At 31.8% G+C, this 72,089-nt stretch overlaps 3 protein-coding genes and 1 long non-coding RNA gene across 4 annotated transcripts; 1 reads left to right on the forward strand and 3 right to left on the reverse strand.

Annotated features, from left to right (window-relative positions):
* Positions 1 to 4,026: 4,026 nt before the first annotated feature.
* On the forward strand, positions 4,027 to 30,263 carry LOC134283563 (zonadhesin-like). Its single transcript, XM_062766081.1, has 9 exons — positions 4,027 to 4,181; positions 6,845 to 6,896; positions 20,345 to 20,472; positions 24,508 to 24,690; positions 25,865 to 25,976; positions 28,630 to 28,734; positions 29,204 to 29,299; positions 29,492 to 29,521; positions 30,033 to 30,263. The coding sequence occupies exons 3-9, from the start codon at positions 20,389 to 20,391 to the stop codon at positions 30,050 to 30,052; spliced, it is 630 nt and encodes a 209-aa protein (XP_062622065.1). The 5' UTR covers positions 4,027 to 4,181; positions 6,845 to 6,896; positions 20,345 to 20,388; the 3' UTR covers positions 30,053 to 30,263.
* Positions 30,264 to 33,845: 3,582 nt separating this feature from the next.
* On the reverse strand, positions 33,846 to 35,797 carry LOC134283564 (spore cortex-lytic enzyme-like). Its single transcript, XM_062766082.1, has 2 exons — positions 35,711 to 35,797; positions 33,846 to 34,326 (listed from the first exon to the last, which is right to left on the reverse strand). The coding sequence occupies exons 1-2, from the start codon at positions 35,767 to 35,769 to the stop codon at positions 33,876 to 33,878; spliced, it is 510 nt and encodes a 169-aa protein (XP_062622066.1). The 5' UTR covers positions 35,770 to 35,797; the 3' UTR covers positions 33,846 to 33,875.
* Positions 35,798 to 39,793: 3,996 nt separating this feature from the next.
* LOC134283565 (uncharacterized) lies at positions 39,794 to 46,235 on the reverse strand. The gene is made up of 4 exons (XR_009995498.1): positions 45,998 to 46,235; positions 40,477 to 40,536; positions 40,090 to 40,150; positions 39,794 to 39,915 (listed from the first exon to the last, which is right to left on the reverse strand). It is a non-coding gene; the product is annotated as an uncharacterized LOC134283565 (long non-coding RNA).
* Positions 46,236 to 56,500: 10,265 nt separating this feature from the next.
* LOC134283566 (multiple epidermal growth factor-like domains protein 10) lies at positions 56,501 to 58,176 on the reverse strand. The gene is made up of 4 exons (XM_062766084.1): positions 58,116 to 58,176; positions 57,978 to 58,030; positions 57,269 to 57,394; positions 56,501 to 56,789 (listed from the first exon to the last, which is right to left on the reverse strand). Exons 1-4 carry the CDS (start codon positions 58,172 to 58,174, stop codon positions 56,524 to 56,526), a joined length of 504 nt encoding a protein of 167 aa, XP_062622068.1. The 5' UTR covers positions 58,175 to 58,176; the 3' UTR covers positions 56,501 to 56,523.
* Between the last annotated feature and the right edge of the window lie 13,913 nt (positions 58,177 to 72,089).

The following is a 72,089-nucleotide window of genomic DNA, read 5'->3' on the forward strand; positions in this document are numbered from 1 at the left end:
GCGTATAAAATAAGTTTACAATCTGCGTCAACACTAGTTGCCATGTCATTAACGTAAATTAAAAATAATAAAGGGCCTAGAATACTGCCCTGAGGTACACCACATGTGATAATACCAGCATCTGATGAAATTCCATTGCTAAGAACAAACTGTTTTCTTTCAGACAAATAATATAAAAACCAATCAACAGACTGTACACCAATTGCTTTGAATTTTTTACAAAGTATGTCATGGTCAACAGTGTAAAATGCCTTTTGTAAATCAAGCATAACCATTCCAGTATATAGTCCCTTTGCAGTGTTATCTCTAATAAAATCAAATAAATGTATCAAACAAGATTCAGTGGAATACTTACTTTTAAAACCAGATTGAAACTCATATAGAATATTATTACGATCTAAGAATTTTGAAAGTTGCATATGAACAGATCTCTCTAAAATTTTTGAAACAATACTTAGAATATTAACCGGTCTATGATTACCTACTTCTAGTGAACTGTTCTTTTTGTGAATAGGTTTTACCCTTGCTGTTTTCATATCTTCAGGAACAATGGAAGAACAAATAGATAAATTTAAAATATATATGAGAGGTATCTTAAGAAAATCAGCTCCATCACGAATGAACCTAGATGGAATATCATCAGGCCCCGTACTTTTAGAAGGGTTAAGTTTTAGAAGTTAATTTTATACAAAATTTTCATCGACTGTTTTCAAAGTAAAAAGATTGTCGTTTTTTTGGAATAAAAAAGATATAAAACATTCACTGTCTACACTAAAAATATTTAAAGGTTTCGGGAGTTTGCTTACAATTGAAGCTGCAATATTTACAAAAAAATCTTTAAAATGATTTGCAACAGATTTTCGTTCATGATAAATTTCATCATCAATTTTTAAACAGACATTCCTACTGTCCTGACGTTTATTTTTTAGGCCAAGGTCTCTTAGGCTCTGCCATCAATTTTTCGGATTATTTTTGTTTTCTTCGATTTTACTAGATATATATTCTGTCCTTGCAACTTTAACGTCTATCTGTATTTCATTTCTGATTTTGCAGTAGCTCTTGTAGTGCTCTTCCTGTTTTGTTTTCTGTATGTATATAGTAAGGAATCTCTTTCTCGGATCTTTTCGAGGATGGACGATGTTATCCACGGTTCAGTTCTTTGCTTTAGTCTAACTTCTTTGACCGGTGCTACTTCATCTAAAACCATTTTAAAAGTATGTTGAAACGCCCTCCATACTTGATTGACACATGTAGAAAAATTTTGGGTCCAATCTGCTTCAAGTATTTTGGTCAGAAATATTTCGGGGTTATAATTTTTTAAAGTTCGTATAGTAATGGATTGATGTGATTTAAAATGACCTTTCGAGATCCTCCTTGAACAAAATATAGCACAATGGTCACTCAGTCCAATGGGTATGGTTCCAAACTGAGAAATGTTTTCTTTTCTGTTGGTGATGATATGGTCAATTATAGTTGATGTTGATTGTGTTATTCTAGTTGGTTCGTCGATGATCTGATATAAGTCAAAAAGATTCAAGACATCTTTATATGATTTAAGAATACTATTCTCACTGGAATTTTTAAAATCTATGTTAAAATCTCCTAAAATGTAGGTTTCGCAGTCGCTTCGTAGCATTTGTAGATTCTGTTCAAAATACTCTAGAAAATTGGACTGGCAAGGTGGTCTGTAACACACTCCAATTTGAATTGGTTTGGTCTTTGGTAAAAATAGATTAACCCATATTGACTCTTGGTCCTTACTGTTGTTTATACCTTCCAGCTGTATAAAGGCATATTTGTTGTGTATATATAAACAAACACTACCCCCTGTTCTATTCCTATCACGTCGTAATATATAACCTTCAATGTTAATTTCCCCATCAAAAACCGAATGATCTAGCCATGTCTCACTGACTGCTATGACTGAAGCTTTCGATTTTGTAGCAAAAATTCGTAGTTCTGAGATTTTGGGTAATAAATACCTCACGTTTAGATGTACAAAATGCATTCCTTTCTGATTGAAGCACTGAAAGTGTGATTCGTCAATATTGGAGGGCTTGTTGACGTTTGTTGGCCCAGGATTTGAGTGAATATCTCCACATATGATAAGAGAGACGACATAAGAACAGTTATTTCGTTCAATATATCATAACATTGCTGTACTGGCCTCTCATAGACAATAGTTTGTGACCCAAATAAATCTGACGAGTGCTCGAAAGTGAAAATGACACATATTGTTGAAAACTTGCTTTTCTCACAGAAATAATAGGTGTTTTGCATACATTTTGCTTCATATGAATACAAAAATGAGTCTGCTAATAAATAGCACAAACTTTATCTTGTTATTTAGAATTTAAGCTTATTTTACTTTTACCGAATCTTCTTAATTAAATAATTTTAGATAAATGTGACTCCTTCACCTGCAGACAACTCATATGTAATCAGTACCAAGTGAAGATCTGTGACAACGGAATGTGTAAATGTCAACTCAATCCTTGTAAGTTTTATTTCATCTGCTTTATTATGTCAATCAAATAATTGAAATAAGAGAAAGATGTTTTATATAATAAATTTTTAAATGTGATCACATCTTTAAAGTTTTTAATTTGTGATTTTTTAATTGCTAAAAATTGTCGTTTAAAAAAATATAAAATCCTTTTAAAGTACTTCATATATTAAAGTCTAAATAAGAAAAAGAAATGAAATCGTCCAATTCGGGTGAAGTTAAAATTAGTTAAACTTAGTCAAATATATATATTTGGGAATTTGTTTATACATAACTCCGCTCACCCTTAAGGGACTCCGGCCTTCAGCCAGGAAGGACAACTCTTTAATTTATAACTTAATTCAAAAATTCTTTAAATGATTCTTGAAAATTAATTTTTTTCATGCAACAATTTTTATAGTATGCCTCTCAATGTGCTTCAAGGTTCTTTGCAAAGCTCCATAAATTACTTCTAATTTCATATCATGTTAATAAACATTGGTATCTAGAAATACTTTTTGGGATAAAAATTTATACTTTTAATTAGACCTTTCTGAGAAGTTCCAAGAACCTTTCAGCATATTGAGAGGCATATAATGAAAATTGTTGCATGAAAAGATTTAATTTTCTAGCTTCAGTAAAATACTTTTTGAATTAAATTATTAATTAAAGAGTTGTCCTACCTGGATGAGGATCGGGGTCCTTTAAATAAATAAAAAGTATCTATACGATATGAGTCGTTTACCCATCTCAATACTGAAATGCATTAAAATATTTTGCGTTATCTCCAGCGTTGTATACAATTAAATTTCTTTATGATTTGAATTTTTTTCAAAATCTTAAAATAATTATTTGCTTTTACTTAAAAAGTTATGAAAAAATGTGAAATATATCATACAAAATACAAATCAAATCTCCTTAGAAATATTTTTTCAAATAATTTAACAATGTAATCACTTCAAAATTACAATTTTAATTCACGGAAACTCATGATCACTCGGTAGAGCACTCGGGAGGTCGTGAGTTTGAATCCTCGGCCGCAACTGGTCGAAGTCGATTAAAAATTTGTACAAATGTAGTAACTGTTCCTTCGACATGTGCTCGGCAATTGAAGGGAAAGTTCTTGGTCTTTCGAAAGAGACATTAAAAACCGGGGTTGCATGTCACGGTAGGCGTTAGCACGATAAAGAACCCTCACTGTTCAATGGATCTAGGTGTAGTGTAAAAGTAAAAATCTGAAGCCCATCACTCCAATATAAGACGTCTCCTCATGATAGAAAAATTCTTGAATGGGACGCAAACATACATGTGTAAACAATCAATCAGTGAATCATACTTACAATTTGAAACATCATGAGCTAGATAATCTTTGAGCACCCATCCCTTCCATGCACGTATAATAACAAAGTCCATATTTTGATAATGGAAATAGAAATGTTTATAATTGGATAAATCGATAAACAATCTGGTAAGAATTGTTTATATGTAAGTAACGAGATACTTATTGCAGACTGTTTCTTTAAATTAATTTCCTACAGCCTGTGATGCAAATCTAGGACTGAATGACACTTGTACTACTTCCAACACAGTTTTAGAAGAAAAGGACTTGGATGGGACCAAACGCTATAGAAACTGTACAGATGATAACCTTTTTCCTATTTGTGTGGACGGGCGATGTCAGTGTATATTTTGGAAAGTATGTGGTTCCTTCTGTTTATTTGATTGAGTTTTTTTTTTTGTATTGTTTGTTTGTTTCTTGTTGTTATTTTAGTCGTTAGATCATTATATAAACTGATATCATTCTTCAGAAGCTCGCATCATCTAAATTTGTCTAACAAAAAAAATCTACAGAAAGTAAGCTTTTTGCATGTATTTTTTCTTAATCGAATAAAATTTACCTTTGAGAAAAGCTTCAAACATTGCAGAACGGAGGACCCGTCTGCTCTGTACATACATGTATAAGTTTATTTTTGGTGTTTGGGATTGAGATGGGAAATCCTTTTACTTCCGGTTCTATTTAGTTTGTGTACTGATGATTTGTAAGAGAATCTTTGAGATAAACGTTTTTTTTTTTATTGAAGAACATCTTACCTGTGAATTTTTGATGCATAGTAGTTCGTAAATAACAGAACTGACATAATTACGTGGAAAAGGTATAGTTTATTTATATCTTAATTATTCAAGCTACATACAAAAAATTCATTACTGTGTCGACAGCAAAATCTGTTTTTAAAGTTGATATTTTGCACTCTGATTTGTGCGTTTATATATCACCATCTCAATAATCTCAGTCTGCGTTGATAAATATTGATAAACATATATTTTAGGTCATTCATTTAGAGTATGATGATATATGCAGAGACTTACCAAAGTTTTTGGGACATAGATAACAGCTTTCAACTTTTTTTACCAAGAATTTAGAAATCATTTTTTTTCTAAATCAATAATAATAATTTCTATTCATTTTCTGATGTAATTTAATTTGTTAATTTTTTTTTCTATACTCTGGAGAATCTGCCCTATTTTTTTCCTATGCATTAAAAACAATCAAATCAATCTATCTTTTACGTCTTTAAATATCTTAATTCTTTAAAACATAATTTTGAGTGAGTAAAATCTGTGTGCTTGTTTTCTGAGCTTAATTATATGTGCCAGAAGATCACTAGAAATGCAAATTTTGTTTTGCTACTTTTCAACTACTTATCAAAACATTAAAAATAAATTGCTTTTTTTCATTTTAAATTATATTTCAATCGCTTGACAGTTTTTAATTGTTGATATGATGCTTGTTTAAAATATAATGCCCAGTAATATAAAAGCATAAACTGGGGTTTGTGGAGGCCCCTTAACAGATATATATTGTTGTAAATACCATATAAATAGATCATTTTTTTATGATAGCAAGAAAACACATCCAAAACTCAAAATATTTTAACATCATCATGAATTCGTGAAAAAAATTAGACTCAGTTTTAATGAGATAATAATATATTATTGAATAAAAATATTGTGTCAAGCACTTGCATACGAAAGCCATGAAGGGACACGTTGATTTTTCAAAAAAGTAAAAATTAATTGAGATCTCGAATTACACAATCCGTTCCCACAGATTACCTATTCGTTCCCTCGATTTATAATTCGAGATCTCGAAATACACAATCCGGTCCCATGGATTATCAATTCGTTCTCACAGATTATCAATTCGTTACCTCAAATAACACAATCCGTTATCTTGAATTGTAATTCATTCTCTCAGTTGAAATAATTCGTTCCCTCGGAATGTAAACCCTTCTGACGATTTCATTGATATCAGCTATCTGTCGATATCGGATATGGCAATACATGTTTAATGTATAGAATATTGTAGGTATTTAGATCCTACATTTTAATACATATTACGGTCCAAAATGAGAAAATAACATGAACCTGACTCAAATCTATATTCTAGTACTGATATTTATATAAAAAAGTCCTGGGTTTTGTTTTACGTGTATATTATAATAATTGAAAGTCCTATACATTAAAAGTAAATATGGCTCCTGTGTAATTGTTTTTTATCTAAATAAAATATACGTTGAATTAGTTATAAAAGAGGTTCGAAACGACTGCGTTTGCTGAAACAAAATACATAAATCGCATTAATTGATTCAAATTGTTGGATTTGAATGTATCCAACATTACATAATTATATACATATATACATGTAATAAATTCGCGAGCACTGATTGCCAAAATCATAAGACTGATATTACAAATCGAGATCTCGAATTTATAATCCGTGGGATCGGATTGTGTAATTCGAGATCTCGAATTATAAACCGAGGGAACGAATTAATAATCCGTGGGAACGGATTGTGTAATTCGAGATCTCAAATTCATTTTTACTTTTTTGAAAAATCAACGTGTCCCTTCATGGCTTTCGTACTTGCAATCTAATAATGTAATCACTGCTTCAATGAACTTCAAATGTAGTTAAAAATAAATCATTTGGTTCACATTTGTTGTTTCTGTGCTCGAATGGAAATGAATGGACGGCTTTTATAAGGACTAGCTTACATACATGTTATAAAATGATACAACTGTGGGTAGAGTTTAACAACGTTAACAATAATAAATATAACTGTTAATATAGGTGATGAGAAAAAAGTGTATGCAACACACAATAGAACATCAATACCAAATACCAAAGAATATTGACGTATAAAAAAACTAGTGAAAATTAAGACCAACCTCTTAACACTGCATTTTAAAAAACCCACATTATCCCTCCTCTGATGATGATACAGGTCCGTGTTTGCGTTTGAATTTATATTTCTTTGTATGTTATTTTACCTTTCAAAATATGATTATGTTTTTTAGACACCATCACCTCCAGCATGGACAACGACGGCCACCACAGCAGCTATAAATGGTAAGCGATATACAACAAAAAAACACCAAAATGAAAACTTAGAAGTCATGTTTTTGTCTTCGAATTAACACCCCCTCTCCTGATAATCAATTTTAAAAATATTCATTTATTGAAGCTTCTAAATCCCAGAAAGCAAGACAACGTAGGGCGAACGTTGGCAAAGGTTGTATGGTTGGCGTTTGGGGAACAACGTTGGGCCAACGTTGGATCAATGTTACCGTGCCAACATTCTCGACTATGACAGAATTCCTATGTAGGCCCAACGTTGGTCCAACTTTAGCAACTTCCATTCACTTTACTTCCCAAGGAAGGAGGGATGTTGATGTTGGTCCAACGTTGGACCAATATTGCTAATACACCCTTAAAGAAAGATTAATCTTTTAAAGTTGGTAGTAGTATGTTGACCCAACCTTGGCCCAATGTTTGTAATACACCCTTATAGAAAGAATCTTTTAAAGTTGGTAGTACTTTGTTTGCCCAACGTTGGTCCGATGTTTGTAATACATCCATACGCGTTTTATGAAGTTGATAGTAGTGTTGCCCTAACGTTGTCCAAATGTGGGAAATACATCCTTAAAAAGTGTCTTATTGAGTTGGTAGTAGTATGTTGGCCTAACATTAGCCAAATGTTTGTAATACCCCATAGAAATGTCTTATCAATTTGGTAGTAGTATGGTGGCCCGATGTTAGCACAAGTGTTCTTTTGTTTAGGTGTTTTAAAGATGGGATATTTATATTGGGCCAATTTTGGCCCGATTATTATACTGCCAACTAAATGATAATGTCAATTTTAGCTGCTGAGCTTTACGTTGGGAATAACGTTGGTTCTTAATTTAGATGCACATTCTGAAATAAATAAGAGACCATTCTTATCCATGCTTTTAATTGGATGACTGTTTTTGTTTAGATCTGATATTTTCAACATTTTAACTTTGAACTTAAGTGATCACAGCAACAAAGAGCTTTTTATTTTTATTTTTTGAATTGTTTGCATGCATGTTTATATATCTGAAATAAAACCCATGAAATTATGTCTTTTTTCATGTTCGAGGGTTGTATTCATGATAATTTAGAAAAGAGTGAATAAGTTCTCAGAAAAAGGATGTGAATGATGTGTGAACCAATGAGAAGGAATAAATGTCTTTTCTTAGAATTTATTTACTGTTTTGAAATTATCAAAGAATACAAAAGATGATCATAAAGTGGTGAAAAGCAAAGATTAACATAGATCGTCGGAGATCGTATTTATAATGTACAATACATAATAGTCATTAGCATATACTAAATCCTGGAATTCTGACAAAACAATTTATAATTTAAACAAAATTTTGTGTAATCTAGTCGTCAATGTCCTGGTATTATGCAAAAGTAGTATCACTTTAATATAATCTTGAAGAATGTTACGTTATTGTTCCTCTATTGATGTCTTTATATAGAGAAACATCCTGATACGTTATATATTCTTTAATCCGATTAACTGGTTTGTTAACGTTATCGGAAAAAGTCTTATACTTCTGTATCCTTTTTGAATCAGGGGTCAATACACTTGATAATAAGTACATTGAAAATAATTGATATTGTTTATTTTACTAATTAAAATATTTGTCTCAAACCCCATAGGTTTACAGAAGCCTACATATACATAAATCAAAATGACACAGCTTTATAATTAAATTTAAACAAAAGTTAGGCATTCGCTAAAGCGTGGGGAAAGGAAACACCAAGCTGTTGTGGCCTGATAGACTGAAAATGCACGGCAAGCAAGAAGAAGTGAAATTTATGTGGATTATACACTTGCTATAGCTGCATTTAAAAGCGATGTAAGTATATTTATTCTTATTTAGTCAGGTTAACTGTAAAAATTTATTCGGAATTCATTCTTTCCATGTTTTGCACACTTGCATTGTAAGTAAATGTAAATACAAATACATTCATATGTGTATACAGTTTGCAAATACAGGTATTTCAAACTTTATTTACAATAACTTCATCAGATCATTAAGAAATTTAATGATAAACAAGTCAAATAACATCTTTTATGTTGTTTCTATCTACAGTGTAATTCTTAATTGTCTATTACAGACACGATTGTAACAAGGAAATTAAGGCGCTAATAGTATGACACATAATTCTCTTTATTTTAAGTATTATTTATTCATAAGATGGACAAGTAATTGCATTATTTCTAATATCAACCCATTTTGTTTTTTTTTTCAGTCAGAGACTGCAAGGAAAACAAATGTTGTGGCGGTAAATAACAATGAAATCGAAGAGCATAAAGAAGTGTGTAAAGTACGAGTACGTACGACAAAGATCAAGATGAAGAAAAGGGGAGGTGACGAAGGGACGGAAAAAGAGCGGGAATACAACAAAAAGATAGTAATAAAGGAAGTAGACCCTGATTAAGAACTTTGAATTGATAAGTTTTAATAATTTACCTCTTTTGTCTATTTTAAACTTTATTTTGTAAATTATGATTGAATCGATGTATATAAAATATTTTCACAGTGAATCATTAGTAATGTTTTCATTGAACATGTCCATGTATGCATTATGAATCCAGATTGAATTGTTTATTATTTTTTTAAACATTCATAAATTAGGTTTTTATAAAAAAAATCATTTAACCATTTGCGAATGTTTCATTGTAATAACTACGTTGGCCCAACAATTTGCCATCTGACATTGTAAAAAAAAGGGGTCAACATTGGGCCAACCTAACCAACCAGTTGTTAAGGTTGGCTGTTAGTTGGCAAACACTAAAAACTACGTTGGCCCAACAATAAGCCATCTGACATTTCAACATACGTCCAACATTGGATCAACCTAACTAACCAGTTGTAAAGGTTGGCTGTTAGATGGCATACACTAAAACTACGTTGGCCCTTCAATATCCCATCTGACATTTTAACATAAGGCCAACGTTGGGCCAACCTAACCAAACAGTTATTAAGGTTGTCTGTTAGTTGGCATACACTTATAACTACGGTGACCCAACAATATGCCATCTGACATTTCAACAAAGGGCCAACGTTGGGCCAACCTTATCAACCAGTTATTAAGGTTGGCTGTTAGTTGTCCAACACAGTTGACCAACGTAAGGTTACCAACAGTTGGCCAACATTGGAAAAAATATTGGGCAAACGTTGGCCCAACTATGTCTTGCCATCTGGGATGTGAGAGTTAATTACGAAATAACTTGTCCATGAACTTATTCAATTTTGCTTACCAACGAAAATTGACACCCTCGTTTTTAATTGATTTCACAGTTTTAGAGGGAAAAAATAATTCTCTCGCAGTCCAAAAAATTCTTCAAAAATTAATATTGGCTACGCTTACATGTAGTTACAGAAAGGGACATTATCAGGGTATTTTTTCCCAAGGATTAATAGGATTCAAATTCTTGTTGACAATAGAAATGTTAAAGTCATCATGTTTATCATAAAGCTTGGTTGTTAGATTACCATTAACGTCCTCTTCAAGTAAAATATCTAAATACTGGTATAAAACAGATGTGTCAGACTCTTTTGTATCTATTATTTCAAGCTCACCGGGATATATCGTGTCGACATAGGAAATGTTAATTGTTAATTGACAATACGTCGTCGATATATCGAGTTGAAGGTCGCAAAAAGTGTTTTCTACTCTTCACGCATAAGAGTTTGCACACATTTTGCTTTATATGAATACAAAAATGAGTTTGCTAATAAAAAGTACAAACTTTATCTTCTGTTGTGATCTGTAATTTAAGCTATTTTACCTTCACCGAATCTTCATAATTTAATAATTTTAGATTGGAATTTAAGTTATTTTGCCTTCACTGAATCTTCGTAATTTGATAATTTTAGATAAATGTGACTCCTTCACCTGCAGACACCTCAGATGTAATCGGTACGAAGTGAAGATCTGTGACAAAGGAATGTGTAAATGTCAACTTAATCCATGTAAGTTTTATATCCATCTGCTTTATTAGGTCTATCAAATTATATCTTAAGAGAAAGATAATGTTTTATTTCGGCTTACCACAAGCAGTAATTGTGCATATGAAGTTACTCGTATTTTACCAACACTATTTTTGTCTTAAAATGCCAACCAATATTTAGGAAATAAAGATATTGCACAATATTTTACTATAGAACCTTTCAACTGTAAAATAACAGAAGTGTAAACTTACATCTTCATTCACATTGTCAACTCAATCCTTGTAATTTTTATTTCATCTGCTTTATTATGTCAATCAAATAATTGAAATAAGAGAAAGATGTTTTAAATAATAAATTTTTAAATGTGATCACATCTTTAACGTTTTTAATTTGTGATTTTTTAATTGCTAAAAATTGTCGTTTTAAAAAAATATATAAAATCCTTTTAAAGTACTTCATACATTAGAAGTGTAAACAAAAAAGAGTTGAATTGTCCAATTCTGGTGAAGTTAAGATTAGTCAAACTTAGTTAAATATATATATTTTGGAATTTGATTTTACATAACTCCGCTCACCCTTAAATAAAACAACAGTATTTATACGATATGAGTCGTTTATCCGTCTCAATACTGATATGCATTTAGATATTTCGCGTTATCATATCCAGCGTCGTATGCAAATAAATGTCTCTTTGATCCGAATTTTTTTTCACATTTTAAAATATTTCTTTGCATTAAATTAAAAAGTAATGAGAAATGTTATTATTTCAACCTATATCATACAAATACAAATTTTATCTCCTTAGAAATATTTTTTCAAAGAAATGAAACAATGTTATCGGAATATCACCTGAAAATTACAATTTTAATTCACGGTAACTCATGATCACTCGGTAGAGCACTCGCTCCGTGATCGGAAAGTCGTGAGTTCGAATCTCGACCGCAACTGACCGAAGTCGATTTTTGTAGCAACTGTTCTTTTGACATGTGCCCGGCAATTGAGGGGAAAAGTGTGGGGCTTTCGAAAGGGACATTAAAAACCGGGGTTGCATGTCACGGTAGGCCTTAGCACGATAAAGAACCCTCACTGTTCAATGGATCTAGGTGTAGTGTAAAAGTCAAAATTTGAAGCCCATCACTCGAATATAAGACGTCTCCTCATGAATGAAAAATTCTTGAATGGTACGCAAACAACATACATGTGTAAATAATCAATCAGTGAATCATACTTACAATTTGAAACATCATGAGCTAGATGTTCTTTGAGCACCCATCCCTTCCATGCACGTATAATAACAAAGTCAATGTTTTGATTAAGGAAATAGAAATGTTTATAATTGGATAAATCGATAAACAATCTGGTAGGAATTGTTTATATGAAAGTAACGAGATACTTATTGCAGACTGCTTTTTAAATCAATTTCCTACAGCCTGTGATGCAAATCTAGGACTGAATGACACTTGTACTACTTCCAACACAGTTTTAGAAGAAAAGGACTTGGATGGGACCAAACGCTATAGAAAGTGTACAGATGATAACCTTTTTCCTATTTGTGTGGACGGGCGATGTCAGTGTATATATTGGAAAGTATGTGGTTCTTTTTGTTTATTTGATTGATTTGTTTAGGTATTGTTTGTTTGTTTGCTTGTTGTTGTTTGTTTTTTTAGTCGTCAGATCATTATATCAACTGTTATCATTCTCCAGAAGCTCCCATTATCTAAATTTGTCTAACAATCTAAAGAAAGTAAGCTTCTGGCATGTATTTTGTCTTAATCGAATAAAATCTACTTTTGTACATACAAGTATAAGTTACGTTTCGGTGTACAATGGATTGAGATGTGAAATCCTTTTACTTCCGGTTCTATTAAGTTTGTGCAAAGATGATTATCAAGAGAATCTTTAAGTTGAACGACAACAAAATCTGCTGTATCGACGACAAAATCTGTTTTTAAAGTTGATATTTTGCACACTGATGTGTGCGTTTTAATATCACCATCTCAATAATCTCAGTGTGGGTTGATAAATATTGATAAACATATATTCTAGGTCATTCATTTAGAGTATGATGATATATGCAGAGACTTACCAAAGTTAATGGCACATAGATAATAGCTCTTTAAAGAAACTTTTTACCAAGAATTTAGAAATCATTTTTTTCTAAATCAATAATAATGATTTCTATTCATTTTTCTGAGTAATTTAATTCGCTTTTGTTTCGTCTGGAGAGTCTTCCATATTTTCACCCCATGTATTTAAAACAATGAAATCTATTTTTTACGTCTTTAAATATCTTAGTTCTTTTAAACATAATTTTGTGTGTGCTTTGCTTGTTTTCTGAGCTTAATTATATGTGCCAGAAAATCACTAGAAAAGCAAATTTTGTTTTGCTACTTTTCAACTACTAATCAAAACTCGGTGGGGGAAATATTAAAAATAAAAAGATTTTCTTTATTTTAAATTATATTTCTATCGCTGGACAGTTTTTAATTGTTGATATGCTTGTTTAAAATATAATGCTCAGTTATATGAGAACATAAACTGGGGTTTGTGCAGGCCCCTTAACAGATATATATTTCTATTAATTCCACATAAATAGATCATTTTTTATGATAGCAAGAAAACAAAAATTTAGACTCAGTTTTAATGAGATACATGACATTGTGTAATAATATATTTTTGCATCAAAATATTGTGTCAAGCATTTGCAATCTAATAATGTAATCATTGTTTCATCAATGAACTTCAAATGTAGTTAAAAAATAAATCATTTGCTTCACATTTGTTGTTTCTGCGCTCGATAAGGAAATGAATGGACGGCGTTTATAAGGACTAGCTTACATACATGTCATAAAATGCTAAAACTGTGGGTAGAGTTTAACAACGTTAACAATAACAAATATGACTGTTAATATTGGTGATGAGAAAAAAAGTATGCCACACACTAGAACATCAATACCAAATACCAAAAAATATCATTGACGTATAAAAAAAATGGTGAAAATTTAAACCAACCTCTTGACACTGCATTAAAAAACCCACATGATCCCTCCTCTGATAATTAAAAAGGTCCATGTTTGCTTTTGAATTCATATATTTCTTTATATGTTTATTTTACCTTTCAAAATATGGTTATGTTTTATAGACACCACCACCACCATCGACAACAACGGCCACCACAACTGCTAGAAGTGGTAAGTGATATACAACCAAAAAACATTATAATTTATAATAACTGTTGAACATAAAATGAAACCTTTGAAGTCATGTTTATGTCTTCAAATTAACACCTCCTCTCCTGATAATCATGTCAATGAAGTTATTCAATTTTGTTTACCAACGAAAATTGAACCTTCGAGTTAAATTGGTTTCACAGTTTTAGAGGTAAAAATAATTCTCCTGCAGTCCAGAAAATTCCTCAAAAAATTGATATTGTCTACACTTACAAGTAGTTATAGAAAGGGACACTATCTGTGTATTTTTCCCAAGAAATAATAGGATTCAAATTTCTTGAAGTAATTCAATAATAATTATCTTATCAAGCATTGATTCAATATATATATATATAGAAGACTGGAACTGAGCAACAGAATTGAACATAAAAACATACGCATATTTTTTTTTTTTACATTTCAATCTAAACATACTGCATATAATGTATCTTAAAGCTAATATAATGTATCTTAAATCTTTAAAAAAAAACATGTAACCGAAAATTTTAGATTACTTTGCTTTATTATTCTTGTTTAAAAGTCAGCATAATTCAATAATAATTATCTTATCAAGCGTAGATTCAAAATATATGGGAGACTGGAACTGGAACTGAGCTACAAAATTAAACATAAAAGCATACGGAAATTTATTTTTTTTTTACCATTTCATCTAATTATGCTGCATGTAATATATCTTAAAGCTAATATAATGTGTCTTTAACTATCTTTAAAAAACATATATCCGACAATTTTAGATTACTTTGCTTTATCATTCTTGTTTTAAAGTCAGCTTGTTCAAAATGTATACGAATTATAAGTTTGACACTTACCCTCTTTATAACTCTGGATAGAAGTAGAATTCATAATATGTTTATGAAAGAGCCAGTTGCAGGTGATGAATAAGGATTTATTTGAGATATTTTGTTGAAATCTATAATAGGAGTTACACCTCTAACTGAATACTGCTTAGAAAAAATGTGTGATTGCTTTATTTTACAAAGATTACAATATTTAGTGGAAAATACCCTCAGATTTGTCCGTAAGCTATTATGAAATTCATTGTACCATAGTAATATTGTAACTAATTTCTCAAACACATTTCGGATTCACAAGGATGCGACGAGATTATTAACTTGACAAAAATTTAATAATAATTGTGTTAATCACCTGCGCCGAAGCGATTTCTGTGAAACTTTTCAAAAAAGTAAAAATGACCGTCACCTGATCATCGATGTCTTGTCATATAGTAACAAATCTGTTTATATAGCCTAGAGATTTCTCTTTATGAATTGGCCATACTTGAGTTCATAAGACGTATATACGATGGTCCTTAAAAAACTATGCGGACTTGCACAGAAGGTATATTTGACGACATAAAAGGTCAAAATATCACACATAATATAAAAGAATCTACACATCTTTATGGTCTTCAAAATTATACGTATATCAACAAAATATTGTTGATATCAAATTTGGGTGATTTATAAGGACATATCATTAAAAAATTAGCAGAAAAATCTTCGACGACATGGGCATTTGAAAAAAATATAGGAGCTTACATTTTCTCAAGATTTTCCTAAGTTTTCCGGTAAAATATGAGTTACATTATCTAACATCCATAAACCATCTTAACATCCATACACCATTTTTGTCAAGTTTAAAATCTAAGAAAAAAATACGTAAAGCATAATTTTTTGTTTTGAAACCGAACACTGCAGGTACTGCAAGTAATTATGAAATATAGTGTGACATTGGTATTTCTCATTCTGTTCTTTACAATCCGGATAAAGTTTTCTTCCAGTCCTCCCGTATGGCCTTTTTAAAGAGGCCTGACGGGTCAAAAATTCCAAATTGTTATTTGAAAAGAAATTGCACGAATACCCTAATTCACTACATGTTTTATTATGCATGTTTTTGGATCCTATAATGACGATATCTCGAGCATTACACATAATTTAACAAAAGTGTCGTGCCCCGTCAATTCAAAAGACGTCAATTTCACTGACTTTTTCCAGGAATCGTAACGGAGAAAAATCACTATATTTTTGTTAGTAATTCAAATATCACGTCGGAAATCTAAATACATAGTAATCGAACAATATAAAAATACATTTGAGAGAATTTTGGAAAATATCTTAAAAAATTAATGAGTTTCATTTTATATTCCGCATGCTTTTGTTTCAAACAAAATGCCATGCTCCGTACCTCTACATCAGCAATATCAACACAGCGATAATTTTAGAAAAAAAATTTCAAAATACAGAAATTTTGCCCAAAATTTATTCGAATTTTACAGATACATATTTCAGTGAAATTTCACATCTATATGACGTCTATAAGAGTAGCAGGGTCTGCGTAATTTTTGAACGGTCCTCGAATAACTCAAAATCGACCTTGCAACAAAGCGTCACATTTTGAGAGCGTTTAAAGCTATGGGAAGCCTTAATACTACTGCATACTCAATGAACCTATCTTTAGAAATTTCTTTGCAGAAGCATAAACATGTAATAATAATGAAAACAGTAACCTTGCCTAAGATTGAATAAGTTATTACATTCATTGTTCAGGCAAAGAAATGTACTTTAATGTATGTTGATAGCTGCTAGGAAAAGACTTTCCGAAAAAACATCAAATGGTTCGAACTGTAATATTACCATTTACAAATAATTTTCCTTTAGATCCTTGACCTATTTTTATATCCATATGTAGCAGAATTTGTGCAAAATCTTATGCATGAAAAGAGATTGAAAACTTGCTCACAGTGGACTTCAACTCGAAGACGTACTGTCAATTAACAATGGTAATTTCCATTATAAGCTTGAGATAAAAATTACCACAGATTGTGATACAGCTTGTTTCATATTTGGATAACTAACAACTGGCTGTATGATAATCCTGATGATTTTTAATTTTCTATCGTCAACTTTCCTTACGTATGCAGCAATATACCTAATGTAATTACCTGCATACGGAGTTCATATCTCTCAGTTTATTTGATAAGAAAGAGCATGATCTATTTAAGAGCAATTTCTATAACGTGGTAAATATTGACAAACAAGTTGATATTCTGAATGCATTTTAAGTCGTCGAATAGGCTTTTTATAATTGCCTTCTTTGACCGAGTGCCAGAAAGCTAGGGAAGATATTTGTACTTAGTAAGGCAATTTGTTTTGAAAGATTGTCTACATGTATCTACAATTAGAAAAAAAATTACTTTACTATGATATGATCATGAAATACATTTGTATCCAAAATATCGTTTACTTTATTTGTAAAAATTCGATATTATAAAAACATGAAAAAGGAGGCACGCATACTTTATCTATATCAGATAAACGACTCTCCAAAGGAAGAAGACTCGGTTGTGATAGTTATTATCATATGCTAATTCTTGGAAAGAAAATCCTTATTTACTCAACTTATTATCGAGATTGGAACATTTCTGACAAATGGATTTTTTTTTCATAAAACTTAACTTGCATGATAAGAAATTAAGCTCTCGGAAAAGTCTTTTAAGTTCTTTTAGAGAATGCTACAGAAAGTCAAGTGGCCGCTTAAATCACATGATTTTTGCATGGATGGAACAGTGTTAGATGAGCATTATAAGAAGAGAAGACTACTGTGAATATATATTGGACACCGAAACCGAATGTTATGTCTTCCGTTCAATTAGTCGTGGACTTCTTTATCACCCCTCGTATTGTTGTCATTCCCATTTTCTCTTTTCCTATAAAAAGCTTTGCTGATTTTTTTATTTTCAAGCGGTTAGCGTGTTCGCTAACCACTTTATGGCATGTATTCAACAAGATTACGCATTTTCAAGAACAACCGGAAACCTAAGGATCTATCTATGAAAAAAAATTGCAACTTTTCCGATCTTTGACGGAAATACCCGAAAGCCTGCGCTTAATTATCTGGGGTTACATGCAAAATTGCAGGGGCAAATTTGGAAGTGAAGATGAGAAAAATAGTTCTCTATAATAATAGATTATTTAGGTACATTTAGCGTAGTGTTTGGGTCCTAAGCTTTTAGTTACATAATCCAAGTGCAAGTAGACATAAGTAACATCGTTGGACTGAACATATATAATTGAACACATTCTTATCAAATCAGTGATTGCAGTGTTATATTTTGTTTATTATTTATCTTTGCATTGATTGTTGCAAATACGGGCTGTGTTTTATTGGTTTCTTCACTCTGAAACGTACACATTTAATTCCCGACACCGCAAGAAACTGTTTTGCCTTTGGCTAATTATCTGTCATTTTATCGAAGAATTTAGTAAGGCCTATTATTTGAGAAAATTTGAGATAATTTAATAGTGAAGAGAAACCAGGCCTATTGAAAAAAATCATGTAGCTTGCTGCACAAAAAAAAACAAAGTTGTGTACAACTTCTTTACTGATCATGAAATATCATGTAAATAAATTGGGTTTATTTTCATCACTTCTCATTTGCTTACTTTTATCATTGTCCCAGTATCTAATAATAATTTGAATCAGAGTCATCAGTTGCAATTTTACAGCAAACAGATGGAATAGTTTTTATTAAACAATATGAGTGAAAACTGATGACAATATTTATTGGAACTACCCAGAATACTTATGAAAACAGCTGAGAATATTGGAGAACAACTGAGAATAATTAAAAGAACTACTGAGAATATTTATGAGAACTACTGGGACTACTTTGCTAAAATCGACTGAGAATATTTATGAGAATTTCTTAGAATAATTACAAGATTCATGAAAATATTTATGAGAACTACCGAGTAAATTTAAAAAAGAAAATAGTTGTTATCAACTTTAAAAAAAGTCGGCTAAAAATTTCTGAAATCTGAAAATTTCATAAGAACAATTACATGAACATGATGAATTTTCATAAAACATGCATTGAGATTTCTTAAAGCATATTTTGAGGCATCTTTGAGTATGGAATCATTCAATGTTATGAAGAAAAAAATCGTTCATCAACCGAACATTTGAACTTTTGCAGAAAATAGCACTCGTAAGAACTAGGATGATGAACAATCAATACACATGTGTCACAAACTACTTTATTTATATTGCCATTTACATATTAACATTTGCTGGAAATCTATGTTAGGTTTTTTTTTTTAATTTTTTTTTTTGTTTAATAATATCCTATATATGCAAGTGTTCAAAACAATACTTTGATCAGTTGATGTAGTAATTACTTGTAGTCAAGGTGATGATAGGTTTTCTTTTTGATCAAGATGGAGGCAGTGTGTTACAGATTGCAAAAATTCATGATGAAAACCTTGCTAAAGAATATTAATGATTTAAATACACATGACACGAATACAATATTGATGAGGGGTGACACACTGTACAGAAAAGTGCACACAGAAGATTAAGTTAATGGTCTATTGCATGAAGAATTGCCTGTTTTTATTATTTATGAGGGTAATTGTTTTACATTTCGAAAACCAAGGTTTGGATGCATGTAAATAAAAATTAAAGGTGGCATAGATGGACTACTCCCACTGGAATTTAGTTCTTGCAATGTCCAGGCGTAAAAATGCATGCATCATCATTTTCCATTCTGCAGAAGTTACTACATTCTCAGTTTGGTCGTAACTTTGCTTTTGGTTCACGTAGTAGAGGAGAAGAGGAACAGCAATAGTTTCAGTCTTCCAATAACTGCAGAATCTTTGTTCATTCTTGTTCATTTCTTAGGTGTCGTCGTGCGAACAGGGAATTAATTTCAAAGAATTAATCAAATCCATATTGCACCTAGACTTTTTTTTAAAATTTTTTATAGCATTCTTCATCAGTGAAATTTATCCGCACTTGCACATTTTCTGCTTATGATTTTCCCATGCCAATTTCAAAGCAAGCATGCTTACCGCTTACCAGTAGTTTCAGTACTTTGATTTTATTTTTCGATCATTTTAAGCTTTTTGGCGTAATGGATATCTTGTCAAATGGTCGGAGTAAAATTTTTCAAAAGTTTCACCAATTCACTTAAATTCGAATGAACCAGAAATTTATATCATGGCTTTCATAGCTTTCTCCCGTTGTTATTTAAAACTATTGAGTTTCTCAAAACAGAATTGTGACAATAACTGCGTGAAAATGTTAATGTGTGTTTTTATAGTAATATTTATCTAAAAATAATAATCCTTTATTCTATTTCAGAGGGTCATTATCTCTTTTCCTGACATCTAAAATTCAAAAACAAAAATACGGCTAAATGATTGTCAATTGATGCTTATTTCTATTTTAAAATTTAATACATATTTATATTGTCTACTTCTGTTCATTTAATATTCATGACTATATGTAATTGTAGCTGTCTGCACCTCCAGAGATAACTGTAACCAGGGCAATACGTTTATGGTGTTCCCTGGCTGGAAAATGCCTTGTCCAGTCGATCACATTGATTGTTATAGCAATACATGCTACTGTTCTCCAGACAGGGTAAGTTCTTGATTAATGATACATATACTATTCTTGTCATTTCTTATTTACTGCTTTATATATATATATATATATATATATATATATATATATATATATATATATATATATATATATATATATATTTTCCAAACCTTTCGATTTCTTCTCCGGTACCACTGGGTCATTTAAACTAAAGTTGCCAAAAAGCATGTATGGGTGAAATGATTTTAAATAAAGGATCACAATAACCTCTTTCAAGCAAAAAAAAATTACGATTAAGTGTACATTTGGTGGAATCTTTTTAAAATGTCCTTCTTAGATACCACTGAACCATAAAAATGAAAATTATTCAGTACATGAAGCTTTTCTTTACGGTTCTTAGATGAAATAAATGGATATAACAAACTAATTTCGAAAAGTATTCAAGATGAAACGTCAATAAAACAATGCAAAACAGTACCAGAGCAAACACGATCTATCAAACATCAGATGTGGTATCAGGTGCCTTGGAGAGGAGTGTATATCCCCTGTCAACCGGTCATTCCTGCTTTGTGTGCATTGTCATGATCGGTAAATAAGAGAAATCCGTCGTCTATTCAGTGTATGAAAATGAGGGACTAAAAATTAGTACAAAAAACTTTTCAGTCAGCATTTGCATCAATTGTATATTATATCTGATGACAAGGCCATTGCATCGACCATATATAGAAATTACGAAGTGATGGCTTTAACAAAACTGCTGATAATCTTTTTTCCTCAATTTGTTTGTCAATAATTTTCCTCGTTTTAAAAATTGTTCATACCTAAAGCATGGTCTTTGATTTTGGAATCAACTAGGATATATAAAACCTTTGTATGCAGACGATGAAGGCATAAGGCTGAATAAGTAAGGGAAGTTGACGAAAGAAGAAATAAAGGCATCATCGTGTTTGCTTGTTAGAATACCATTAACGTCTTTCTCAAATAAAATGTCCAAATTTGAAGCAGGTGTGTCACACTGACTCTGTTGTAATTTTATCTCAAGCTCATCAGAATATATATGTGTAGCATCGACATAAGAATGGAGATTGCTATTCTTAATTGATACGTCGTCGATATATCTAAATGTCGAGTCGAAGACCAAAGCAAGTGAATACTTGGTTTCGAGAGCGTGATTTACAATGTACGTACGAACAATATAGGATTTAGCACAATTCGGCTTCATATGAATACAAAAAGAGGTCTGCAAATAACGGGACGAAATTCGTACCCGTGGAAATTCCAAAACATTATTAGAAGACCTGGTCTCACAAAATAACAGATATTTCCAATCAGAAACTTACGCATCTTTTAATATCAACTTCAGATTACTTCTGTGCACAATCAGAATGCTTTTTTAATAAAATAAGTTGCAATTGGTCCATGACAAGTTAAGTAAATTTTAAAGTTTACGAAAGTCAAGATTGTTCAAATCATGACCACTGGATGTAGAATGGCGCCACAATGGGGGATTAAAGGTTCGTATATAAATATATCAAAAGGAAAAGTGAACTTAAGTAATTCATTATGGGCCCTTTAATGTGCCATTTACATTACCAAATCGTTCACTTTTAGTAATATTAAAAAAATAGTGGATATTTCTATTAAATATTTTTAAATGCCCGTGGATAGCTTAAATCCGGAAAAGTTGTACCGTACCTTCTTTGAGTTTTTTTTTTTTTTTTTTTTTTTTTTTTGTTAATTAAAGTGAATAGATATTCAAATGGACACTTGAACAATCTGGTGGTGGATAATAGTCGCGTGCGTTTGCGGAATGATACATTTTGTGCCAAATCTATTTTTAAACAATTGAATGGAGTTGTTTAGTTGCCATATTGATCAAACAAAAAAATTGGTACTCTTGCATTTAAAAAAAACCCTAGGATCATTGAATTTGAAATTAAAAACGGAATGTTTAAGTGGCTTTCAATACCTGTTTTACTGTCTTACATGAATGTTTGACACTTCTATGAATGACACTATAAACTCCCTATACCCTCTCTTTACCCTCCCGTGTTCTTGAATATACAGCTCAAATTAAAGTAAAATACTCCCTAGTTCATTTAACTATTAGAAAAAAAGTTCCAGCAATATCATTTTTGGAAACTCATTGTATACTATGAAAAGAAACAAAACATTATAGTGTTATTTTAAAAAATAAAGTGTAAAAATTATGAGTAATGGACTTTTACGAGAAGCAATGACTTTCCAAGTTTACGGTTTATTTTTGACATTTAAACCTGCATTATGTATGGAGGTATGGAAATGATAATAGATAAGAACACCCTTTTAGGGGTCAAAGGCTGTGAATTCCGAGAGTCGAGGGTAGGGTGGTTGTCGTTTTCCTAAAGGAAAACCGATTTAAGGGGGGACCTATGTCCGAAAAGTCTTTGTGTGAAATTTTCAAAGCTTTGACATTTCTTTCCTGACCACTTGCTTTAAATTTTTAGGCATTAAAATAATACCTTTATGTGCTTATTTTTACACAGGAGCACGTGCAAAAACAGTGTGTAATGCAAAAAATTGATTATCTTTAGACATTATTGTTTTACTCCAAATATGCGCTAAAAAGAACCAAAAATGTCAAATCACAATCGAAATCAACATGTATTTAATTAATATGACTTGTATCTTTAAAATGAAGGCAAATTCATTGTAATTCATCTCGCATGAAAAATTATAAAGGAGAACAATGTAAGTATCACCCCATTTTCTTGTCGTATTTTTTACAATTCCGACATGCATAACAGGTAATATCTTAAAAAGTCTTTGTGTGAAAATGTTGTAATTAATATTTTTTAAAGAAGTCACCCCTCTCTTTATTTTAACAAAGAAAAAAGTACACCTTTATGATATAATAAACGAGAAAAATGACGTTTTCTTTTATTTTCGTTCTCTTCTGTCTTAAATATTGACCTTTCTGCACTAAAAAAAGTAAGTTAGCACTGACAAATATCTGAATATAAATCTATTTTCCAAAAAATCGATTATTTTGTTTTGATAAGAAATAATTTAAACAGATAAATCCCTACTTCTTCATTCTAATCATTCAGCCCCCCCCCCCCCCTTTTCCCCGTCAACAACCAACACCTAATAGAACCTAGGAATGACTTTATACAATAAAATCTACATCTAAATCGATAAAACATATGTACAAGTACATTCTTATTTTTTTTTTTTAGTTTTATCCAGAAAATACAATTAATGGTAATCATAAAATTTAACATATTTCCCTGATTAAAGCCGCTGTCTTTGCTGAATTTTATCTTATAATTTTTGCATTTTTATATCAGCATATCATGAAGGTATTTCTTCACAACTGAAATTGCTATGAATTATCAACCAAAGGAAGAGAATTCTAATATTAACAAACTCCATAAATCAAATAAAATTGTTATAAATGATAAAAAAAATTCTTTTTGTAAACTGTGTACTTTATTGATTAATAACAATGTTATGTCTATAATCACAGTTGCAAAAGTCAGTGGAAAAAAACAAACGTCGCTATTGTGACGTCACATAACGCTGCTTTGACGTAGAACGACATAGATCCTCCCTTAAGCTTTGAAATAACCAGTTTTTTGGTTGAATAAAATGTTGGGCTAAATATTTATATCGAAAAAGGCTTCCGTACATTGTTCTAGTGTAAGAGTAAGCTGTCAACAGTGGAAGTCATCGCTACTCGCAAAAGCGCAGTTTCTATACTAGTAAATTCTATTAAAGATTTGCTTAATCATGAAAACTGTTGTGGCTTACAATACAGTAGACACGTTGTTCTATACGTTGTCCAATTACCCTCCAAGCGATATCATTTAAAGTATATGCATTTAAAGTAAATTATAGCAAAACTCTGAAATTGTTTATATACTCACAGTACTCCATAATCGGTGTATTATGTGTAGTCATTTGTCTTAACGGACAGTGTTCTCTTTCTCTTCTTCTAATTCAACTTCACAAAATGTGTTGTGGTGTTAAATTAAGTTAACCATCCGGAAATTGAGTACAGATATGCAACTTTTTGTTTAATTAAATCAGGTAACGACCACAGAACTGCCAACAACTCCAACAACAGCGACTTCAATATTAACAACAAAGACATCGATTCCAACAACGAAGACTTCAATTCCAATAACAACGACATCGATTCCAACTACAAAGCTATCAATGTCAACAACAAAGACATCAATGTCAACAACAAAGACATCAACAACAACTAAGGTAATCAAAATGAAATTCATATTTTTTTTATAAACAATAAATGAGTTTCATTTATATATTGCAATCTATAAAACTGCAGCTGACTTTTGTCGATAAAACTTCGGATGCAACCATTCCGTCGACAAGCGATTAGCACCTTGAAATTACTTAAGGTAGAATCTTTGACGGAAAAGTCTTTATCACAAGACTTTTAAAAATGATAAATTAGCACTTGTTTATCAATTTCATGATAAACATCACAACATTTACACACAATCTTCTATTCATTTTTGATTCAAATTCATTTCATCAAGAAAGTGTTCTATTTAGTTGTCAACCAAAGATTTCGTAGGATTTTGGCATTCCCTCAAAATAGATTACATTGTGTAATTTGAATTTCAATACATGAGATAGTTTTGAATTTGTTCATTTAAAGTCAATGTCTTGTAAATGAAAGGCGCCTGCGGGTTTCTCTAATTTAAGAATTGCATCCAGTCATTTAGCTTTAGAAACAAAAATATATAAATTGAGTATAGGTACATATATAGAATACTTTAGCATGATTTTGAAATTGTATTCCATGATCTTCAAAATGCTTTATTTCTAAAGTACGTGAAAAGTAACATTATATTAATTATGATGTCAAAGTGGATCTAGCACGGGCTAACCGAATGATGTCATTCGGTGTAGGTTAATGAATTTACCGCCCTTCAAAACTAATGTGCTTTATAGAAGAAGAACCTATTGTGACGTCGCAAACTGAAATAACACAAACTAACAGTGCGAGTAAAAAAGTAACAAATTAATTTTCAACGCATTTTTGTTCTATTTTCACGTTTATTTAACTGAGTTGATTTTTTTAATGAATTGTGTCAAAACAATGTATATTTTGTTGTTCCTTAAGTATTGACAATGCAATTAGTTCCTAATGTGCATTCTAACGCGGTGACAAGGTATCGCGAGAGAGAACGTCATGGATTTTTATTCGATTTCATAAAGCAAATTACACTGAATGTTAATATATAATTACGATAAACGTAAAGAAACCATTTTTTATGAAAAAAATTTTGAAGAATTTTCATCAAGTATACTCGGATGGTATAAACACTAGTCATTCCATAAAACTTATCTTTATCTCTATGAAAACTAAACATGCTGAAGAATATTTCATTGAACAACACGCATATTTTTGTAGGTAACGACAACTGAGAAGATAACAGAATCAACTAATAAAATGCCAGTTACAACAGCTTTGCCAGCAATAGTTACATCAATTCAACCAGTCTCTTTCCCAATACATACTTCTGGTATTGTTTGTATCATTTTATATATATTTTAATTTTTATTGTAATCATTAAAAGGGCTTAAGGTTCATCGATACTTCGATAAGAGGGATAACTCATAATGACATAAATGTTTAATGTAAACCAACAACTTTTATTCGCGGGTATTATCCACGGGTTCCGCAACCTCCTTATACTCGCAAATATTAATCGCCGCGAACCATTCAGTTTGCTGAGGATTTGTAGAGAATGTTTCCTCGGTCGCAGAAATTAATCGTCACAAATTGATTACAAACTGATGAATCGCGATTTTTTTTTTTTTTTTTTTTTTGCCCTGCAAGCTATCGTATACTTGTAATTATTTTACTATAAAATAAATTTCTTTCGGAAAATTAAAGTTAATCAACCTTTGATATGGCGGATCAGTGGGTTTATGAATTTTAACACTGCATTTTATTTTTTCTGTAGAAAAAGACTTAAAATATCAATATTGATATTTTAATATTTGCATTTGGGAAATAAATACTTTCACTCGAATGGGGGTTTTTTAAATAGTTTGACAAATTGAATCTTCGTTTTTCATAGAAAATTAAATAAGTACAATACCCTGTGTACAAATCTTTTCCGAACGACCGTCATTTTTTTTTTTTATTAAAACGTCTGTCCGTTTTTTTTCCAAAAACATAAACCTAGCAGTATGAATATGATAAAGTTTATCTTTTTAAACGTTCATCTGAGCTTTCCTGATCATCCTACATTCAACAGAAGATTAAATTGTTTCATATGAAAGGCAAAGCCCCCTTGGATAGTTTCAATTGTTCAAATTATGACCCCCGGGGATAGGGCAGGGCCACGATAGGGATTCCAAGATGTAAATTACGAAACAGTTACTAAACAATCTTTATTGCCTGACGTCACGGCGTCAGGCTGTATAAGGATTGATAATTGCTTGATCCGAAACTAATAGATCATACCCAGAGTGCTAGATTTTGTGCAAGCTGATTTACATTGAAAATCTTTTACCTGCATTTTTAAAGAAACTTTTTTCAGGGAAACAATTATTTTACTGATGCAAAATAATGCAGTATTTACTTTGTTTACTCTGTTTGCATGAAACAGATTATTCCATGTGATTTACCGTTTCAACGTGTCCGTGTATCTTTTTTTCTGCATTTCTATACTACTGGATCAGTCCATTTATGTTCTACAATAGGGGTGAATCGCTCTTTTCGCGCCAAATGTCACGAGTAAGCGATCTTGGCGCCTTTCTTGGATTGTTCTATTGTATGAAAGGGGGTGCTAACTTCCATGGAATTTGATAAAGTTTGTTATTGTAACCCAGGTTCCAGACGATTTGACGAAAGAAATTACCTGTGCGAAATCTTGGATTTCTTTTCCACAAAGGCCTAAATGGAATGTTGGTTTTACCTATTTCGTTCTCAAAAAAAACATAGTACCCACGTTTCAGGAAAAAAAAGATCAATGAACACAAACTACTACTGTTTACTTCATTGGAGAAAATGCTTTCCTACAACATATGTATTTAGTTAAATCCATTCTCTAAAATGTTCACAATGAATGATTTGACAACAGATTTCAGAATAGGTGTAGCTTTAAATTTAGATCCAGGTGTAGATCAATCTACTAACTTGCAGAAAAGTCAATCGCATCATCTCTGGTCTTTTCGTCAGAGGTCGAAAAACAAACTCGAATGTATCGACATCATCGGATGTTAAAAATTTATACATTTCATGTTCATAGTAAAAACGGAGTTAGAAGTCCCTTCTATAGTATATTTTAGATAATATCATTACATTGAATAAAGTTAACTCCATATTCCACAGAAAATAGGTCTATATACATCATCCATGCTTTTATTTCGAAGTTTGTGAAAAGGGGTGGGGGGGTGTCATGGCGTATAAATTAACAATACATTTGTGGTCTCCTTCCCTAGATAAGGCCCGAGGAGTGGGACCGAGGAGTTGCGATTGGCAGAAAACCCACATACATTCACCATTCTGTTAACAACTCTTCAGAATGCAGCAAAGGCATCGTTCTTTTACAAGTTAAATAATTAAATATTTTTACAAGGTTCTCAAATAAAAAGACATACCGGTATATCAAACACAAAAAAGAATTGCTCTAAAGGTTTATCACTTCTCTTACAGATATTGATTGATTACGTCAGGCAAGCTTTTTGAAAAGCTGTTACTTGGAAATCTTTTAGAGCCACAAGTCGAGAAAGGTTGAAACATGTTAAAGATTTTTCGGATGGTGTAGATAACCATCCCGGGTTAAGGGCTTTTAACTTGAAATATATACTAGGGAAAATCTTCAAAATGTTTCTTCTCAATATTCACTGAAAGAAAACCCGAAACTTGGATGGGGTGGATTAGATTAAAAATTATTCATATCAAGAACTCAAAGGGAAGGATGGGGTCATAGGTGTTAATCTGGCAAACAGCATTGCTAAAGACTCTCAGTTGAGAATTGTAGATCAAGGGTCTTTTGTAGTGGTCAAACTTTTTCTATAAAAGTACTATACGCATAGTTTTACATGTAAGTCTAAATTAAGTTTTATAGTCTTTTTATCTCAGGAAAAATCATATGACCCGCAAGGTACATACTAGTGATATTTTCTTAAATGCACATTGAAACATTTTTTTTACTTAATTAGGCAAGACATGTAGTCTTTTGACTGATTGTATTGGAGAAATATGTCCCTTGGGAACACATCCATACTGTAGATACAGTCTGACTTCAAATAGTTGCCAATGCACAGGTACGGGTGTACACTGCAAGTGGATTTAGTTTTACGGTAAAACTTTTTCATTCAAAGGTTGATTTTCCGAACTTTTGCCCATTACGATGCAATATTTTATTTTCTTTCGTTGAAATGTTTTCCTATGCGGAATGTTCAGTGTTGCAACCACTATTGAAATAATTATTGAGTGTCGTTATTTCAATAGTGGTTCCAACAGTGCAGAATACTTTCTTCTGTGGTTTCACTTTACTAGCATTCTGCATTTTACTCGTTTTCAATATCCTTTTTCTTTTAGAATTTTTTTTTTTTTTGGTTTTCCATTTTCAATGTTAATTACAAAAATTAGTTTTCCTTATATTTTATTTAACTTCTTTTCACTAAACATGCAAATTTTATTTAGAATTTTATTTTTTACATTGATTATACCAAATAAGGCGCTATAAATGAATAATTTTTAAAATAACACATATTTATTTGGACGTCTTAGAATGTACTGAACACAGCCATTGCTCATGTTCTAGTGGATTACAGCCTCACTGTTCCTTTGATTTCCCCTTGCAGACCTACTTTTGTCTATGTAAAGGTAAAAGAAATATTTACTGGAATATATTTCATTTTGTTTATATGCTACAAAATGTTTAAAAATATATGTACAATAATGATAAAAAAGATTTGGTGATAAATGTTTTTTTTTAAAGATTATTCCTGTGTACTAAGATTATCACTTAAAAAAATAATATTTGACGAATTATTTAAGTAACTTTTATTCTTTCAGCAATACCCGTTCCCGATCCAACCATCAGTGGTAATATAAATATATTGTCCTTTAATAAGCAACACAAAGACATGCTCAGTTTTTGAATGTATCAATATTACTTGTTTTCAGTGCCCAAGGGATTTCATTTCTTAAAGAATTTATAAATAGAAATCCACAGATTCTATCGAGATCAGCCATGAAATCTTGAAAATTGGCCTGTGAAACAATTATCTAAAGCAGTATTAATTTAAACATGGCAAATTGACCAATTTACACGCCATCCCTTTTACACGCTTTTTGATCGGTTGAAATAATTTGATTTACACATATACGCATAATCGCTCTTGTCTGATGTATACACGCAAACAAACCCTCACTCTCTCTCTCTCTTTCTCTCTCTCTCAATTGATCGATCGATCGATATTATCGATTGTTTTTTTTAGTAGTCCGCAAAGTACATAAACAAGATGAGTAATCATCGTCTACACATTGCTGTAAAACAGCAAAGAACTACCGAGAACTTGTTATCTAGCCATTTTACCACATTTGTTCCTTTCAGGCCATCTCATTGGAAAATAGAAGATCAACCTTGTGTTCAATTGGATTGTGCAGCACATTAAAATCATTTACTGTTTTATCTTTATATCAAAAGATTTTATCGTCAGAAAATTTTAGCAAAGGTGTAAAGATATCTTATGCTGCACATATATAATGTTGAAGGATACAAATATTCTTCAAATTTCCAAAAATTACACATACAAGAAAATGTTTAGAAAAGACTGGGTATATTGATGATAAAAATTATTATGTTTTTGAAAATTTTGATTGAAAAATGCAGAATCGTTTTTAAACAGTCCATGAAAAAAACCCTTTTTGTAATTTCCAGATATTAAATACACCAGAAAAAGATACTTTAAATTGAGATATACATGCACATGTGTGCCATCTGCTAATTTACTTGTCGGGACAGATACGCAGCTTCAACTAAGTAAAACAGACAATATCTAAATGTTATTTTTACAGAATGGTTGTTATTTTTCTTTGTCTACGTATGGCTTGCAATAGAGCAGGGAAGATCAGAGAAGAAATATATCATATAAAGATGCCATTTTGAAACCAATATCTTGTTTTGTTGACCATTGATAAAAAAAAAACAGTATTGCCTTATATCAAGATTTTTTTTTTGTTTTATATTAAAGCTTATAATTACTCCTACGAATCAGAAGAAATAAAGAAAAATATTGACTACAGGTGGAATAGTTCCAGGTGCTAGTGGTATATGTAACTTGGAATTCTATAATTCAATTGATCTCCGTTATTAGTAGACCTATTTTTTATTCCTATAAAACAGAATTTGTGCAAAATCTTATGCATGAAAAGAAGAAAACATTTACTGTGGCTTTCAACTGGTCATTTAGATACTGTAAACGTATCATATTTGGCGGTGTATTCTTTTTAGAACTTTTAGCGTAAAAAAATAATTCTGCATTAAAATGCATTAAGGAAACATTCTACCCTAACTTGTTTAAAAATCACTGTCAGCTAAATATCGTACACGTTAAATCTGTATATCGACAACGTTTTGTCAATTAACATTGGTAATTTCCAATATGATGTCGATACGATATATCCTAGTGAGCTTGAGATAAAAGAGATCACAGAGCCTAATTCATTCGTTTCATATTTGGATATTTTACTTGAAAAAGACGTTAATGGAAATCTAACAACCAAGCACTATAATAAATGCGATGGCTTTAACTTTACTATCGTCACCTTCTCTTATCTGCATAGGGAGTGTATATATCTCAGTTGATTCGATACGCAAGAGCATGCTCTACATATGAACAGTTTCTAAAAGGAGGTCAATTATTGCCGAACAACTTGATGAAACGAAAATTTCAGCTGTCTTGATTAAAGCCATCATTTCTTTAGTTCTATGGTCGATACAATGACCTTGTTATCGAATACCATTTATCATTGAGTCAAATGCTGACTGATGTTTTTCATACCAATTGTTAGTCCATTATTTATACACTGAATTGACGACGGATCTTCTGTTATTTCACAATTATGACAATAAATACACGGTGGGTCGTCACATTTATCTTATTACTTGGTTATAAGATTACAATTAACGTCTTTTTTAAAGTAAATAGAAACAGATGTGTCTGACTCATTTATCTCGGGCTCTACTGGATATATCGTATCGATCTACAAAAAGAAATTACATGTACCATTGTTAATTGACAATGCATCGTCGATATATCTGAAGGTCATGTTGAAGGCCACAGCAAGTGTTTTTTTTTCTATTCACGTATAAGATTTTGCATAAATCTTGCTTCCTCCATGTATGATACAAAAATAGGTCTGCTTATAACGGAGCGCAATTGGTTTCCATGAAATTTCCACTAGATTGTTGGAAAATCACTTTTGTTTTTACCAAATTTGTCAATTTGCCTTGCCACGACTCAGCGAAAACAAACTACCATTGCTGTTGGGATGCCTCAAGCTGGAATGGCACAAACTATTGTTGCTGACATTTTGGAGTTCATCGTAACACCATCCAGTCATTACATTTATCGACACGTTTTAAAAAATCTTGTAACACACGGGATCAACCAGGTCCTGGGTGTCCTCACGTGGTGTCGCTTCGACAGGAAAACCACATTATAGACTTGTACATTTGAGATATCGTTTCCAAACAGCAAGTTTTACTGCTAGAAGCTTTCCTGGACTTCGACCAATCAGTCCAACAACTGTGCGTAATCGTCTGTGCAAGCACGACATCAGACTAAGACACCCGGCTGTGGGCGAATTACTACTTCAACGTTATCGTATTACTAGTCTAGCATGTTGCAGACAAATTTGCTATTCAGAATACAGGACAAGAACAGTAGTCTGTTCACTGACGATTCCAAATTCCAATTGGATAGCAGTGACGGCCGTTGTAGAGTGTATCAACGCATTTGGGAGCTGTACCAGGACGTTTGTGTTCTGTAACGGCGACAGTTCGGTGGAAGTAGCCTTATGTTGTGGGTTGGAATCGCAGCACCTGAAAGGACCCATCTATAAATTGCTAATTGAAATTTCACCGGCGTGCGCTATCGGGATGAAATTATTCAGCGCCATGCTATACCCTTCCTACAGGGACAGAAAAATCATATCACTCAACAGCAAGAAAACGCAAGGACACATGTTTTTGTATTTGTTGTCTTGCGTTGGTCAGCTGTTCTCTCCCTATTTCGTCGCAGATCAAGCACGTTCGGGATTAAATGGAACGACGTTTACGTCATTTGCCAAATCTGCCAGCGACTTTGGCTGATCTTGCGCAACATTTCACAAGCATATCTGAGCACATCAATGGCATCAATGAGGCGCCGTTGTCAAATTTGTCTGAATGGAAATGGTGCTGACACATGTTATTAACTTTGTTTAGTGAAGTTTGAATACCAGTGTCTTTCAGTTGTTAATAATTTTTTGTTATTGACGTTAACGTTGATAAATTATGAAACGTTGTAATGAACATAGGCTGAAGAACTGTAGCTCTCAGAAAAAAATATATTGACAGACCGGAGAGCTACAGTGCAACCCATTGAGAATCTGCCTAATTATTTCGCACAAAAAGTGCACTGTATTTCGATTTATTTTTCAGTGTTTTTAAAACTGTCATCTCAAAATATTACTAACCATGTATATATATTCCTAAAATATTCATGTACTGTTTCCACAACAAAACATTTCTTTTAATTAGTTTTAATAGCCCTCCTGGCAATCAAATTGGTATCATAGAAAATGTTGTCTATTTATACTGCCATTTTGATTTGTAAGATATTCGGTTCAACGCGCTGTATTACATGTATTTAATAATGTGCAGTATCTTTTTTCCGCTGGTACACTGTACATGTACCAAAGGAACTAAATTTAAAGTCAATGATTAAATTTTTAGGGATGGTATGAAAATAAACTATATTTCGCCTTATTTTGGTAGTCTGATTGAATTTTTTATTGTTAAATTGAGTATTTTAAAAAAATATTTATTGATTATTAACATGTACCACCATTAAAAAGTATATTTCAAGAATATAAATTGAAGTGGCTTAGAAAAGATTCTCATTAGTTGTGCCGCTACGTTATACGTCACAGAATGGTGTAAGTATTGAAATTTGTTTACATGTATTATATATAATAATAACATCGGTATTACAATGACCTATCAAGTGCGTTTTAATTGTGTAATTCACTTACATGTAAAATTTAATCTGTACGTGTTATAAGATTTTTTTTTTAAACGCAATTGATAGATCTCAAACAACAAGAAATAAAGTTCACATTCTTTCAATTTTTTTTCATTCAATTTTTTTTTAATTTTGTTTTTGCATTACACTTTAATTGATTTGAAGATCTATCTCGTCTTTACTCTGCAGACAAAAACATGTCTGCCAATAGTTATTGTCTTAGTAACTCTGGAGTATTCGTTATCCTTGGTGGCCGAGCAGTCTTTTATGCTGGTTGCACAATATGCCACGGCGCATGTTGTTGGATCGCTTCGATTTCCACATAGAGCATCTCTCGCTACAATTATCGCTCTCCTGTATACAGGGGTATATTTTTTCTTGGCGTTCTCCCATTCTAACGTGTGGCTTTGCACATCAAGCGTGTTGTATTCGTGGTATCGTTTACCACCGAACGTATACGTGACTGATATAACGCCATCTAGTGTGTTTGGATAAAGGTTGGATCTGATGCGGTTGACAATTGTGTAGGCAACAGCTATTTGGCCTTGGCTTGATTCCCCTCGAGCTTCGCCAAACACAATGCGTCCAATTTTCTCAATATCTTCATTGCTGACCTCACTGTGAAAGTAATATGGCACTTTAATTCATTAAAAAAAAGAAAATGAATATTCTACTTGATTTTTCCCACAATGCATGGAAAAAGGTTTTAATGATAGAAATGTAAATTAATACATGTTATCCATATTTTCTAGTGAGAAAGGCTACAACATAGAACAAATTCCAAAATAGACTGGTTTTCCCTCGTATTTTGGATTAAATCTGTCTTCCAACAGAATGGCAGTTGCGTTGTGAATTATTGTTTGCACACTGTTACCGTTAGCTATATTCTTTTTCGTACTGAAATCTGTCCAAGAAATTGTACGTTGCCTATTTCATAGATTTATATAGATAAATTTAAAAATAGAGGTACTGTGAGCGATAAGCTCACTAAATGATACCCCTGCCTCCCATGGCAGTATCCGTATTTTGTTGTGGGAATCCAAAAATATGTGTCAAATCAAAATGTAAAATAGGAGGTGCACAATTGCAATATGTAATAAAGATTCTGTGAAATTTTCATCAAATTTCATTCAGTGGTATGAGAGAGGAGTTGCGGATAAAAGATGGGTATCCCAAAGCGTACCAGACAGACGGACGGACGCACGGACGGACGGACGGACCTACAGAAAGACGGACAGACATTTTGATTACTATACACCCTCCCGCTTTTCAAGGGGGGTATGTAAAATTAAATGTTCGAATTGAACTTTGAGAATTTTTATGTAAAACAATTATGCTGTATAATGTATGATTTGTGAAAAAAGATTTTCACTTATATTGAAATTTAAAGTAATACATATACATGTATTGTCTATAACTTAGGACTTCTTATGGGACTTTTTTAATTTCAAATGCATTTAACTAACATATTTGTATGGAGGTAAATTCAGTTTAATGCTCAAGCATGAATGCATGAATCTGTTTTTCAATTTTCGTAATTTTGTGTGCTTTTAATGTTTGGGTTGATTTGAATTTATGTTTTATTTGGGAAGATAAACAAATTTTCATAAAAGGTTATTCAAACTGTTCATAGAAACAGTAATAAATAACGATCAAGAAATTCAGAGGGTGTTTCTAATATTTGGAGCTCCATTATTTGAAATGCTTTAAAAACTTATGATTACATTATTGAATTTAAGAAGTATTTTCATATCTGCTGATAGTTTATTTAGCAAACATTTTTTTTCAACGGTCTTTAGCTACAAGAAATATGAAATTAGGTTAACAAAATATATATTCAAGTCACATCACATGAATTCAAGAAAACGTTGCATTGAACTACATGTATGATGAACAATACATGTTATCAATATCAAGAACATTTACAATATATACAATTTAGTGTCAACAAATCTATATATTTTCTTAAAAGTCTAAATTCTGTAAAAAAAAAAATCCTTACCAGAATCGACTGTGTGTTCCCTTCAGGACCAAGACGAGTAGAACAAATTTCAGTAACATCTCTAAAGGGGAAAATCCGTATTAATTTTATTACATTTTATCCTCAAATTATATAACAGTCTGTGCATCAATGATGTTGTTTTCCCCAATCGTCATTTTCCCCGGGGAATCGACAAACCAAAAAAAAAAACTAATTTATTTTTGGTCATTAAAAGATGAACATATTAACATGCTATATAAAGAACGCTTATTTACAAATCTATTATATTTCCTATTTCTGCAATGTCGGAAATAAAAAAAGTACATTGTAAAGAAGAGTTTAATTTGGCTACTTTGTTTGAAAGGTGAATACCGTTTAGAAGGCCTACTGCGTTCATTGACTATACTTAGACATATATGTATGAGATTTATAAATTCTTTCGTCAAAATTTAGGTATTCTGTTTTTTTTTTTTTTTTGTTTTGTTTTTTTTTTATGAAAACACATCATACAATTCTAATTGATATATGATATTATTACTTATCTTGCGGTAAATTATCAATGAATAACAGGTGTTAATTACGCAGTACAGTTAAGGCAACATTTTCTATAAAAAGTCACGGAATCCGATACATATAATGTTTAACAGTTTTATTTTCGAGAAAGACATTCTAGTTAAAATAGCTATTTCTTATCTTGAAGAGTATGTCCATCGCTTTTCACATCGGTATTTTTTGACATCATGTGACCCCCTGAAGTCACGTGGGCTCCGATTTTAGGTCAAGAAATGAGATGACGTTACGCACGGTGTTAGTACACATTGACGTTATGACAAAATAAGGTTAAAAAGTCATAGCGTTGTTATAACGTTTTGAACCTTATACATGCATATTTTAGATCTTTAAATGAATTTTATTTTTCAAAAGTATAAAAAAAATAAAATAAAGGGCACATAATGTTCAATGTTTGAACTTTCTTTTTTGAAATATTTAGATGTTTATAAATAAATCTTAATAATAAAATTTTAATCACTGAAATGTCAAAGGCACTCTGTGAATATTCTTCTTTCTATTTTTCTCACTTGTCTGTCTTTAAATAAGGAGAAAATATTAGTAGTTTTCTTTCGACTCAGGTGAGCTAAAAATGAGTTAAAATTTTTATACTTCCTACTTTTCAATGGAACTTGTGTCATTTTGAATTAAAGAAAATAAGTATCAATTTAGTATATTGAGGGAATGAAAAAAGGAGGGATGGAGACGTTTCACCAGTATTGAAAATCTGGTTTATCACAAAAATTCTAAAATCTTTTTATTATTTTTGGCGAAAGAAGGGGGAGGGGGCTCTTATAATGCATGCTTCGTTTAGTAGGGTATTTTTTTGTGGAACGATATTATTTTGGGTTTTCATAATTTTTTCCTTTGGTACATGTGCACATGATGATTAAGTGAAATTAATATAATTTGTGAAAAAATCTCCAACAAGCTCCGGGGTTGAATATTGGGCGTGGGGTGTGGATGGCTCCTGCATGTCCACAAGTACCTGTGAGCTGGTACTTCGGACCTGCATGCATGAAAAAAGCCACGGCGATAATAATATGACGCTCCCGACGTCATATGTACGAAATGGGTAAAATGACGTTTTTCGTACCTGTGACAAAATGGCTACACTTTTATCGATGCTTGCATTTATTTCATGTAGACCATTACTGTAAAGATTGTGTAATAAGTAAATGCAGCATTCAATGTTCTTTCAAGCTGCATACATGATTGCTTTATATCTTACATTATTTTATATATTTTTGATATGTTACTGAGACATATTTAGTAACAATACAGTGACTCGTGCGTGCATAACAAAATGGCTACACTTAAGAAAGCCTTCCTAATATTTACGTTGGAAAAGTAATATAAAATGTATCAATTCAATTAATCTAAGAAATATATGTACTAAAAGATTATTCTCCAAAATTAATATTTGTCTCGGATTTATGTCTGGTACACATCTCCATTTCGGCTAATGTCAGTGTAAGGAAGCGATTTCTTACTGTTAGACATTTTACTTACACACTGTAGATCCAGTCTAAATTCATGAAATTGATAAAATGATGTTAAAAATTCATCAATATCTTAAAGAATGCATATATTCTATTGTACCCCCTAAATTTCATTCAATTCAGAGAATTGTAAGTGCATTTTTTCATACCTTTTAGTTGCGCGAACAATAATTGATGTAACGTAGGACACGGGAATTTCGCCGTAATTGACCAATACTGAGTAACGCCTCATCATAGTAAAAATAATTTTAAATTATTTAAAAGAAAATTTTAAGAATTATTCATTACTTTAGATAACATAAATGATTTTATTTTTAATTTAAAGTAAATAAGACATCGCGAAACCGCCAATTTCTTTGCGACATAAAGAGTTAGATATTATAGTACCAACACCGTGCGCAACGTCGATGTCAAATTTAACCAAAAAGTGCAAGGGCAAGGCAAACAAAAAATTAACTGCAAAATGTTTTATGTTGGCACTATGTATCTATACTTTCTCAAAAGAGATGCTCATTCAGTTAGTTTTTCGATATAATTAAGTTATTCAGCTTAAACAGTCAGTAATGTATGAAAAATAGGATATTTTCCTAATTTCATCGCGAATTATAAATTAACTAAAGGATTACAAAGAAATGAGCATCACTTTTTGAAAACTATACAATAAAATAAATAATTTAAAATAAAAACCTACTTTTTAGATTGTCGCCATGCCCTTGCACTTTTTGATTAAAAATTGAAATCTTGGAAGAGACAATCTAATTTTAGTTTTCCAACGCATCATTGACCCAGCATGGGAGATAACTCTTGAGTAATTGATATAGTTTGTTTACCTCGTAAATTTTAAATAAATATACATGCGGACAGGGCTGGACTCTTTTTTTTACGTAATCAAACGGTATGCATAAAAATCGTTGACATTTCTTTCTTTTCTTTGTATTCGTTCTCCATATATTGTATCATCTTCGCTAGCCAAGGGTTTCCGATCCGATACCTACTCTACAACCCGAGGGTTGTAGAGTAGGTATCGGATCGGAAACCCTTGGCTAGCGAAGATGATATTGTATACATTTAATGTCTTTCAAACCTCCCGCATTTCCTCAAAGATGTGTAAATACATGTAGTATTACATACAAACAGGTCTAAATATTGCCGATATATTTATGTAGAACACAAATGGTTAATTAAAATATAGCTTTCATTATTAATTAATTATATATCTATTCCCCTCTCACACCTCTGTACGCATAGGCGTCGGAACCGGGTTGGGGTGTGTGTGGGGGGGGGGGGGGTAGGGATTAGCCTCCATACTTACTTGCAAATTATATACGTGATGTAGGCATTGGAATTTACCTTTTTCTTTTGGTTAAGCCCCCTCCCCCTTTCAATTAGCCCCCTTTCATTTGCTTCCGACGCCTATCGTACACAACCTTGTGTTAATATTTTTTTTCTTTCTGCTTATGTTCCCCGATCGCTTTCAGTCAGACCGCTTAATGTTAATTAAGTGATATTAACTAGGTTTTAAGTTTTAGGAACTAATTAGAAAGGATTGGGTTATACTCCTGTATTTGTTAAGGAGACAGCCATTTTATTCCGAGGGGGGGGGGGGGGCTAGCGGATTTTAGAAATAAATACTTGCAGATCAGTGATCTCCGAGTTTTTAACATTTTTCTTCATGTTAGACTTTTCAATGAAGGGGAAAATGAATAAATAATATGTCCTTCATTTCATTAATCGGAGGAAATAAATATTAATCTGTTCTTCATTGACATGAAAATAAAAAAATCTGATTTGGAAAAACTCGCCCCCCCCCTTTCCCTCAGAATCAAATGGTGGTCCCCTATCCTATTTTTAATCAATTAAGGGGATATCTAGTCTTCTGGGTTTTTTTTTTAATTTTATTAAAAAATAAATGAACACAATGCACATGCTGGACATAAGATCTTTATGGACATTAGTACCCTCCACACAAAATAGTATGCAAGTTAAGATTTTCTAATCTTAATGGCCTTTTCAACACATGAACAGTAAATAAATTAAAAAGTCAAATTATTTTATTTATCTAGAAAATTTAATAAACATTTTTTTTTCAAATCCAATGATAGACTGTAGGCCTAGGAATGCTGGGCAGGTGCAAATTATTTCCATCACTTCATGTTCTTGTGGATAAAATGAATTCTGAAAATATGAGAAAATCAGGAAATACCATTATTGAAAAAAAATTGTGTTATAAAAAATGAAATTGAAAAATGCATTGAAACATTTCACATAGAATGCATATACATGTTTTCAATTCTTCTGTTAGTTTTATTATCAAAACTTTGTATGATTTACAGCTAATATTGAGCATACCATTTTCCTTAAATTAACTTCCTGCCTGAGTGAATCCATTAGTCCACGGGATGAGCTATGCCTACAACACAATATAATATGCAGTTATTTGCTATGAAATTACTAAATATATATTGTAGAATAAAATGGCATTACATTTTACAAAAAAAAAAAATGCTACATTGTATGCTGTAGTTAATTTATGTAATTCATATAAATGGAGAAAAAAATGTGTTACAAAACTTCTCTGGGAAAGTGAAACTTCTGACATAGAATTTACAATAGTTGATGATAGAATATTTTCTAAAAAAAAAAAAAAAATAATGAGTTTCTCCTTTACCAAAGTGAAAAAAAATGTAAAGTACATGCAAACTTTAAAAATGTAAATTGCTTTGGAAGTATACATACCCTGTGAAGAAATGATGCATTTTTCATTTATTCATTCTTTAAGCCTGATACTCTTGACAGCTACAATGATAAAAATATTATATAAATATTTTAATGTACATGTAATCTAAACAAAAATGAATATTTTTTTCATTACTTTAGAAATTCTAGAAAATTACAACCATAGATCTGAACTGAAGTGGGGCTTCTATGTTTTCAACACAATGATACTGATATTTTTTAAAAAATTTGTGTATATCTGTCTGTCAAAAGACATCATAGCTTGTATCACTGTCGGGTATCCGCGCCGGTTGTGACATGTTTGGATGCGGTGAAAATGGCGTAAAATGTACAAACGGGGAATGCTGTGTACCTTTTCCATGTCTATATTTTGGTAAATATTAATTTTTTTCTCAATTTTTTATTGAAATTCTATAGGTATCTGGTTAACTTTAATGATGTGTTTCAATTCTGTTTATGGAGTTCATTAAATAACTCGTTGATGCACTTTTTTATCGATGCACTTGACATTCATACCCCTTTAGCAAGTTTTAATTCGTGATGTTAAAATAATATCAAATATATTTAAAATCTGAAGCAGCCAAAAGAAAGAAAAATCATTTTACAATTAAGATATCAAAAGTGTATTTTATGTCCCATACAAGAAATGTATTTAAAAACCGTTTTATTTTATGTATCCATAAAAAAATATAGTACGGTTTGGATGATGGGAGTGTTCTGGTTTGGATGCAAATTCAACGTCTATATGTTACGGTTTGGACGGTCTATAGTTTCAAATTTCTCAATCCAATAGAGCTGTTCGAACCAGTTTGCATTTTTAATACACCCTTACATGAAGGAAATGGAGTTTATAATAACATGATATTAGTATCAATTAATAAAAAAATTTCACAGGCACATAAGAAGTCACCTTTCCCTTCTTCATACATTGTTTCTACAGTTGATTTCATATAAAAATGTTGAATCCCTTTTTTCTCCACACGATTTAAAGGAAAGATTTCGATCACATCCCCTTTTTTTTCTTAAAAAACGATACTACATGTCTGATAACATAAAACAAATGTAAAATGTGTTAAATAAAATGAAAAAAAAATCGAATAATGCATATCCCGTCAACAGTCCCGTCCCATTTATAAGGCAGATTATCCCACGTTTCCAACTTTCGTTGATGCTCTTGCATCGCCCGCGAGGCGCACTGGTTATACTAGAGCCTCTGCTCTTAGTCGCGAAGTAAGGAGTCAATCCTTACATGTACGTCGCGGGTTTGAATCCAACTGTGGGAGAGAACGGTCCTTCGGATAAGATAATATAAGGCGAGGCCCCGTGTCGCAGTACGTGCTGGCACGAAAAAGATCCGTCACTGCTCAATGACCCTGAGTGCCGAGTATAGGACATGTGTTCACAGCTGTCTTGAGCGACTGATCGTGTAAAGCCAGACCCACTTTGCAGAGATTTTAAACTTGTAATAAGCTTGCAACATTGATTAAATATGTTATATTCTCCCTCACTTTCAAATGTAAATTTATATTTTAAGTATGAGAATAATAAGAAAAGAACTCTATATTACATACGCATTGAATCCGGGGGGGGGGTTATCATTAAATAGACATGCAATTAACATTGGGGCGTTGGTTACCACCACCACCACCCCCCCCCCCTTTCAACAGGCATATAATCAAAAAAGGGTAAGCAGTATATTGTGTTTAAAAAATGGTAGAGAAAGAAATGACCCCCCTCCCCCACATACACACAAGAAATAGGATTTTCGGGATTGAAAAATTTCAATTCTTTTTTGGTCCATCAATTAGCCCCCCCCTTTTTTTTTGCTTCCAACACCAATATGCCAGGATTGGTACTCGTTATAAACTTTTATTTTGCATTATACTGTATAACTATAATACTGATTAATTTTATTGTAAATAGTTATTTCATGAATCAATATATTCAGAGAATAGTATGTATTGTACATATAAACCGAATATGTCCGATTATGTAATATGAGAATGAAATGAAAAAAATCCCACAGGAATCAGTATACAATATTGACTAAGGGCTAAAAAAGGGGGGGGGGTCGGCTTCTTACACCATTTCCCCCAAATATAAATCATAATTAGCCTCTTGCTGTGGAACTTGTTCATTGAAAGGCCTGTAAACCTACTCTCTTTTTTGCGAGGTTGCAATACAGTCAAGTTATCATTTTATAGTATTTGTTTGTGACCCCCCCCCCTTTTTTTCGAAATATGGTTTATGAAGCCTGATTTGTTACCATTATTTCTTCCTTAAAGATGTTTCTAGGTAAGTTTTAAAACAATTTATCTGGAAACCCCGCCCTTTCCTTTAAAAGTGTTAAAATTGTCTTTTTATACCATAATGTTAAGTATGATTTATATCAAAGAATCTCATCCAAACCGTATCAGAACTTCATCCAAACCGTACACAATTTTGTAAACACTGGCATCCAAACATGTTACGTTGTTCTATAGCATGTCACCATCGGAAGAGTTTCTTTGCATTAAATTCGTGGATTAATGGCAGAGCTACAGGATAAATAATTACTTTTAAACACAGGCTGTCTCTTAGTTGTAAAATTACATACTACAGATTCCATTTAATAAGACTAAATCCTTTCGATGAGTCGAAGCGGTTGATTGACTCCGCCATTTTCACTGCATCCAAACATGTCACAACCGGCGCGGATACCCGACAGTGATTAAATGGAATCTGTAGTATGTAATTTTACAACTAAGAGACAGCCTGTGTTTAAAAGTAATTATTTATCCTGTAGCTCTGCCATTAATCCACGAATTTAATGCAAAGAAACTCTTCCGATGGTGACATGCTATAGAACAACGTAACATGTTTGGATGCCAGTGTTTACAAAATTGTGTACGGTTTGGATGAAGTTCTGATACGGTTTGGATGAGATTCTTTGATATAAATCATACTTAACATTATGGTATAAAAAGACAATTTTAACACTTTTAAAGGAAAGGGCGGGGTTTCCAGATAAATTGTTTTAAAACTTACCTAGAAACATCTTTAAGGAAGAAATAATGGTAACAAATCAGGCTTCATAAACCATATTTCGAAAAAAGGGGGGGGGGGTCACAAACAAATACTATAAAATGATAACTTGACTGTATTGCAACCTCGCAAAAAAGAGAGTAGGTTTACAGGCCTTTCAATGAACAAGTTCCACAGCAAGAGGCTAATTATGATTTATATTTGGGGGAAATGGTGTAAGAAGCCGACCCCCCCCCCCTTTTTTAGCCCTTAGTCAATATTGTATACTGATTCCTGTGGGATTTTTTTCATTTCATTCTCATATTACATAATCGGACATATTCGGTTTATATGTACAATACATACTATTCTCTGAATATATTGATTCATGAAATAACTATTTACAATAAAATTAATCAGTATTATAGTTATACAGTATAATGCAAAATAAAAGTTTATAACGAGTACCAATCCTGGCATATTGGTGTTGGAAGCAAAAAAAAGGGGGGGGGCTAATTGATGGACCAAAAAAGAATTGAAATTTTTCAATCCCGAAAATCCTATTTCTTGTGTGTATGTGGGGGAGGGGGGTCATTTCTTTCTCTACCATTTTTTAAACACAGTATACTGCTTACCCTTTTTTGATTATATGCCTGTTGAAAGGGGGGGGGGGGTGGTGGTGGTGGTAACCAACGCCCCAATGTTAATTGCATGTCTATTTAATGATAACCCCCCCCCCCCCGGATTCAATGCGTTTGTAATATAGAGTTCTTTTCTTATTATTCTCATACTTAAAATATAAATTTACATTTGAAAGTGAGGGAGAATATAACATATGTAATCAATGTTGCAAGCTTATTACAAGTTTAAAATCTCTGCAAAGTGGGTCCGGCTTTACACGATCAGTCGCTCAAGACAGCTGTGAACACATGTCCTATACTCGGCACTCAGGGTCATTGAGCAGTGACGGATCTTTTTCGTGCCAGCACGTACTGCGACACGGGGCCTCGCCTTATATTATCTTATCCGAAGGACCGTTCTCTCCCACAGTTGGATTCAAACCCGCGACGTACATGTAAGGATTGACTCCTTACTTCGCGACTGAGAGCAGAGGCTCTAGTATAACCAGTGCGCCTCGCGGGCGATGCAAGAGCATCAACGAAAGTTGGAAACGTGGGATAATCTGCCTTATAAGTGGGACGGGACTGTTGACGGGATATGCATTATTCGATTTTTTTTTCATTTTATTTAACACATTTTACATTTGTTTTATGTTATCAGACATGTAGTATCGTTTTTTAAGAAAAAAAAGGGGATGTGATCGAAATCTTTCCTTTAAATCGTGTGGAGAAAAAGGGATTCAACATTTTTATATGAAATCAACTGTAAAAACAATGTATGAAGAAGGGAAAGGTGACTTCTTATGTGCCTGTGAAATTTTTTTATTAATTGATACTAATATCATGTTATTATAAACTCCATTTCCTTCATGTAAGGGTGTATTAAAAATGCAAACTGGTTCGAACAGCTCTATTGGATTGAGAAATTTGAAACTATAGACCGTCCAAACCGTAACATATAGACGTTGAATTTGCATCCAAACCAGAACACTCCCATCATCCAAACCGTACTATATTTTTTATGGATACATAAAATAAAACGGTTTTTAAATACATTTCTTGTATGGGACATAAAATACACTTTTGATATCTTAATTGTAAAATGATTTTTCTTTCTTTTGGCTGCTTCAGATTTTAAATATATTTGATATTATTTTAACAATCACGAATTAAAACTTGCTAAAGGGGTATGAATGTCAAGTGCATCGATAAAAAAGTGCATCAACGAGTTATTTAATGAACTCCATAAACAGAATTGAAACACATCATTAAAGTTAACCAGATACCTATAGAATTTCAATAAAAAATTGAGAAAAAAATTAATATTTACCAAAATATAGACATGGAAAAGGTACACAGCATTCCCCGTTTGTACATTTTACGCCATTTTCACCGCATCCAAACATGCATGTCACAACCGGCGCGGATACCCGACAGTGTTTAATAAGACTAAATCCTTTCGATGAGTCGAAGCGGTTGATTGACTCCGCCATTTTCACTGCATCCAAACATGTCACAACCGGCGCGGATACCCGACAGTGTGTATAGGCCTAGTCACTAGTGAATCACTGACTGAAACAATGAAAACATATCATTTAATTTAGTTTAAATTTTTGTTACTGATAACCTCCATTATTACACTTATTGTTTCAAAGAAAATGAGCTAATTGACAGGAACTCAGTACATATTTAGTGCAATTAATTTTTAATAATTCTAAAAAGTGTGCAACTAAGTAGGGGGGGGGTTACACACAAGGCACTGCATTACAGTTTTTCACTGACTGTGATATGATGTGAAATGAACATGAACACACTTGGGTTTTTTATGTTAACAAAAGCATGTTTACATATTTTAGATCTACACATGTACCTACATATGCGTATACATCTGAACATACCTGGCCTGGAATTTCAGTGCAGTTATCGATCTACGGAGCTGGTGCATATCGTCTCAGTTTTCTGCTATTTTCCGAAATAATGTCCTCATATTCTCGTAAAAGGAAGAAGTAATGCCGTGTCTCTTATTTTATCCCTGTATTCTTTTAAGATTGTGTGGTTATTGTATTTAAATCCACTGCAAATCTCAGCTGATGTCGTCACGTTTTTAGATGTAAACAACATTCCGTGTCACCGAGTGCAAGCGCTTGGCTGAAGCCGAATGCAGACAAATGACACATTAAAAAGAGAATTTTTTACAGACATGATATTATATATACGAGAAAATCACTAAGTATTTTCTATTTCAACATGAAGATATAATAATTGCTGTTTATTACAAATTCTTGCAAATATCGGTAAATTGTTATTTTGAGCACCATTTCCTTATATGGATCAATCAGGGCGGAGCAACTGTCATGACGTCAGACCTCATTATGAATTCATTACCATATTTTTTTCATGTGTTGCCTTAAAGCTGAACACGACTCGTAAATACGCCATTTTCGATAGCATTATCTACGATACATCAATACTAGGGTATACTCGTCACATTCGTTACACCTGACTGCTTTATTCCACGGGCATCGGCGTGGAATGGCGACCCGTGTTTGTTCTGGTTATCTTGCATTACCTTTGTTTATATTTTATTGCAGTTACGTTTATCTGTGTTGTTTGTATACTGCACTGACTTATACAACTATAATTGTAAACTTATTTGGTATCTTATTTTCCTGCATTAGACGAAGTATTACGTTATTATTCTCGCTACCGAGTTCTGTATAGCATACGTCCGTCTTCACCGGTGTCGACTGATTGCACTGCTCAGTGACTTTAGAAGTTCTGCCCTATTTATAGGGGTCTGCAGAGTAGCGAGACTCGGGGACAAAAATGGCGGACAGATTCCTTTTACGAATCGTGTTCAGCTTTAAGGTAGAACCTATGTCGGAGAAGTCTTTGTCACAAGATTTTCAAACTTTTCATAATGATAAATTAGCATTTGCTTATCAATCAGTTAAAAGCGCATGACATGTTTCCTTGTTATTAAATGTAGTGCAGCCATTTAAACATGGAATGATAAATACATACTGCGACTTCACAATTTCAGTCATTTTAGGGGTACTTGTCATGCAAAGAAGACAACAAAATCCCAGAATTGCTTCTTTAAACATCGTTGTTTTTATTGTTTATTAATTGAACAGTATTAAACAATATTTCCCGAGAATAAATTCTTTTTTATTCAATTGACATAAAAGATAAGTCCACATTTTCAAAACTATAGGCAAATGAACTCGATTTATTTTCAGTCAATTTTCCACCCTACATTTGTAAATATATATCAGAAGTCTTTGTCACAATGTTTTCAATCTTTAATATAATAAAGAACATACCCAAATGATTACAAAAAGTGATTAAAATATATACCTTTCCCCTCTAACGAATGAGAGATAGGTTATTTACCGAAACTAATATTCTTGACCTTTTTGCACTTACACAGATTTTATTATTAAATGACTGTTTGGGGCTACTTTCAGCTTAAAAATGTTTATAATAAATTGTACTTTTAATTTAAAAGATCATATTTAATAGAGAAATTGTAATAAAACTCCAAGAATATGAATAAGTAACAAATAATTATGAAAAGGAATGCACATCATTTCATGATAGATATCACAAAATGTACACACAATCTACAACAGGTACATCTTTGACTTCGACACATTTCATCAAGATATTACACTATTTACCGGTAGTTGGCAACTGACGATTTTTTAAAAAGATTTTTGCATTCCTTCAAAATAGTTAAATACCATTTACATTATTACAGTTTGTTGTATACATGGCAATTTCATCACACAATATAGTCTTGGATTAGGTCAAGATCTATTAAATGAAAGGTGCCTACAGGTTTCTCTAATTCAAGAAATATATTGTCATTAAGCATTATATTAAAAAATATATATAAATCAAATATTTAGAAGATTATTTCGGCATGACTTTAAATTGAATTCTGTGAATTTCAAAATGCAGTTTTTTCTATACCATTTCTATACTGAAGCCGAAAAGTACGGGAAATGACATTGAATTAATTATGACGTCATAATGGATCTAGCACATTCACTAGTTATGATGTCATACGACGTAGGTTCTACGTTAACTGTACTGCGTAGTTTTGTAATTGATAGCCTAAATCTGCAAAACTGTAACGTCAGCATCATTTCGATTTAACGCAATTATTTTACATTCGTTTGGATTCTCAATATAGTTTTTGTTACGATCATCAGTCCATAATGGCCAATCTCGAAAAGGGGACACGCTATTAATAAATAGTCAGTGAAACAAAAATATGAACAGTCTCCTTAAAGATAATCATTTTTAAGTCTATGGTTGAGACACTAACCTTATCGGTTGTTGTCGGTAAATAAGGTCGAATGTCGACTAAATTTTTCCCTGATTACCGTTAGGCCATTTTATTCACACTGAGTTAACTACGGATTTTCAGTTTGTCTGATTATGACAAAAGGCTAAGGATATGTATGTTCCGTCGACAGTGGCTGTTTACTCGTCAATAGCACCTGACCCTGTGTCTTATTTTTTAAAGGTTATTTGTGTACATGTTTTTGCATTTCGTATGGTAATAATGTCAATTTTACTTGTGTTTTTTTAACCTTTGAAAGAAAACTTTTGACAAAAAAAACATACCTGCCTCTTTGGAATAGTCACTAACACCCTTTTCAGTGATTTTTTTTTTATGACATTTAAGTGGTCCCCGCTAAAATTTTTGTCGACTTATGGTGTAAATTCATGATTTGCTGGTTAGAAAGACATCCATTAACTGCCATCGTTTTACATTAAAGATTTTAAGTTTTATAACCAAGACTTTTCTTATCATCCGAGTATTATACATAACATGTCTATCGTTTGCAGGCATTAATGGTTCTTAAAGATTTTATGTGAATTATACATGAATATTATTTCTATTCTTAGCAAATAAAATAATATTTATGAATACATGCATTAGGGTTTTTTTTTTTTTTTGTAATCTTACACCTGTAACAGTTGACTTTCGATGGATAAAGAAGTTGTCGCTTCACCAAATACCACCATTGCTGTGCAAATGTTGTGGAATTTTGCTAATCAATTTCAACTCAATTATCGATGTGTTTGAAACAGTTCAGTAGTTTGCTTAATTGTCCCCCGCTTTCGCGAAAGCGAGGGGACATAAAATCTGTTCGTCTACGAATGTGCTTGTCAGCCTGTTAGCTGTCCGTCCGTCACAAAAACTTTAACCTTGATAGTATCTTTCTAATGAGAATAGATAGGGCTTTCATAAAGCACATATGTGTTGCCTTTGACAAGACTTTTCGAAAACGCACTATTTTTGACACAATAACTTTGACCTTATACGTAGATATGGCTTTCATATTAAAGCTGCTTTTTGCCTGTGACAAGACCGTTCTAAATACACTATCAGTTTTACCTCGTGACCTTGAAGTTTGACCTATTTTTCAAGAATATTAATGTTTCTTATAACTTCTGACTGAAAAGTTATAGGGCTTTCATATTTGAAGTGTGCATTACCTTGACTAGATATGTCCGAGCATATTATGACCTTGACCTAATTTTAAAAATAATAATTAAGCTTTTGCAATAACTTCTGAATGACATTTGATAGGGCGTTCATATTTGACACAATATGACATAAATAATTATAACAGTTTACCTACAAAGACACCAAAAGCGGGATACCACAAATTTTTTAATCATTTCTTCTACGAAACTTTATACCGTCTGTGGTTTTCAATAGTGTCTTTGTCCTTTCATGTTTTGTTAGCTGTATTCATAAGATTTATCAATGATCGTTTTCTTCATCTTGAATATTCATAGTACTGTAATAATTATATCGTATCAAAATATCATAGTTTTTTCCTGGTCTTTTTTTCTCAAAATCATTCCTCGACTAAAGATTCTGAAATCTTTTTTTAAATGGCTAATTGGCTTCTGTATAAAATAAAGGGATTGGGTGAAACAGTTTTATGAGATTAAAAATGTTCTTGCAACCCCCATTTGGACCGAATTACTTTAATATGTCTGCATTCTTCATTCAAAATCCAAACCGTCACGATAGCTCAATCAGAAGAGCGCTCGCTTATGAATCTCGGTCTCGGCTGTCAGTCAAACATAGAAAAAGATCTTTCACTTCTCAATTGTCCTAAGTGCCGAGAAAAGGTCCTTATTTAAAGCCATACACTGGTATATTGTGACGTTTCTATGTAAAATGAATGATTCTCGAATGAAACGTAAATCAACAAACAAGTGCAATGAATCAATCAATCGAGGAAAGCTAGAGTAGAAGAGATTATTGGGGGGGGGGGGGGGGTTATGAGCCATAGTTTCGTCATTTTGCTTTTTTCTCGAGAATTTCTGAATTTTCTGCAATTTATTTGCATAGAAATCAATTGTCACGGAATTTTTTTTTTTTTTTTTTTTTTTTTGTATTAAGAATGCAAATTAAAGATTTGAAGTCTTGCAAACACATTTACTATTTAACAATTACTAAACAACTAAAAGGTGTATTCTAAAGCTAAGTGTTTAGTACGGAAGCGTATTAGTGCCACTTTGACACTTCACTTTTTTTAATTTCTACACTTAAATCTGTAAATTTTACACTTTAATCTGTAAAATTTACACTTTAATCTGTAAAATTTACACTTTAATCTGTAAATTTTACACTTTAATCTGTAAATTTTACACTTTAATCTGTAAATTTTACACTTTAATCTGTAAATTTTACACTTTAATCTGTAAAATTTACACTTTAATCTGTAAATTTTACACTTTAATCTGTAAAATTTACACTTTAATCTGTAAATTTTACACTATAATCTGTAAATTGTACACTTTAAATTGTAATTTTTGCACTTTAATCTGTAAAATTTACACTTTAATCAGTAAATTTTACACTTTATTTGTTTATTCACATAGTCAACTTAGCATAATCATACATCCTTAGTGACGCATTTTAAAGCCAACAGACCGTTAATATTGCAAGATAATATTAAATTCTGATTGTCTATTTTACAATAAATGCAAATGATAAGCAAATTAGTATTACTGATACAAGTAAAAGTTTTCTTAGAATATAAATGAAGAGCATATCAAACATATGCATACATGTACATATTCTAGATGAATGCGATATTGATATCAAAGTATGTTTATATTATGTTTATATTATGGAACAGCAATGCATTTTATATATTTTGATTCAATGACGTTTCTTTAATGCTACGTTAAGAAATGACTGTAATTTTGATATATTATTTCATCATGACCATAGAACCATATACTTGTAATATCAAACTGAACTGCAAATAAAAAAATCTTTGGGATATTTATTTTTACTGTTAATTACACTGTTCATATACTAATAAACATGTACAAGTACATGTAAAATAAAAATATGCAAACAATTGTAAGCATCACAGTTTAATACTTTTTTCATGTTTCAGAGGTAAAATATCACAAATCGACCGTTTGATCATAAGTGATAACAGTTTAGGTTGTTTAAAATAAAGTGTAAAATTTACAGATTAAAGTGTAAAATTTACACTTTTAAGTGTAAAATTTACAGATTAAAGTGTAAAATTTACACTTTAAAGTGTAAATTGACAGATTAAAGTGTAAATTTTACAGATTAAAGTGTAAAATTTACACTTTAAAGTGAAAAATTTACAGATTAAGTATAAAATTTACAGATTAAAGTGTAAAATTTACAGATTAAAGGGTAAAATTTACACTTTAATGTGTAAAATTTACAGATTAAAGTATAAAATTTACAGATTAAAGTGTAAAATTTACAGATTAAAGTGTAAAATTTACAGATTAAAGTGTAAAATTTACAGATTAAAGTGTAAATTTTACAGATTAAAGTGTAAAATTTACAGATTAAAGTGTAAAATTAACAGATTAAAGTGTAAATTTTACAGATTAAAGTGTAAAATTTACAGATTAAAGTGTAAATTTTACAGATTAAAGTGTAAAATTTACAGATTAAAGTGTAAAATTTACAGATTAAAGTGTAAATTTTACAGATAAAAGGGTAAATTTTACACTTTAAAGTGAAACATTTACAGATTAAAGTATAAAATTTACAGATTAAAGTGTAAAATTTACAGATTAAAGTGTAAAATTTACAGATTAAAGTGTAAAATTTACAGAATAAAGTGTAAATTTTACAGATTAAAGTGTAAAATTTACAGATTAAAGTGTAAAATTTACAGATTAAAGTGTAAATTTTACAGATTAAAGTGTAAAATTTACAGATTAAAGTGTAAATTTTACAGATTAAAGTGTAAAATTTACAGATTAAAGTGTAAAATTTACAGATTAAAGTGTAAATTTTACAGATAAAAGGGTAAATTTTACACTTTAAAGTGAAAAATTTACAGATTAAAGTATAAAATTTACAGATTAAAGTGTAAAATTTACAGATTAAAGTGTAAAATTTACACTTTAATGTGTAAAATTTACAGATTAAAGTATAAAATTTACAGATTAAAGTGTAAAATTTACAGATTAAAGTGTAAATTTTACAGATTAAAGTGTAAAATTTACAGATTAAAGTGTAAATTTCACAGAATAAAGTGTAAAATTTACAGATTAAAGTGTAAAATTTACAGATTAAAGTGTAAATTTTACAGATAAAAGGGTAAATTTTACAGATTAAAGTGTAAAATTTACAGATTAAAGTGTACAAATAAAAAAAAAGTGAAGTGTGTAAGTGGCACTAATTCACTTCCGTAGTTTAGATTTCGACAACTTTTAAATGTTCCACTTATAATAAAGTCAAAAATACTATTCACTTCATTTTATCCAAAACACTATCGATTAACGGTGAATAGTTCAAAATTCACAGGATATAAATACATTATATAATGAAAAGGACAAAGTATTCTAACCTTTTAAGTGCAAAGCAGTGTTTGTTCTTTTAAAGTCCAACGAATGATTTCAGACTTTTATTTCCTTATTTTTAATTATGCAGAATAAATTAATTATCAATGTTCTGCATTATGACAAAAGATACTTTAAAAGAGTAAATCTTGAAAACTTAGTTATGTATAATATACTACAAATAATAATTTGATATTCAATATATTGATCTATAATTTTCCGTCAGTCGGCGTAAGTTAAAACCATTTATAAAGACTGGTTTTGAAGAGACAAAAGCTAAAATCATTTTGCTTGTCAAGCAATTTATTTGTTAGTTACATCACAAAAATTTATTTTTTAAATAATTATTCAGTTGTCAGCATCTATACCTTAAATAATTTTGATTTTACCTTTGTTATCAGGGTAATACAAACAGGTTCATAGTTATTATCTTACAAAATACAAATGATCTGTGTGCATGCGACAGTACTAGTGCGAAGACGAGATGAAGGGCTTAACTTAATTGTTCAACTAAATACAAGTTTTAATATTATTGCTTTATATTTCAGAACAGTAATTGAAGCAGCCGTTGCTGGATAAATACAGATACCCCTCTAGACTCCTATCAAAAGTATATAGTGTTCGAAGTTCAAGAAAGACTTGTTGATTAAACAGATTTAATCCAGAAAGATAAAATTTTCTGATTATCACGAAAAAAAATTATTTTCTAATCTAAAATGTCAAAATCTCAAAATCCATCAATTATCTTAGCCCTCATTTATTTTTGATTTGATTGTGTTTACGTTCAGTCAATGTGAGACTGATTTGTACATGCATTTCAGCTGACGTTTGATTGGTTTAATTTAACATTACTATTGATATGTTTTCGTTTTGTTGTTTTTGATTTGCTTTTTCCTAATGATTGTTTCTTTTTTGATATAAAAGTTGTAGATGTCGATGTAATAACGTTTGCTTTAACGATACAGGTACATGTACACTTGTATATCGTTTAACTTCCTTAATTGTTGTTTTAAGTCGGTAGTTATCTTATCTAAAAACGTTATAAATGTCACAATGATATGTTTTGTCGAATTGTACTCAAACTTCTCATATCTAAAAACAGCTTCTGTTTTAAGCTCAAAATCAAAGAAATATCATAAATGAACTATAATAAGATATAAGGTAAAAATCTATATAGAGAACAGGTGAGGTAAATATCTTTATAGAACGTTATGAATGTCACACTGATATGTCTAGTGGAATTTAAATACCGATAAAGCAATCTATAGATATATGTACTTATTCATCTTCCTAAGTCTAAAAAGCTGCTTTAAGTAATACTGTGGATGTACAGTAACAAGATATAAATTTAAAACTATAAGATTGAAACTTAGAAACGTGAATGTTGCTGTTCTCATGATTCACAGTGCAGATTAAAAAAATAAGATTAATTTGTATCTTTATTTTTCAATTTTTAGACTACCTACACTTATTCATAGAAATAGAATAAACATAAAATTTTCAATAATTCTTTTTATAACTTTAAATTAACAAGTCTCAATTTAGGTACACAGAAGGATAACTCTTCAATTTATAATTCAATTCAAAATGTAGATTTAAAAAATTTAATGAATTTAAGTTTTACTTAAAATATTTTATGTACATTGGAATGCTCTGCGTGTAAGAGTTATCGCGCTTTCCATATCGTTGGAAAGTTTTTACCGTGTCCAAATAAAGAGAGGCAGATGCAAGCGATTCTTCGAAATGAAAACCTTTAGTAAACGCCCAATGAAAATCGTGCGCGGTAAAAATCGGGACCTAGTCGTCCAGATAGCGTCGCTTTTCAGTTTCTTTTAGGACGCTGTGAAAAGTACATGTGTGTTGGATAGCTTCAGATTATTTTAAGCCGCCTCCACACCTCCACCTTTTCCTTTTTTTCCTTCTTGTTGTCCAGTTTTGTCTATCTTCTTTTCTTGGTTTTTAATGTGTTTTTAGTCGTTTTTGGCGGTTTCAGACCATAAGAACGTTTGATATATTATGTAATCAATTACGTCATATATTATGTAATCACGGTTTACATATTAATCATATTCATAATTCGGTTTCATTCTGTTGTAAATTTTTGATACGGATAAAAAGTTGTTTATTGATAATTTTATGGATTTCAAGATCAATTATTTCATAATTAATTACAAGTATGTTCTCTAATTAAAGTAACGTTAGTGACAAAGTGTAACATACCTAAATGTATTGTTGTTTATGACAATGGAGAGTGAAGGCGGTTTCTTGAAATACTGCGATAGTGCAATAAATGTGAGTTGGAATTACAATAGTACACGAAAATGTTAATAAACGAGAAGTTCCATAAATTAGTTATTATGTCAAAATAAATTGGCATTGGCAATTGTACATAAATCTTATCATGCAACAATTATCATATTATAACTCTAAATGTGCTTCAAGGTTCTTTGAGGTTCTTTTAAGGACATTTTTGTAAGCATTTTCAATTAGTCAATGCCTGATTTTCAGGCTCTAAGGATCGGAGTACATTAAGCTATTTCTTTATTGAATGGCTAACATTCTGCCTAAATTTAAAAAGGTGCTTCATAATCAATGGGCAAGATACCCAATACATTTCTCATACATTCGCGAAAATAGATTAATTTATCACTACAGAAATTCTAAGCTTGACTGTTTTCACTTAAATAAAGTAATATAGACTCAGTATTTAAATTTCTAGAATTTCCTTTTTGCATCAAACTACAAGGATGACATAAAGCATTTGTATCGTATGTTTTAATTGTGCAATCTTAATGTTTATATAAATAAATATTCGAATTAATGATCGATCAGAAGAAAAAATCCTTTCATTATATAATCTATAAAGCCCCGCCCTAGCACTAGAATCCCTGATCCTGGGGCCATGAATTTTACAATTTTGGTAGAGGATTCAATGCCCATCACTTTCATACCAACAGTTTGACTGCTTGATTTCTCGAAGTAAAGAAAGTGATTTTTTAAGATTTCATCAATTTTAGTGGTTTGGCCCCAACCCTTAGGCCCAGGGTGTGGGGACCATAAAATTCACAATTTTTGTTCCCCATCACCCAGAGATGCTGTAAACGAAATTTGGTTATATTGATTCAGTGGTTTTAGAAAGAAATGACTCAGGTGACCTAATTCTGATTAATGAAAATGACACATTCCCTGTGGAACTATATTTTGTTCTAAAATTTGCATCTATAACAAAGTATGTTCAAAACACTCGGAGTTCCTCGGATGGTCGTACCTTGCACATAACCTCGGACGTCAAAGGTGTTCTAACACCCTGCTGAGTCAGTCATGTGATTTTTTTTAAAATTACATTCAAATTTTATACTTTTGAGATCCGAGTTACTTTGTTGCATATTCAACACCGTGTTCTTGCTTTCAAAGACTACTAACATATGATTGTAGTTAATATGAGGAATTACGCAAATAAAGAAACCTTTTCGAAGAAATGGTATACACTGTAATTGTGCAATATCTTGGTAGATAATGATTTTGTTAAGAATTGTTACATATTTATAACAGAACTACAAAGCTTAACTCCGTGTGAAGTTCTAAATAAAATGTTCAGTGTTAAGAAAAACAAGAAAAAGAATCCCACAAGTCCTAAGGCACACAACAAACCCCAACTTGTTTCAGTACCGTTGTCACCTATTTCAATTTCTAATTTGTCCCGTGCATTTGCATTCTCCAGAGAGATATTTGCAGATGTTTTGACGTTGTGTTGTACTGCAGAATAATTCTGAGGTGATGTCGAATACTCTCCCAATGTATCTAAAAATTATATTTAAGAGATAATGTATCATTTTTAAAGCTTTAGGGGGATGTAAACACTAGTGGGTCACTTGATCAAAGCACTTTAAATCTAGGGGTTAAATGGTGGATATGCCGATCCGTATTTACGTCCCAATAAAACTTTTAAAATGAAACATATGTTCTTTATTACTTATATCTATATTTGTCATTGATTTATTACAAGTACTTAAATACTTAAGTTATAAACCCATAAAATGATTAAATTGATAACGTTGAACATGTCGGTCACTATTGATGTTAATATAAATTACGTAGATCGTTTGTGACTAAACAATCAATAGTCACATGACGAGCTTATCAAGTTTTACACAGGTGTCAAAATACTTTGCTCAAAAAGTGTTATACAAGGGAAAACATGCAAATTCAAATATTTAAGATGACCAGAATATTAAAACAAAGTAAATATCACCAAATTCAGTATTACGTTTTTCATTTACCATTGCAGCCATAACTGAAGTTACAGAAAATTTCAGAACAGTTACAAAGTTGCCTGCATTGTATCCCATAGGACGGATATGGACACTTTATCTCGCATGACAGGCCTGTAAATCCCGTCTCACATTCTGAAAGAGGAATCTTCATATGGCATTTTATACACAAAAAAAACATGTTAATGAAAACAAAATTTTAAATAGGCAAAAATGCAATGCAACATTTATATATTTAATAATGTAACTTTATATCTTTTGAAGCATCAAAAAGTAGGTTCTGATCATAATATCATTATTTTGCAGCCCGTGGGGATCCGGGTTAGAATAGGTCCTCAGTACCCCCTTGCTTGTCGTAAAAGGCGACTAAATGGGGCGGTCCTTCGGATGAGACCGTATAAACCGAGGCCCCGTGTCACAGCAGGTGTGGCATGATAAAGATCCCTCCCTGCTCAATGGCCCTGAGTGCCGAGCATAGGCCCAAATTTGCAGCCCTTCACCGGCAATGGTGACGTCTCCATATCAGTGAAATATTCTGGAGAGGGACGTTAAACAGTATACAATCAATCAATCATTATTTTGCAATTATCAAATTATATTATCTAGCTAATTTGTCGCATTTTCTCCTTTTTTCTACTAAATTAAAAAAAAACAACCTTACGAAAATAATTCTATAAGACTTATTTTACATAAACTATAGACAATATTGAAGACTTACCAGCACATTCACCTTTCTCCGGCTTGAAACCAGTTAAGCAATCCCTCCCAAATCTTTAAAAATAAATTAAAAATAAATGCATCTATACTGTGAAACGAAGTACGTGCAGGAATGAAGTAGACTTACAAAAATACAAACCCAAACTTTTTAGACTTGCTTTTTCCTATTTGAAATCCCCCAGCTAATAGGAACATCATCCATTCTATGAGCTTCATTTATAGAAGGAGAATTAAAAACAATATTCTAGATATCTAATAATATAAAGTGTATGATATATTGGTAAATATTCTGAAAATGACAATTTCCAATAAAACGCTCGATACGTATAAATATTATCGTACTCAAAGTCCATCAAATATTTCCGTATTTTTCATTTCACATCCTGCCATCACCGCTTGCATTGACCTAATAGATCGTTAATCATTTAAATTAACATGACATCAATATCAATTAAATCTTACTTCAATAAAATGTATTTATGTTAAAATTATATTTTGTTTGATGTAAGTTTCTTATTATCCATCTAAACGTAGGAAAATATTGAAATAATAAATAAATGTTTCTTTTTAATGTATTATTTATTTTTAATGGTGTAAATTGATTATGCTGAACATGTCGGTCAATATTGACGTCAATATTAAGTATAGTAGATCGTTTGTGACTGAACAATCAATGGTCATTTGACGGACTTATCAAGTTTTACACAGGAATCAAAACTCTTGGCTCAAAAAGTGCTAAACAAGGACGGAGGTATGTTAAGATTACAACCAATTTTCTATTTGCCTATATGATATGACGTCATAGTAAGCTATATGACGTGAAGTTTAGAGATAAGAATTTCTTAAGGTCAAGATCTAGTAAATGAAAGGTGCTTACAGATTTATCAAACTTGAAAAATAAATTCCTTTATTGATGCTTTATAACTTTAGCTTGGTCAAATAAGGTGTTTCGGGGCATAATTTGTAGGTAAACAAGATAAAAAAAACTGTATTTTAATCTGTCATTTTCAATGAAAACTTAAGAAAACCAGTCATGAATATGGGAGTTTTTTTCGTATTCGGCAAAGGAAATGTATCCAGATTGCCTACAGTCTCTTAGAAAACGGTAATTAGTATATTCATAGCCTCTTCTTTAAATCAATATCAAATTTAATATAGGTATCCGGTTTACTTTTTATATGATTTCAAATTGAATGACATGAAAATACCCTATTTTCTACATAAGTCTGCTAAAGCCAAAAGTACGGGAAGAAGAAAGTTGAAATTGATTATGACGTCATAATAGATCTAGCACCAAAATATTAATTTCAAGTTATTGACTAAATCTTGACCTTAAAATTGATAGCTAAGATTGATTTGAGGTCGTAAAAATAAAGCAAAATATGTGAACCAAATTATAAATGGAATTTTTGGTCGTTTCTGGATCTCTGTATTTATCACAATGTTAAATACCAAACCCGTGACGTTATAACTGTTGATCATGTAGTAGCAGAGTGACAGTGAAACATAACAAGAATTTATGTAAACAAACACAAGAAATCGGAGTTTTAAAGCATTTAGAATGAATATCATGTGTGATTCATGTGGGAATAAAGTCTAGGAATAAGGTATGCTCATATATTTCTATTTCTTTGTAAAATAAAAGCAGACAGGGTGTCTACTTACCGATCAGCCTTTCCTTTGTCGTTCGTAAGAAAAAGATGAAAAAGTTCAACACTACGCCGCACTCTTTGAAACTTTTTTTTCTATCTAAAGTTCTCAGTCTATTGATTTTGGAAAGTGTTGCAAGAATCGTATGTTAATGGGAATTGATGCAATTTTTTCGATGTTATGAACAAAATGTAAATATTTTGGGAAGGTTTCGTCCGAAAGTGTTAAAAGTGTTGAATTATCATTTCTGTGATGGGACAGTAGGATTCTAGCAGCGCTTTTTCATGGCACAGAGATGTTTTTACATAACTATTATTACAAATTGAAATTAATTATCCCCGGGGTAGTGTTAAACTTTTCACTTTTTCATTAAGGCATTTTTTCTAATTATAGACGTCACGTGGTGACGTCGTGATGAAGTGCTTCTTGTAGTAGAAGTCCCATTGAAGTCTACAGAATGCATAATGATAGCAGAAGTTTTATCCATGACTTTTCCGATTTATTAGTGTTACATATTATAAAAAAGTTTTAATTCGCCGAATACTGACCTGTGTGCTGTCTTAACTTACCCGGGGAAGAACATATGCAAATGCCAATATTTTAGATGACCCAAAGATTGAGACAAAGTAAATAACACCAAATTCAGTACTACCTTTTTTTTATTTACCATTGCAGCCATAATCGAAGATACAGAATTTTTTTAAAAATAATTCTTGTTCCCTGCTTTCGCGAAAGCGAGGGGACATTAAATCTCATTCGACTGTCTGTCAGTCTGTCTTTCAGTCTGTCGTTTGTCCGTCCGTCCGTCACAAAAACTTTAACCTTTCCCATAGCTTTTGATTTAATGAAGCTATGACTTTCACATTTCACGTGTTTATTCCCTGTGATAAGGCCATTCTTTCGGTACCACCATATTTGACCTTTTGAAATTGACCTTGGCGTATTACCCACTTTTACACAAAAAATTTTAACTTTTATTTTAGCCATATTTTTTTAACAAAATAGATACTAGGACTTTCACATTTCACATTTTTATTATGTTTTCTTTGTGGCAAAACCTCTCATTGGATAGCAACAACTTGACCTTTTGACCTTGAAATGGGAGATTTCCATACTTATGAAAAAAAACTTTAACCTTGCCATAACTTTAAAAAGGTAAATGCTAGGGCTTTCATTCTTCACATATTATGTAATCCTTGTGAGAAGTCCTTTCATTGGTTAACAAGAACTTTGACCTTCTGACCTTGACCTTAGAGATGGGTCCACTTTTTAAAAACTTAAACCTTGGCAATATCTTTATATATTTGATCCTTGTGACAAGACGTTTCATTCGACATCTAGCACGCAGACACTTTTACCTTGGAGTTTCCCATACTTTTTAAAAAACTTAAACATTGGAGATGACTTCTGGAACGGTAAGGGCTATGGCTTTCATACTTCAAATATTTATTCCTTATGACAAGGCTTTTTTATTGGACATCAACGATTTTGACCATGACCTTGGAGTATGACTTACTTTTTCAAAACTTTTACCTTGCCCATAACTTTTGAATTGAAAGGGCTAGGGCTTTCATACTTCACATAAGTAATTCTTGCGAGAAGACCTTTTATTAGAAACAAAAATAATTGACCCTTTAACCTTATAGTTTGACATACTATTTTAAAAATTTGGGTACCAATATATTTAATTTGCAATCAAGAAAAGTTTAATCTTCGCTTTGTTGCCATAAGGGGTCAGCTGTGTTTCACAAACGCATCGTGTTCCTTTTAACTTTTGAATGAGAAGAGATGGGGCTTACATATTTGACATATGTTTTACCTTTGACAAGATATTTCCGAATGTGCTATGATTTCTGACTCCTTGACCTTGGCCTTCACGACTGATCTTGTTTTTCAAAAAAAATCAATGTTGTTGATAATTTCTAAATGACAAATGATAGGCCGTTCATGTTTGCCATCTCACTTACAAAGACACCGAAAGCAGGGGACCACAATTCTTTGAAGTTGCGTGTTATTCATTTTTTGAATCGTCGGTTGTTCATGATAAACACGTCTTATTGCAATCGAAAAAACTGCTACCTAGAGGCATTTTAAATTTCAAATAAATAACAGTTTATCTTCATAGAAGTAATTTCAAGGCATGTATAAGAATTTGTCTATTCAGTATCCTGTAAAATCATGTGTGATATACTGTTTATCCATGAATAAGATCATGCATATTGTTATATAAAATCTTGGCATATATAATATTGGCATAATAACAATTTATTCAAATGCCTGAGTATAACGATATTTATTTATTTGTGCAATCGCATTGCAAATTGTAAAAGTAATTTTCAGAATAATTATTGATGTTAGATTTTATAACTTTTCATATTATATTGTAGGCCATCACCATTTAAATTTTATATATGAAATAAGGAAAGAAAACCACGAAAATAAGGCGTGTTAAGATTTTTAAAAAGTGCATTTAAATTGGATATTTAGTCACAATGAACCTATATATACTGAGTATATCTTACCCTCCATGGACGTGAATGAGAAACTACTCTCACTGAACAGGAAAAACGTGCGCTACCCACGACAAACCTCACATCGTCTTACATAGATTAATATTTAAAACAAATGAAGGTCACAATGGGACTCCTTGCAGGTAAAAAAAAATATGATAAAAACAAGGCCTACCACAGGGAAATATTTATAAAAATCATAAATGTACATCTACAAAATAACTATTGTTATTTTAAAAAATGGAGAAATTGTGTTTGATAAGCTGTAAAAGTTATTCTTACGGGGGAAAAATTGAAAGCGTTTAAAACTAGTACAATTTTAACCAAATACACAGGTGAAGTGTCCTGGGGTACCATTTAACCAACCAAAATGGCATGGAGAAAATGATTCTGGAGGGATAAAAATGGATAATAAACTTGATAATTTCATCTGTTTTCTAAAAACGATAAACGGAAATTATAAAATGAAAAAAAAGTCTGCATCAAATGATGTGAATGGACAATTACCACATATGTACAAAAACTCATTCCTCTCCTGAATGCGAAATTCTAAACATGCTAAAGTATTTATTTAAGAGTAACGCTTTTTGAGGGTCAAAAGATTCCAATTAGGATATAGTTTCAGTCTGTTCCAGATATGAAGACAACATTGGGTACGAATAATTGTAAGCCAAATACACCCAACATTCATTTGGTAACTTGTCGATAAGTTGGTGCAATGTTGGCCCTCAGTTGGAAATGTTGGTATATTGTAGGGCAAACGATGATAACATATCAAGCTAACTGACAACCAACATATATTCAACATTTAAACTGGTCCTATAGGTTGGACCAAATATTGGCCCTGCACTTGTTGGATATTCTCAAACAATTTATTAGTATTTTTTTTTATTTAAAGCTTTTTTAGTCAATTACTGGGTATACATTACACTGTTGGAACAATAGAATAGAGAAATGTTGAAGATTGATGAATTTGCAATGCAAACATTTCTTGCGGTTCTCATTACAAACAGCATTTAAATTATTACATGTAAAATTTTTAGAGAAAAATATGTTTTGTTTTTATTTCAATTATTATAGTGTCTGAGGACAATTTTGCAAATGCAGATTTCTATGCTCAAATTAAAACATTTTTATTAAATAGAAAAACGTTTACTTTTAGTAAAATACATTAACGTATATTGTTACGAAAACTCGGTTTAGCTCACCTGAGCTGAAATCTCGAGTGAGCTTTTCTGATCTTCGTCGTCCGCCCGTCCGTCTTTCTAGCTGTCCGTCTGTGATGTTTTTCCCCACATTTTCAACTTCTTCTTAAGAACCACTGCGCCATATTTAACCACACTAAGTACATAGCATTTTTAGCTTAAGGGGAATTGAAATTTTAAAGATCAAGGGCCAAGTTCCCTTCCAAGGGGAGATAATTAAGAAAAAACAAAAATAGGATGGGGTCATTAAGAAAACTTCTTCCCAAGAACAACTGGGCCAGAGAAGCTAAAACTTTTGTGGAAGCATCCTTGGTTAGGGTATATTCTAAATTGTTAAAATCATGACACCCCAGAGGGGGGGGGGGGGGGGTAGAGGGACACAATACCGAATCAAATTTTTACATAGAAATATATGGGAAAAAAATTAAAAATTTTTTCTCTAGAACCACTGCCCCAGAAAAGCTGAAACTTTTGTGGAAGCATCCTGGGATAGCGTAGATTCTGAACTGTGCAAATCATGGCTCCCAGGGATAGAGCGGGACCACAATATGGAATCCAATTTTTACATTATATGTAATATAATATATAGAAACAAGAGGCCCAGGGGCCACAGCGCCCACCTGAGTACATCGGCTAGGAAAAAGCACATATCAGATCAGAACTGAAAGTTTACTTAGGTTGGGGGGGGAGGGGGGGGGGCTTTCATTTTAACACCCCATGGGATCATGATTTGAACGAACTAGAATCTACACTATCTGAGGATGATTCCATAAATATTACTAATTATGGCTTTGTAGTACTTGAAAAGAAGATTTAAAAAGATTTCACTATGCATTCCAATGTAAAACTTTGGTCAGCCATTTTGGCCCCACCCTAGCTATAGCCCTGGGGGTCATGATTTGAACCAACATGAATCTACATTACCTGAGAAAAATTTCACACGAGTTTCATCTTTCCTGTCTCAATGGTTCGTAAGAAGAAGATTTTTAAAGATTTTTCCTATATATTCCTATGTAAAACTTTGATAGGCATTTTTGGGCCCACCCTAGCCCCGGGGATCATGATTTGAACAAACTTGAATCTACACTATCTGAGGGTGATTCCACATTAGTTTCATCTCTCCTGGCCCAGTGGTTCTTAAGAAGAAGATTTAAAAAAAAAATTCTATATATTCCTATGTAAAACTTTGATCGGCCATTTTGGCCCCACCCTAGCCCTGGGGGTCATGATTTGAACAAACCTGAATCTACACTACCTTAGGATGTTTCCACATGAGTTTCCTGGCCTAGTGGTTCTTGAGAAGAAGATTTGTTAAAAATGCCATTAATTTTTCTCTAATTCATAATTATCTCCCCTTGGAAAAAGCCGTGGCCCTTCATTTGAACAAACTTGAATTCCCTTTACCCAAGGATACTTTGTAGCAAGTTTGGTTGAAATTGGCCCAATGGTTCTTGAGAAGAAGATGTAAATGTGAAAAGTTTACAACGACAGCGACGACGACAACGACGACTACGATGACAACAACGACGACAGACAACGGACAAATTGTGATCAGAAAAGCTCACTTGAGCCTTTGGCTCAGGTGAGCTAAAAACTCTAAACATCTTCCTCTCTAGAACCACTGGACCAGAAAAATAAAACTTATGTGGAAGCATCCTGTTGAATATTGCAGATCCTAAATTGTTTAAATCATGACCCCTGGGGGTAGGGCCGGATCACGATAGGGATTCCAATTTTTACATAGAAATACATGTATATGGGAAAAACTTGAAAATCTTCTCAAGAACCAGTGGGCCAGAATTAAAGCTAAAACTTAAGTGGAAACATTCTGGAATAATATACAGTAGATTCTAAATTGTCCAAATTTTGACCCCTGGGGGTAGGGTGGGGCCATAATGGGGAATCGAAGTTTTACATAAAATATATATGGAAAAATTTTTGACAATCTTATTCTCAGGAACCATTAGGCCAGACAAGCTGAAACTTATGTGAAAGCAGTTTGGGGTTAGTGAAGATTCTAAATTGTCGAAATGACCCTTAAGGGTCACAATTGGTATTACAAAGGGGGATATCTGTTAAGGATATCCGACCCTCAGCCAGGATGGATAACTCCTAAAATAAATATTTATTTTGAAATACATCAAACGAAGCCTGAAAATAATTTTTTTTCATGCAACAATTTTCATTTTATTTAACTTTATATGATTCAAGGTTTTTGAAATTCTTAGAAAAGGTCTTATAAAAGTTTACATTTGTAGCCTTTATAAGGAAAAATATTAATACAGTTTACGAGAAATAAGATTTTCTGGAATCTAGCCTTAGATATCAATGCTTTTCACCATTATATGAAATAAGAAGTGATTTGTGGTGTTTTGTAATGATACTACACTATATCATACCACAATGATACTACGCTATGAACACAACGGAAATAGAAATATACTAAATAAGAATAAATATCCTGACAATTTCTCTGGATACCTATCGTTTTTAACCTAAAATATATTTGTTGATCAATTTGCAATTAGAAAATGCATTGCTGATATTCAAATTCTCTTTTTTTAAGACAGTATTGAAGATTTGACAATTTTCCCTATATGATATAATTAACTTTAATCTTTAACTTGAAAAATAATGTGTATAAATTTACATAACTTTGTGGAATCAGAGATACTTTTATGAGTATTTTTTATTACTTAACTGCTAATTTTTTAAACCTAAGGAACACACTACCTTAAAGAACAGCATGGCCAAATTTCTCAGGTGACCGATATGGCCCATTGGCCTCTTGTTGATATCATTAGCGAACCCAAGGCTCAAGTGAACCTATCTGATCAAAATTTGGCCATTATCTTTTGTTTTCGTTTTGGTGTTTGTGTCGTCGTTTGTTTTTCATACTTTTTTCATACTTCAGACTTTTCATATTTTCATCTTCTCAAGAACCACTTATCACAAAGTATATTGTGGTGAAGGGGATTCAAGTTTTTTCAAATTAAGTAAAACTTTCTCTTTCAAGGAGAGATATTTGTGAATTATTGAAAAATAAATTGCATATTTAAAACGTCTCATCTAAAGAACCACTGAGCCAAAAAATATGAAACTCATTTGGAATCATGGTCCAATAGGCAAGATTGAAGTTTGTTCAAATCAAGAACCACGTGGGTAGTTAAGGGGCACAACCCTAACAAAGATATAGTATAGTTTACTATGGTTAACTATAGTAAATCAAAGTGTCAAATTTATCACTATAGTAAATCAAAGTGTCAAAGTTTCCACTAAGGTGTCAAAGTGTTCACTATAGTAAATCAAAGTTTTTAAAGTGATCACTATAGTGTCAAATTTTCAGAATATTAAATCAAGGTTTTTATAGTAAATTGAAGTTTACATAATGATCACCATGGTAAATCAAAGTTTTTATAGTTATCACTATAGTAAATCGAAATTTCAAAATTATCACTATAGTATATCAAAGATTCAAAGTGTTCACTAAACTAAATCAAAGTTTTCAAAGTGTAAAAGTGTTCACTACGAGGGTTGTCCGGAAAGTTCGTGGACAACATTGATAATTTTTGACAAACATTGATAGAATATATGAAACTATTATTTTCATTAAATTCATGTCTCATTTTATAAACATGCAAGTTTTCAAGAAAAACAGAGCACAAATAGTTATATTTTTATCAAATTAAAAATGACACACACTCACACCCGGAGCACTAAAATGAAAATTCTTGACGTCACCCGACGTCAAAAGCATATAGTACGTGTAACTTTTCTTTATAAAGTCACCGTTTATCTCAATAAATTTCTTATGTCGCTTTAACCAGTCAAAAATATGTGCACAAAATGTTCAGGTTTATACGTAAAATAATATATAACTATCCCTGTCTCATATATTGCAATCCTCCAACCTCCATCCGCGTAAAAAACGTTTTTCTTTACGGAAATACGGTAAAGTAACGTTACGAAGTTCATTTTTACAGCCCTGCAATCTCGGATTGATGGTTTTTCTTCACGCATGTCATCCTGTAAACTGTTCCTTCCGTCCAAAAATATTATATGCCACTTAAATAATAATGTACGGCTTCTTTCACTATGTTTTCCCGATTGTTTATAAAATGTATTGGTCTTTGTAGATGTTTTATCCGATGTCTATGCAGAATTTTATCACTGCTCACAGCTCCACCTTTTCCAAAAATATCCCTTTTTTGAACAATTCCGATCCGTCTTAATATGTTCTAACTTTGATTGCTCAACCATTTTACAACTTTGAATTTTCAAATTTTGCAGGTTTGAAGTGATTACTTCTGTCAACCTCATAATGTAAAAGTTATCTAGATTTATGCAGAGTTTTATAAAATACAAATGAAATTTATAACGTGAAAAATAATTTTTTTATCGAAATTTTGCGGTGCTCCAGGGCTCCATACCAAGTCTGATTACGAAGTCATAATTGTAATTAAATATTTGAAATGGAATCCGATTATACATTTCTCAGTTTACATTTAGTAAAGAATCAGAAATATGCTAATGATAAATATCAATGACGCAACATTTATTTAATTCTTAATCTGTCCACGAACTTTACGGACAATCCTCGTATAGTTAACTATAGTTAACCATTGTATTATTTTGTTAAGGAATGAATGGTAAAATTTTCAATTATAAATGTAAAGAAAAAAATCTTTCAAAAAGTCTTATACTCAGGAACATCAAAGCTATGATTGGTCATATTTAAATGGTAGCATTCTCAGGAAGTTTATATCTAAGTTTGTTTAAATTATGCCGCCCGGGGACAGGGTTGGGCCACATGGCTTATGGGTGATCAAAGTTTTACAGAGAAATATATAGGAATTTTTTTTTATTTCTTCTTAAGAGCAGGAAAGCCATGATTGCTCCTATTTATAAAGAGGTCCTCAGGTAAGGTAGATTTAAGCTTCTTCAAATCATAACCCCGGGGATAGGTGTTACGAGGGTTGTTCAATAGATAATGTCCTGTACTATATAACAAACATTACAGATAACATATGATATTAAACTTGACTTTCTCTCATTATTCAATCTTTCATGAATTCATAACTGTTTATATGACCACTTTTCATCACATAGTTTCATTGCGAGAAGCTGGGGAACAGGGGCTTTTCGAGACACTGCATTATGAATGAAAGGTAAAGAATCAGTTAACTAGAGTGAAAATAAAAGCTTCATTATAGCTGCCGTAAAACTTGTTAAAAATCCCAAAGAAATATTCAATGAAATATATGACATTTACAACAACCAATGCCTGTTTTATAAACAAAAGAGCAGGTGGATTTCAATGATAAAAAATTATATAATGGGCATCAAACATGGGTACCCTCCTTGCCAATAAAAATTATAACAACTTATGTACTAGTTGCCAAATTTCAACAAATAATATTTGATGATGTATGTCTGACTTTAAGACACATAGCAAATTTGATAGAGTAGTTTACACTATTTTTAAGAAACTTTTGACGGTAAAAAAGCGTGGTACTCAAAGGTCACCCTATATTTTGAAAAATGAGTGAAAACGACAGCGTAAACGAAGTTCCTAACAATTATCTTAAAATATCAGTAATTTTAGTTATCCATGTTTGTTTTATTTTTCAAACAGATATTGGAACATGAATCTATTGATTAAAACCCTCAAAACAAAATTAACCATAAGATGTACTTGATAAAATCGGCGAATGTGTGACAAGAGCACAAGTATTCAAGAGCACAAAGACAGATTTATATGCAATTTTCTTAAAAATTAGTGGTATTGTTGTTCAAATTCGTATTCAGACAGACAGTTTAATTTCTGGAGGAGTCCAGAAAGCATTTTTTTTGCAAAAAAAAAATCAAAAGGTTTATTAGAGGAAGGACCCAGAATCAGAAATCCACTGCAATGAATCTCTTCAAAACAGCGTCCAAGTCCGCATGCCCTGAAGAGTGAAGGGATTTTCGGGATAAACAGAAAGTTAATGTTTTTTCACATTAACAATTTTCGCCAGATCTTTGACCTTTTGACTTGTTTTTATTTCCAAACTTGACAAAAACACCTTTCAGAGGGAAATAAAAAGTCCAGGAAATCATTGGATCTGCCATTTTCCAGTATATAAACAATCAGAAATTTGATAAATAATGTTACGGACATTTTTTTTACTTATAAGAAATTTATTAGTAAAATCATGAAGACTAAATCATTGAAAAGCGTTTTTTGCTTCTTTCTGAGCACCGATGACATTATTTATTGAACAGCCCATGTATGTTTTCAAAATTGTTTAAATGATAACCCCAAGGGAAGGTTAAGCAACAATGGTCGATCATTTTTTTTCCTAGTCAGTGCTCAGGTGAGCGATGTGGCCTCTAATATTTTCACAAATTAAAGAACCAAACTGTATCATCATATAAGAGTTTATCTAAAATATAATCGAAAGTAATTTAAAAACAATATTATCTCTAAAAAAAATGGTGATTATTTCAAGAGATGAAACAAACTGCTATATAAATACATTAAGATACACTTTTAAGCACTTCCGTGTTGAATTACAAGTCTGTACATTTACGGTAGAATAATAAATATCATACACAAAAGGAAACGGAGCATAATTCTAACGCTTTTATTTCTATTCTTTTCATCTTATTTCATGTTCTCATGACCGAAGGTTCGGCGTAATATATAGTTTTAGACCTGCCTATGTTGTCTATCTATTTCTCTGTCTGTAGGCAACCAACTTAATATTGCTTAAAGTATTTCAATAGAGAAAATAAGGTTAAAGCTTTTTTTTTTATTTTACATGTGTGTTTCTTGTGACAAGACCTTTTTCGTATAAAAAATTGACTTCCTGTCTGTGCTTTTGCAAATTGACCGCTTTTACAAAGAATGCTACACTTTTAACATGACCATAAATTTTCAACAGTTGGTGCTAGGGCTTTCAAACGTCACTAGTGTATTTCATGTGACAAGGCCTTTCAGTGGGTATGAATATTTCTTTTTACTTTTAAATTAGACTTTAGAGTTTGGTCAATGTTTAAAATACATGTACCTTACCCTTCGTTATAACTTGAACAGTTGTAGGAGTATCATATTTACAGAGAATTTTCATTCGACAAGACCTTTTTGGGTATGTCTACATTTTTTATCTTTTGATCGACTTTCACAGTGGGATTTGACTTGCGTTTATGAAGCTTTAACTCTCGACGTAAGTGCATTACTAGAGCAGCAGTGTTTTACAAACAATCTTTTTTGTTTTATTTTATACAAATCTCTTTATTTTATAAAACAAAGAACTGAATCTGATGAGATCTGCTGCTGATTATAAATGTGGTACATATTGTCAGAAACAGGCCGAAATAAAAAAACAATTTATGCTTTTAAAAACAATATCACGACTTTTACAATATTTAACACTTTTGGAATCGCTTCCATCAAAATTAAAATCTAATTAAAAACATGTTTTGTAGCTGCAGCAACATATCATTTATCATTTTATATATATTTTTTTTCACTTTACTACCGGTTATTGTCTAAGAATTGTCTAACAAAGTAAAACAAAACTGGGTATACAATAAAATCACCCTTTACAACCTACAAAAGATATAATTTTGTCAGCTGATTGATCAAACGTCATTTGATAAAAGATAAAGGTTTATATAAAAGTCGGCGGAGAAAAACAGTCATATATGTGCTGGGTTGAATATATCATTGGACTGGTATGTATTTAATATGTGAAACATTGTTTCAATTTTTTTTAAATATATTTTCAATTTCTCTTTTAATGATAATCGATGAGAGTTATTAAAACGAAAACCTCTTTATACATAATACGAGGGTTGATCCAAAAGTTCGTGGAATTTCTTTCTAAAATTTTATCGTGATTTGATGAAATCAGTCAATAGGCATATTCATAATATAGAGTCATAATGCAACAATATTGGGAAATTTCACCACTTTCCAGTCACCAATAAGGTCACACGAGCTTTCTAAAATTGGATAGTTGGGAAACCCGGGGGAGACTTCGACGTAACGTCAAGTTAGAGATGTCACGTCACGTTATAGAAGCATGTCGCCCAAATGTCCAATTATCATACGTAATTCTACAAAATGCTGTCTTTTTCTCCATTTTTTTCTCAAGAAAAGCCTGGGTATCCTCTCGCACCAGCTTATCTTCATTTTTTACTCATATTTCAAAATACTACCCATCTTTCCATATGAGATTCCAATTTCAGTAGCAATGTCAAGATCAGAACGGCAGCCGACAACGCCCATTAAGGCTTTAAATTTGTCTAGGGGGATACGTACTTAAACAGAGCCTCTAAAAAGCGACCAGACTTTTTTATCAATGTCCATGGAAGTTCTATTTTTCTTAAATTTCTTATGCCACTGGAAAACCAGTAACTAGATGCATTTTTCCCAAGCCTATGTCTATAATAAAGGCGCTTAAGATCGAGTGATCCCGGGACTTTCAAAAAAACGTGTCACTTGACCAAATTTTGACGTTAACTAACAACTTAAAGATGAGCAATAAATTATCAACTTATAAACTAAATATCCAGTAAAATCAGTAAAACTCTCACACAAAGGTTTAAAAAATATCAGGCAATCGTAATAATGACATAATTTTCCTTTTATATACCACATAGGGCGGTTTAATTCTTATTTCACGAATTAAGAATTGAAATGATAATAAACGCGTTAATGTCTCCCCCGCATTTCCAAACAACCGTTTCTATGGCAACTGC

This window comes from Saccostrea cucullata, unplaced genomic scaffold (assembly GCF_032062105.1).
Source record: "Saccostrea cucullata isolate Sc308-1 unplaced genomic scaffold, CSIRO_AGI_Scuc_v1 ctg665, whole genome shotgun sequence".
In the NCBI taxonomy this organism is placed as follows: Eukaryota; Metazoa; Mollusca; class Bivalvia; order Ostreida; family Ostreidae; genus Saccostrea; species Saccostrea cuccullata.

What these genes read in the sequence shown, in the direction of transcription:
- LOC134283563 (XM_062766081.1), top strand. Translation starts at nt 20,389, where the DNA reads ATGGTGTTCCCTGGCTGGAAAATGCCTTGTCCAGTCGATCACATTGAT. An exon ending in AGACATCAACAACAACTAAG is followed by an intron (nt 24,691 to 25,864) that starts GTAATCAAAATG and finishes ATATTTTTGTAG; the next exon opens with GTAACGACAACTGAGAAGAT. An exon ending in AAATAGTTGCCAATGCACAG is followed by an intron (nt 28,735 to 29,203) that starts GTACGGGTGTAC and finishes TGGACGTCTTAG; the next exon opens with AATGTACTGAACACAGCCAT.
- LOC134283564 (XM_062766082.1), bottom strand. Translation starts at nt 35,769, where the DNA reads ATGTTACTGAAATTTGTTCTACTCGTCTTGGTCCTGAAGGGAACACAC. An exon ending in GGAACACACAGTCGATTCTG is followed by an intron (nt 34,327 to 35,710) that starts GTAAGGATTTTT and finishes TTACTTTCACAG; the next exon opens with TGAGGTCAGCAATGAAGATA.
- LOC134283566 (XM_062766084.1), bottom strand. Translation starts at nt 58,174, where the DNA reads ATGATGTTCCTATTAGCTGGGGGATTTCAAATAGGAAAAAGCAAGTCT. An exon ending in AGCAAGTCTAAAAAGTTTGG is followed by an intron (nt 58,031 to 58,115) that starts GTTTGTATTTTT and finishes TTATTTTTAAAG; the next exon opens with ATTTGGGAGGGATTGCTTAA. An exon ending in CTTCAGTTATGGCTGCAATG is followed by an intron (nt 56,790 to 57,268) that starts GTAAATGAAAAA and finishes TATAATTTTTAG; the next exon opens with ATACATTGGGAGAGTATTCG.